This window comes from Onthophagus taurus, chromosome 11, assembly GCF_036711975.1.
Source record: "Onthophagus taurus isolate NC chromosome 11, IU_Otau_3.0, whole genome shotgun sequence".
NCBI classification, from domain to species: Eukaryota; Metazoa; Arthropoda; class Insecta; order Coleoptera; family Scarabaeidae; genus Onthophagus; species Onthophagus taurus.
The window spans coordinates 4,831,123-4,898,568 of NC_091976.1; the positions used below are offsets into that span (position 1 = coordinate 4,831,123).

General features: G+C 34.7%; 3 protein-coding genes and 1 long non-coding RNA gene across 4 annotated transcripts; 3 read left to right on the forward strand and 1 right to left on the reverse strand.

Moving 5' to 3' along the window:
• The first annotated feature begins 10,812 nt into the window (after nucleotides 1-10,812).
• Nucleotides 10,813-13,098, forward strand: LOC139431680 (uncharacterized). Its single transcript, XR_011641735.1, has 4 exons — nucleotides 10,813-10,880; nucleotides 10,998-11,321; nucleotides 11,382-12,644; nucleotides 12,987-13,098. It is a non-coding gene; the product is annotated as an uncharacterized lncRNA (long non-coding RNA).
• A 16,918-nt stretch (nucleotides 13,099-30,016) lies between these two features.
• On the forward strand, nucleotides 30,017-32,867 carry LOC139431679 (histone-lysine N-methyltransferase SETMAR-like). Its single transcript, XM_071199770.1, has 2 exons — nucleotides 30,017-30,102; nucleotides 30,159-32,867. The coding sequence occupies exon 2, from the start codon at nucleotides 31,650-31,652 to the stop codon at nucleotides 32,664-32,666; it is 1,017 nt and encodes a 338-aa protein (XP_071055871.1). The 5' UTR covers nucleotides 30,017-30,102; nucleotides 30,159-31,649; the 3' UTR covers nucleotides 32,667-32,867.
• A 2,090-nt stretch (nucleotides 32,868-34,957) lies between these two features.
• Nucleotides 34,958-36,025, reverse strand: LOC139432011 (uncharacterized). Its single transcript, XM_071200340.1, has one exon. The coding sequence runs from the start codon at nucleotides 36,023-36,025 to the stop codon at nucleotides 34,958-34,960; it is 1,068 nt and encodes a 355-aa protein (XP_071056441.1).
• A 5,565-nt stretch (nucleotides 36,026-41,590) lies between these two features.
• Nucleotides 41,591-42,271, forward strand: LOC139432012 (piggyBac transposable element-derived protein 4-like). The gene has a single exon (XM_071200341.1). It carries the CDS (start codon nucleotides 41,591-41,593, stop codon nucleotides 42,269-42,271), a length of 681 nt encoding a protein of 226 aa, XP_071056442.1.
• The last annotated feature ends 25,175 nt before the right edge of the window (nucleotides 42,272-67,446 follow it).

The following is a 67,446-nucleotide window of genomic DNA, read 5'->3' on the forward strand; positions in this document are numbered from 1 at the left end:
TGTAAATAAAACTTCTACGCTTTCAATCGATATTACATAATGGAAACCTGTTCACATAAACCGTATTCTATACATTATCATTAGGAAAACTTCTACGCTTCTTTTAACCCTTCCGCGTGGAAGTTAAAAAATTCAATTACTATGTGAGATGCGTGAGTGCGATCTACGTGAGATGTGTGAGTGTGATCTACTCTATGCTATCTACTCTAATGTGATCTTCCGCAGTAGAAATAATTTTATGCATGACGTACACGTGTACGACACTCCACGCGGAAGGGTTAACCTCTTTGCATAAACAGTATTCCATAGTATATAAAGAGGATAAATGCGCCTTTAAGCCGCATAGTTCAACTAGTTCTTCTTCTTCTTAACAAAATGCCTTTACCACAACTCGTTCAAGATATGTGCAATGCCGTATGGCAAAATGTAAGTATTAATTCCATACTCGTTTAATTTTAAATTTTATTTTTATATTATTTTCAGTGTATAATACATGAAGTGACAGACACTCAAATGACACTAATGCAAATATGGGGGTGGGAAATCATTTTTTGCGGCCCCTTTTATGAGGGGTCGCTGCGAATATCGAGAGACCCCCACTACGACGACAAGCTCTACGTCTGCTGTAAGTTATTGATTTTTTATTTACTTTGAAAAAGTGGATTTTACATTTTTACTTTTTCAGTGAAGCTGCCCCCAAATGCGTAATTGTTTTGAGAAGCGTCTGGGTAAGTTATTGATTTTTATATACTTTTATAATTTCACATTTTAATTTTTTCAGTCATCAAATTTTTTATTTATTAAGTTTAGTTTAATTTTATGATCTTATTTTAGTAAGTTTAATTTTATGATCTTATTTTAGTATTAAATATAGTTAGATAATTAATTTTATATTTTATTATTATTATTATTAAATATATATTTTATTGCTTAATATATATGTTTTTTTTTCTACGCTTAAACTTCTACGCTTCTTTCAATCGACATTAATTAAAAACCTATTTACATAAACGATGTCCCATAGTATATATAAAGAGGATATACGCGCTTTTAAGCTGCATAGCGGCGCTACATTGTTTTCTAAAATGCCGTCAATACAGCTATCGATGATACCGTATCATGTGATTGGGATAATTTTTACAATTTGTTCTTTCGTATGTGAAAATGTAAGTGATATTTTATTGATCATTATTCCTTCCGAATTGTAATAATAATAATAATACATAGTCCTTTCAATTTACAGCCCGCCGTATTCATAACGTCGGTGGAGGAATTAGAGGATATCATCCTCCGTGAGGAGGGTAATGTCCTTTATTGGGGACCAGTTCCCGGAGGATCGTTAAAAATTATCTGGGAGGTCGATAACGAAGGCAATAATTTTTCTGCTGCTTGTAAGTTATTTATTTATTTATAGCTTTGAATATTAATTATAATTAATTAAATTAATTTTTTAGTTATACCCCATTAAAAGACAATTTTTGTTACTTTAATAATAATAATTACACATTTTTATATTAAATATATAATAATAATTACATATTTTAATATTAAATATAATTAATTTTTTTATAATTTTTGTTAAATATATGTTTTATATTATTATTTTATTGTTTTAATGTACATGTTTTTCCTATAAGCTAATTTGAAATTAAAATTTCATGAACCTTTTCAGAACAATTTTCTATTAAAATAAATTTAAAATGTGAGCGGGTTAAACAGAACGCGCACCACATAACTTCAGTTTCAATTAAATTGATGAAATTATTTTTAGTAATACTTTTGTGTTGTAATCTTATAACCTTCTCTATGCCTTCAAATCCAGCTTTATTTTGGAAAAAGTGACTTTCCTGTGAAATAAGCGCCTGGTAATCTTCAAAACACTCTTCACATACACGTCCATGTTTAGTTTCAATGTATACAATCCATGCACACACTTCTCCACTCTCATCATTCCCATGTATTTGGAAGAATAAATCATCCCTAAAGTTTTATTAAAATTACAAATATTATAATTTTATACACTTTATTTAATTTCTAATTTACCTGTATAATTGTGGTTCCCTGAATAGGGCACATTGCATCTTGTGAGTCATTTTATATTTAAATATTTCAAACTCAAAACACGCTATACTCACATTTTCAAGGCAGTGTACATATGTGCCCAATTCATCCCAATTTGTCTCGAACCACCTATTCCATAAATCTAAAACTAAAGTCCATGGTAGTACTCGAAAGAGTCTTAACACATCTACACGAGTTTTTGTGTTCAAATTAATTTTATCAAGGGCTAAATCCGCTAATGAAGATGGATTGAATTGAGCCATTGTAACGCAACTAAACTTCGAAATACATATTTACTCAATTATAAATACTTATGTTAAAGCGTAAATAACGGTGGTATGTAGTTGATGAGATCACACTAACTTACGCAAGCAACTTAATCTTGCACTAAAAATGCATTTTAAATTTCTATTTGCATAGTGTACGTACATAAATCGAGGTGCGACGTAGATTCAAGAAAATAAAATACATAATATATTGGTAATTCTCTAAAGAGTCTTAACGCATCTAATACATATTTACTCAATTATAAATACTTATATTAAAACGCAAATAACGTTGGTATGCGGTTGATGAGATCACGCTAACTTACGTAAGTAACTTAATCTTACACTAAAAAATGCATTTTAACGTAATTAACTTTAAAATATGCGAATAACCTTGTACTAAAATGCGTTTTTATGGCTCAGTTTATTATTTAATTGTAAATTTAAGTCATATTTGTCTCAGTTGACTATTAAAAATTAAAGTGTTCACATCACCGTTATAATGTCTTGGACTGATTTCCGTCTCCATTTGAAGCAGTGCTTAAACACAGATTTCCCAGAAGAAATTACCCAGCTTGATTTGGTACTTCTAGAAATACAAGACCTCGATGGTGATAAAATGATCGATTCGCAATTTGTACAGTTTTGTGAATTTGACAATAATACATGGAGAGTTTATCGAAATTTATTCTGTATGTTGGTAGTGATGATGACTTTGAAATTCATCAAAAATTTAAAGATTTCCTAAAAGATAATGGATACTTTCTCGATAACGAATCAGCTAAATTAATTATTGATGGTGATATTAATTTGTCTGATTTTGAATATATTAACGATTGTTATTACAATTATAACTACTGGCATGTGTACCGTAATGTGAATACTATATTTGTTAATTTTACGGATTATTAAATTTTATATTTGTTTAATTGCGTATAAACGTTTAAGTTGTTGTCCTGCGCAACTCGCATTCTAAAATTTTTCAAGGTTTTTCTCGATGGTATATAAACGGTTAAAATTTTTATATGGAACTCAGTAACTGCTTTCTACTACTACTCTCATCGCTCACAAAAGCTATTAGTATGTCACAGTTAAGTCGGTTAGGACAGTGTCAATTTTCCCCGAAGAAGAACATATCTGAATTAGAGGTGAATAAATTATATGCGATTAAGTCTGCGAAGCGGATTACATCATGTACATGGCCATCAGTTGTTGTTGATTTGGAGGATGGTTTCTCCGTATTTTTACCAAAACGTATCGCGGAGGTGATTACAGATGATGAAATTACTGAGCTAGAAGGTATGAGCTTAATTTTCAAAGGAGTGAAAGATGTTGGAAAAGGGAATCCAGCGCATCTCATCGACTTTGTAAAAACGTTAGAAAGTAAATAAATAAATTAAAATGTTCTCATCGACTAAAAAACGTTAGCAAGTAAGCGCATTCTATCGACTTTGTAAAAACGTAGAAAGTAAATAAATAGAAATGTTAATAAATTTTGTTCTTATTTCTAATTTTCCAATCAGAATAATTTCTTCCAGGCAAAAAGAGGGTTCTTGGGACTTTAAAATGTGGTCGTGGTCAGAACCTCAAAAGGAGGTAGTGGTAGGGATAAAATGTGATTTTGATTTAGAACACCCACCGCTAGGTGGCGCCCCATGAAGTAGGCAACCAACATGGCGTTAGTTCCACCATCCACCGCTAGGTGGCGTCCCATGAAGTAGGCAACCAACATGGCGTTAGTTCCACCACCCACCGCTAGGTGGCGCCCCATGAAGTAGGCAACCAACATGGCGTTAGTTCCACCACCCACCGCTAGGGGGCGTCCCATGAAGTAGGCAACCAACATGGCGTTAGTTCCACCACCCACCTTAGTTCCACCACCCACCGCTAGGTGGCGTCCCATGAAGTAGGCAACCAACCAACATGGCGTTAGTTCCACCACCCACTGCTAGGTGGTTAGTTCCGCTATCTACCGCTAGGTGGCGCCCCACGAGGTAGGCAACCAACATTACATGCACGTACTGCGCATGCGCTGACGTCATATCCACTGCGTGGATATGACGTCATATGCGCGAGGGAGGATCAGGATCACTTCCTGTCCAGAATCGGCCTTTTTACACTACTGACGAGGAACAAAATTGGGAAGAAGAGAAATCTCTCAATTTTCAAAACTTTTTGAGTTACAAAATCATGATGTTGATTTGCTTGTTTATTATCACTTCAACAATAGATGTGTTGGACCCTTTTACATACAAATCAACTAGCTTCGAGTCCATGTTTATTCAGGAGCAACTTATCGAGCTAGGTACGAACGAAGAATTAAAACCAATGTTTGTTGACGGATATGACAAATTTTGGTTACAAAAACAAATACCAACTTTATATCCCGAAGTATGGAATACTACGGAAATGTTTTTAATAGCTTTTACGTCTTCATACTTAGGGTAGGCACACACGGTCGATTTTTAGTCGGCCGATAGTTTAGTCGATGAACATAAATGCATTAAGTTTAATGTAGGTACACACACAACACAACTGCAGATCAACTCGATTTTTAAATCAAAAGGAGTCGATGTGCACTTATGATTAAAAAGTTGTGCAACTATCGTACAACTGCGATAATGCCACAGCTTCGTATTGAAGCGCACACACAGTCGATAGTTTAGTTGAAGTCTTTAGGAATTTACGTTGCGCGCGCAACCTCAAGGTCAAGTTTACTGAGAGTTGAAGTGTCTTCTCTAGTATAACATAAATCAAGTTTCCCTCAATTATTTTATGATAAGTGAATTTATATCAAAAATTAAGTTAAATTATTTTCCGTTTTACTACCACAGTTAATTAATTATATATTACAATAAATATATTAAAGTAATTCAATTACATTATTTTAAAAATTTTAATTATTTCCCTTGAACTCTATCACATCATGTGATTCATGTGTTTCTGTTGGAAGTTGGAATAGGTAGTACATCAAACTTTTTCGAGTGTCATTAGCAGCTATGGAGCCACTAATAATTAATGATATGGAAAAGTTTATCGAAATGATAGAAGCGCGTCCGGCGTTATATATGAAAAATTTAAAAGAGTATGCCGATGTAAACGTGAAAAGAAAGTTATGGCAAGAAATTTGTATGGAAATAATTCCTAATTGGGGAGAACTGTCCTCCGAAAATAAAATAAAATCCGGTAAAAATTTTAATTTCTTAAAAATTTGTGAATCACTGGAGCTTCCATAAGCCCCAACGTCAATAAATATAAATTTGTAATCAGCGTCAGTCCAAGCCATGAGACCGCATGAGAAAAACTTTTTATAATTATAGAATGCAGATCCAGAAGAAGCTGGGCAAATCATTCGGACGTGTTTACCATCTACAGCACCGATTACGTTGGGAAATTGTGTACGGCGATAAAATTCGTCAGCAACACTTATCCAATCGTCAGTAGTTTTTTGAGGCATAAACAGTGATTGTAAATTGTTCCATATTTCTTCGCATGTCTTGCGTATAATGCCACTGATAGTAGAAGGGGCTATCATATATTGAAATGAAAGTGCTTTAAAACTGGATCCTGTTGCTAAGTACCTGAAAAAAAAATATTAATTAGACAAAATTCGTGAGGTTCCATTCTCACAACACTGTAAAATTCACAAATACATATACATAATTTTATTATAAGATTTCCTAAAGTAGTAATAAATTTTAATTATAAATTCATATGTTTAGGTCAAAATGTTCAACAAAAGTGGTTGAATCTGCGAACCTGCTTCTGCAGAGAGCTGAAGGCTCAAAAAGACGTTAAGTCCGGGCAATCGGCGTCTAAACGGAGAAAATATATATATTTCGAAAAATTAATGTTTCTGTTGCTCACTATTGAACAAAGGCCCACTGAAAGCAACATACCACAAGAGGAAACGGCTGAGGTGGAAGATCATAATTTAGATGAAATCCTTATTGATACTTCTATTAGGACGCCTACTAGCTCGACAAAGAAAAAACGACGAATCCAGGACGGAGACACCGGAAATTCGGCTGTTGAGCAAGAGATACTAAAGGCCGTCCAGCAGGAAACAGATGAAGACACCCATTTTGCTCTGTCGTTAGTTTCCCAATTACGGTCTCTGTCAGAGGACGAAAAATTTGAGGCAAAAATTGATATATTAAAAATTTTCCAGCAAATGAAACGAAGGCGATCACAAAGCTTTCGATCCACAATTGCACCACAACTGCCACATGCCTCCGCAATACATCAATATGGCGGTTCGAATCCAGAACCACAGCAATCTGGATTTTCAATAATTCCGTCGCCAGCACACACCGACGATACGATACAATCGTATGTATCTCTATTTACTACAGGCTCCTCTGCATCTGAAGAATTGTTGGAATTGTAAATCTGCTCTGAGTGATTGACATTGAACATACTATGTTTATGCTTTAAACTGTCGAAATACAAAATATATTAAAATAAATCATAACATAAAATCCATATATTTTTATAACTTACCTTAATGTAACACTCAATCTTTCTTCTGGGGATATGGCTAGACGTTTGTTAGTATTTTCCATAGAAATAGAAACAGCAATCAACTTCAATAACTCGTTGAAACTGGTCACACTCATTCTATAGTACATGAAAAACTTATCGGGATGTTGTAGAAGTTTTGTATGGAGCGTGTGGAAAATTCCCTTTCTAAGCCGATCACAATATATAGGATGAGTCCAATACCGCCGTCTAATAGCTTTTTTCAATTTCTTTTTTTTATGTATAATAACGCAATAATAATAATACTTTTCTATTTAACATTTCTATAATTTTATTAACTGCACCACTTACAAGAACATAAAATAATAATTTTGTCGCAGAAAGGAATTTAATATAAATACAAGTTGTTTCGAAATCGATATGTGTGTGCATACAACGCGATTTATGAACAACTAAACAGTTTAGTCGATTATAAATTGATAATGCATCGCGATTTCAAGCCAATCCAACTAAACTGTTTCGTCGATGAATAATCGACCGTGTGTGCCTACCCTTAGTGGAACGTGGATTTAGTGTGGCTATGAACCTGATTACGAAAAAAGAAACCGACTTGATGTTAGTGCTCGTGGTGACTTATAATAATATAACTCATCAGGCTTACCCATCACATTAAACAATATTTTCTTTAAAATAAAAACATGTCTTTTTTAATGTAGTTTTAAATATCAAAATTATAATTCAAAAAATTTTCATGCCAGCTCACCTTTAACGACCTATGCGCAAATGAAGGATTTCCACGCTGTATTAGACGCTCCTATAATAGCATATTCTTCCTTTCACAAAATAGAAGAGTTGATTGGGGACGACTGGAGAGATGAGGTACAGTATGGAAAAAAGAAGAAAGGAAGAACTAAGTATTGTTCTTCATCTAACCCGTTTTTCTGGGGCTCGTGTATCCACAACCGTAAAACATTTCAAAATGAATTACTGAAATAATAATAAAACTTTATCTGGCGGAGGCTAGCGATCAAATCAAGACATGGGTTATCTACAAACTGCAGTAGACTTTTCAGAGGTCGTAGATCCCAGGGGAGAAGAGTTTACTAAAATACTAGAGCTGATACATATAGATACAAACAGTTGTAACGAAGTTACATTATTTTTATTTTTCAAAAACCGAATATTCCGAAAAATTACCGAAAATTAAATATATCCGAGTATACTTCCCACACTACCTCGATACGTTACAGTTTCCACCCGATTTGTAGAAATTCCGAAAAAGATATCTTATCTCCTTATCACCGCCCGTTTATGCAACCCAATTCACATTTTATTAATTTTGATAATTTTTTTAATTAGACTTTGATTTTCTCCGTTTTCCATTTCGAAACCGTTATCTTAAATTCCAACAACGTTCCCTGACCGAATCATCAATAAATGAAAGTAATTAATAAAATTGCTGAATCACGAAAACATGTGCGTTCCGAAAAATTATTATCAAATAATTAAATAATGCCGAAATTAACAAATTTCCAAACAAGATACGACAAGCCACATGTTTCTATCAGTCCAGCCGATCGTCCCGAGGAAGTTTCAGCAGCCAGCGAGCTACCGTCGAGCTACCGTATAGCGACTATTTTTTTATGATGCGGAATTAGAAATCATAGACCGATCAAACCGATTTCAAACATTTAAATATATCATGAAATAACCGTTGAACGATTCTAAAGATGATCCGCTTATTATTAATACAATAATTCACCGAAAATCAGCCCGCATCGTAATTAATTAAATTACTCCATTCCTGATGGTCATCCGTTGAAAATATTGCCCATGTAGGATTGCCCCGAACATCGCCCAACTGCTGGAATTGTTTTGTGTTAAGGTGCGCGTAAATTAATACCGATTAATTGGTTTTAACGTGAATCACGTGGTCGGGAAAACGTTTGTGAATATAAGTGCCGTAAACAGGGGCCGATTTTGTTAAAAATATTTTTGTAATTTTCCGTATAAGTAAGGGTATCTTTTGATTTGTGTTATAATTTTTCCGTTAATTATTGTTGATTAATTGTTAATTACTCCGCCGTTCTTTAACCGATTTTACCCGTTCAAAAACTGTAATTATGTAATTTTATGTCCCGCATCCGATAGCGCCGTCAGAATTTTTCTATTTTTGTTAATTAGCGCCGCGCATTGTAAATTAGTCGTTGATAACTTGTACTGGTACGATCCCCCACGCGGAAAAATCCAGATTTCGCCCCAAAATGGTATAAATAGCCGGCCAAAATTCTGATTTACAACAGTTCTTCATCAGTACTACGACCGTCTTTAACAAGTACTACAACAGTCTTCGTCAACAGTTAATTTCCGAAATATCCGTATTTCAGTTTACCGTAAGTCCAATTTATTTTGATAGACTTTGATTTTATTTTGCTGTTAATTTTCATTATTTGTTGTACATTTTGTCCCAACCTTAATACTCTTGGAAGGTTCTTCGAGTATTCCGTTCCTTTGCACCTTAGGAAGGTTTCCAGGTGTATCCCATACCTCCGCCTCATTTTTTTTATTTGTTTAATTTAAATTCATTTATTATAAAGTCAAAGTCTTGTCAATTTATTCCCACCGTCCCCATTCTCCGACCGTGGTCACAAAGCAATAAACTGCCCTCCTATTTGTTTATTTTATTATTAATAAAGTTGATAGTTATTTGTTTTCCCAATTTTTCTTGTTTTCTTCTTTCCCATACCGAATCCCTGGATCTCCGACTGTAACCCCCAAAAGTTACCTGGAGGCGAAAGAGTTCCTTAACTCTTTAAACATAAGGTGGCGCCCGAGACCGTTAACATCCCGAACACATAACAGGGCACCAAGACCCCTTTTCCTAGGACCGAACCAGGATAGGTCGTCGCACAGTCAAAAATAGTTTAGAATGATCTATCTGAAGAATTGAAAAAGAAATTATTCCCAGGAGTTAGAAATTCTGAAAATGCAATGGAACGACTTGAATCGATGAATACACTTAAAGCTATTACATTAACAGTTACTAAGTATTGCAATTCACAAAGGGCACTTTAGTTCAGATGGAGTACCGTCGATAACCGTTCATTGTGATGGAGGAATGCTCTGTCTGGCACGGTGCGTATAATAGTATCTGAAAATAATCGATGATGGCGATTCCAGCATTTACAGTAAAATTAGATATAACGTGAATTATGGTATGGAGGTAGATAAAATAGAACGTGTAAATCACCTAATAACAAACTTTGAGAAAAGTTTATATAAAATAAAGACGTCAACAACAAATAACGGGGTATCATCTCTAGCTCGAAAATGTTAACGCATGATAAAATTAAACAATGCAACAATTTATTATGTATCGAGATAAAATTAATGAAAATCCTGAACATCTAAAAACTGACATTGCTAATTCGATAAATCATATTTATGGGAACCACAGTGATTGTGTTTCACATTACTATAACACCCCAGGATTTATAAATGCGACACTAGCAAATAAACTTATTGGTTCAGGATCAGTATATCATTTAAGAAGTAAGTATTTATATTTCTGCCACAGATTGATTTTATCTTTTATAAAATCGTTATAGGTGCTATGGAACCGGTGCTGGCAAAAGCGCATAAACTAGTAACTTATGAGAATAATAATAAGGTAGAAGTTTTTATATCTCTTGTAAGAAAATTAAATTGCGGAAAACGCTTAAATTTGATTCAAAGGCGATCTTTCGAAGTACGATCTTACCTCTCAACATTGAAATATAATTCGGGTAGTAATATGTTCATTATTATATTGTTTTTATTGTAAAATATGTTTCAGAGACTAGTTAGCAACCGGAGTCGTTACAAATGTTTGCTAGTTTAGAAATAAGCGAATATATTAGACATACGCGTTAACATGATCAAAAGAAAAAGGAAAGAATAACAAAAGGTAGAAATCGACGACAACAACTACAAAAAGGTACAGATTTAGATTATGGTGAAAAAACACACCAAGCATTACTGAACACAGCAGAATTTAATTCAGAGTATAATAGAACATTACAGTCTTTATAGGTATTTACCAATTTTGATCATCCTCATATAAAATAATAACATTAATTCTTAGAAATAAAATATTATAAATAATGATATGATCATTGAGCATTTTATATCGTCTCACTGTTTTTTTAGGTCACTGAAGAAGAACAATGGCAATTGGCGATTGCAACAATAGGGCCACCAATTCAGTAATGCAATTATACATACAGGAAAGACAGAAACGTTTAACATCGTCTAATTTTGGAACAATTACTAAACGAAAATTGCAGACTTCATATTTACCTCTCTTAAAGAACCTTCTATATAAAAGAAATATAATAACTCCAGCAATGGAATATGGAAAACGATGTGAAGAAGTCGCCAGAAGGAAATTTGAAGAAGTAATCGGTATGTTTATCCAGAATGCAGGCTTATTTGTACACACGGAATATGGTTTCCTAGCAGCGTCATCTGACGGTAAGGTTTTCATTTATTTTTATTGTGTTTTATTTCATGGCAAGCATTTAATATAACTAGGTTTGGTAGGAGAGGATGCAATTGTAGAAATTAAGTGTGCTTAGTCTTTGTATATAAAGAAGCAGTCACTTCATAGTGTTATACAAAGTAATAAGTAATTTTATTTGATGTATAAGGAGGACCAACCAACTCTAAAACATAATCACAACAATTATTTCTATCGGGTATTTTTAAAATATACAGTTTCTTAATGACGTGCTATAAAACAAGTATATAGCAGGCAAAAGTGTGAAGTTTCGACGCAGACTACTCCAAATAGTCCAGATTTAAAGTTGGTAATAGCCAGTAAATTAATCGCGGAACCAGCCGAATGGTACTCCCATTACTGTAACTTTTTTGTAAACGTAGTTCCCGAATCCCTGAGCATAGCCTTTGGTTGGATTGGACGGATTCTTTAATGCGAGTATGTATTTTTATAATGTTACCTATTGTGTCAAAGATGATGGGAGTAATCAAAAATCTGAAAAACACCTACAGTGTTGGTCCTGATGGCGTCCATGTCGGCTGTGTCAAGTTTCTACGAGATGTCTTAGCCCCACCTCTAGCAATGATTTTAAATCGACTTGCAACACGATTCCCGTATATAAAAGGGGAAGCCCGTCGGATATCTCAAACTACCGCCCTATTTCTTTAAATAGTGTTTTTTTCCAAAATCTCGACAAATTCAATATTTTGTCAGATGCTTAGCATGGATTTCGTGACAGGTCTTCCACCGAGACGGCCACGATCGATTATTTCAGATTATTTCACTACAGCTCAACAGACGACAATCCGCAGCACGAGAAATGCCCGTGCGGCGAAGACTCATGGTGTGAATGGCAGAAAGCTGTAGCTTCAAATGCCCTGCAGTCATTCAAACAAGCTACACTGCACTTCCCACTGATGTTTTAAATGCGATTCAACCGATTTATACGGATTTAAGCAAGGACGCACTTTTGCAGCCTCAACCAGCTTATTTGGAAAATTTCTCCAAAATCAGTAGGTGGTACTTCAACCATTGTTGAAATTGCAGCTCATGTAGCAGAATGTACTTTTAATGAAGGCTGTTTTGATTTGTTGACTTTTATGCGAGAAATGCAGATCGGTACAGGACCAAGTTCTCACGAATGGGCACGCACAGTGGACGATTTGCGAATTAGCAGAGCACAGGAACAAGCTGAGAAACATGATAGCAAAGAAAGAATTTTACGAAGACAAGAACAGAAAGATGCTTTAGACATTCTAGATGAAAGCTCTTTACTTTATGGACGACGACGACTCTGTGTGAGTATAAAAGAATTATCGAGTTTTATTTTGGATTTTTTAGTGTGCAAAACTTTAAAGCGTTCTTCTGAAACTCGTCATTTTTTAAGTCTAATGCACCGATTCTTTTAAAATTTTGTATACTATTTCTACACATGAACCACCAGGTAACGCTGTCGAATTTTTTTAATTTATAATAATTTTTTATTTTACAATAACAAATTTGCAGATTTTTTTAGCGACAATCGCGTCTTTCACTTCCAAGTGCTAACGAAAAGGAAAAAAGCGATTAAAAAAAAACTCAACAGCGTTACTTTGAGAAACATATCACCTAATAAACGCATTTTGATCTTTTTGTTTCAGATAATCCAGTGACGAGCTGTAGTGTACACCGCAAACTCACTTTTTTTTCGAGGCGCCTGTGAAAATTTACTGCCAACGGCTTGTTTATAAATATTTTGCATTAAAAATTTAGGAAAATATAGATCAAATGTTGTATTATTATATGAACATTAATACCCCATATAAATACCCCAGCATTACGTGTATCGTCTAAAAAAATTCTTGAGAATATGTTTCTTTTTCACCGAATTAACTATACCCTCTCCTTAAAACAGTCTGTAAAAAACTTACGATCTGAACATGTCAAGGTGAGAAGATTACTTATGTATGCAAGTACTACTAACAAAACATGCACTCTACAAGTTTTCGACAATTATTGTGATAGTTTTTTTCCCAACAATTTGACAAGTTTTATAAAAATACAGGCGAGGTTGTGCAACATAACATCATCAAAAAGAAGATACTACTACATACAAAGAGTTCAGTATGCAATTATATTTTTTGGGGCAGACTTTATTTTATTTGCCTTCAACAAGGACCTTAAGAAAGTTTACTGAAAATTAAATTTGTGCCTGGCCTCAACAACATAGAACTGTATAAGGCATTGGAAATTAAAGTTTCTTCTATGGGATATTTAGACAAGGATTGCATCCTCTGTATCGATGAAATGGCCCTAAAAGAGAATCTGTTTTATCACATTGGAAGAGACGAAGTTGTTGGTCTCGTAGATATAGGAGACAATAAAACAGAGTACATTTCAGCACGAAATGCAAATGTTTTTATGATTAGAGGGCTTACAAATAATTGGAAATTACCTCTTGGTTATTTTTTTATTAAAACATTTACAGCACCAACATTAAAAGAAGAGATTGAGCAATGTATTCAAAAATTAAAAAACATTGGGCTCCGAGTACGATGTGTGGTAACAGATATGGGAAGTAATTTTATTCAATTACATAATATTTTAAAAATAACACCAGAGACCCCATGAATTTGTTAAATGGAGACACAATTCCTTTAATTTTTGATACTCCTCACTTGTTAAAAGCTACCAGAAATAATATAATTAAACATAATTTTGTGTTTAATGATAAGAAAACATTTTGGGAGTTTATTTCAAGTTTTTATAACATGCATGTTCAACAAAGAAACAGATTGGCACCAAAATTGACTCCTGCACACATCAACCCAACCAACTTCTAAAAAATGAAGGTAAAATTAGTAGCCCAAGTAATTAGGCATACATATATTAGGAGTGGAGATATTTGGAAGTTTATTTTAAAGCGCTTCCATCAGAATGTATTGGAACAATAGAGTTTATTGAAAAATTCAATAAGCTATTTGATGATTAAATTCAAAAAAATATTCTGGCGAAGACGACTTCTTAAATGAAATGTTTGATATTACTAAAAATTTAAAGGTTATTAATGGAAAAGGACATGATGTAACAAAATCAATAAAATGTTTAAAGTTTAAAATTTTGATTTCTTCTTGCGTTACTGACCCCGCCGATATAATCGCTTGTCGACTTTTATTTATACCAAATTTTTCGACAAAATAAAATTTATCATTAATGTTCAATGTTTTATACAGGGTGCCCATTATGTATGGAATATAGTGTATATCTTGGTAGGTATCAACTTTATAAAAAAACATTTTATACAAAAGTTGTTTAATTTACCATAATAAGACAGCATTCAATTGTTTTTATTTCAGAAAACAAATGAGCAACGAATAACACTTGAAGTTTTTTAAATAGCAATGTACCCTGTCGTTAGGCTCATTTAATAGAGATTTTTTTTCTCTTTACGATGCCGTAAAATTTTAGTACCCTTACATCAGAAAATTTTTGAAAAAAATGTAAAAATTGTTTATTAAGAAAATTTAACTAATAACATTAATCTAGATATCCGAGATCGTCAAGTACCTCGCAGTACCTCGAATTATTGGAGATGTACACTAATTTTTCGTTTATTTGTTTTATTTTGTATGTAAATTTAATTTACAGTAATAATTCGAGGTACTTTACAAATGCTTATTTACGAAAGATAAATTTTTAAATAAAATAGATAACTGCGGTTATCGACTGAAATATCGATATTAGAGAAAACCCGTTTATTATTTGAGAGAGAGAGAGTAGGATAAAACTCGTTAGAACCGTTCTTTGAAAATAACAAATGGCTGACTTCTTAAGTTGTCATCAAACTCGTTGAAGAAAAATAGAATTAAATAAATGAACGTTATTCAAGAAAACTAATAAATCTTTACCCACAAGTAAGTATTCATCAAAATTATAGGAAACTCTTGTGAGTTGATCTTTGAGTTTGATTCTTTGATTTTTCTTTTTGTAGGTTATGTTAAATAATAAAATAAAATTATCATCCGACTCACTGTGTAAAAGAAAGGATTGGATTATGGATTGTCTCTTGTGTTCGGGGCACTAACTAATTTTCTGGATTGTCTACAGGATTCTTCTTACGGGAAATTGAACTGTTTGTTCTTCGGAAATAGGGTCTTGGATGATCTTGAAGAAGTATCAGTAGTTTTCGGAATAGGTTGTAGGATGATTCTCTTTTTATTTTAATATTGTAAGTTGGTTTGACTTTTTTAAAAAAAATTATCTTAAATTTTTGAGGTTATCTCTTCAAAAATTCTTCTATCTGACGACGCGGATTCGACGCTGGTCCGACGACGACTCTCTCACCATAGATTAAATAAATATATATACTTATATAGATGGCGTGTTCTCCACCTTTAGATTTAACGCTGTTTTTAGTTGTGACCCGCGATACCAATGGCGCTAGTGAACATGCGCGGGAATTTTTAAAAATCTTTCAAATTTGATTTCCTTGATTTTTGAAAACTGCATGATAAAATTAAACAGAAACAATTTTCGCTTATAGCGAATTTGTTTCTGCAAAATTTCAACATACACAGTTATCAAAAAACAATTATATAGTGTAACAGGTATTATATTGTTAATAATAAAACAAAATTTGATAAAATAAATTACATACAAGAAAAACAACAAAATAAAACAACATATAAAATGAAGTAAAAAAAGTATGTAATAAAAAACTATAATTAAATTACAAAATTATTTTATAAATAAGCACAATTCACTTGGTTGTTTGGAAAAAGACACATATCACCCCTGATTTTTTTAAATGTAAAGAAAAATACAAAGAATTATGAAGGCGAGTTTTGAATAAAAAAATGGGCATTAAATCGTAGATGTGCCCTTTTCTAAATAACCTATTCAATTCACAAAAAAACTAAAATTAAAATAGGAGAATTAAATTTGTAGCTGTTTTACTTCCGCGATTTTTCTTTTTTTCGTACGCATTTTCTGACATTTTCTTAAGGCAATAGATTTCAGGGTATCATTAATATTTCTTGTGTCATTACCTTTAAGAATAGCGTTTACATTTTTTATCCACATATTAACATAAAATTTTACAAATATATCACAAAATAATTCAAATAAATTATGTTCATCACAATTAAATGGTGGGATATCAACATTTTTTAAATAAGCTAGTAATCTTTTTTTTATCAAACATTTATTGGCAATTTTTGGCAACTTACTGTGCATAATTGCATTGGCCTTCGAAAAAAAACTTAAAAATTTTTCGTTTGGTTTCAATAACGCTTTAGGACAATATGCTCGTTCTTCAATTAGTGTGCCATGTACATTACTCGACGAAATTAGTTCACTTCGGCACGTTGCACACTTGAGCTTTTGCAATAGTTTTCGTGCCATATAACCAGCAATATACGCATGGGTGTTTGCTGCTATATCACTCGTGCTGCTGCTTTCACCTTCAACTTCTTCTGGGTCCTCTTCTTGCTCTTCATGCAATTGCTTGTTGTTTGTTTTTGTAATGATCGTAACAAATTTTTTTAATTTTTCAAAGGCTGGCCGGCTGTCGTCTTCTTCACAATTTGCCCCTGGTGAATGGGAGGAGGCGAAATTATTGACCAACAAGGTTTTATAGCTGTTCTTAAACGCTGTGCATGTCGGATTAATGTTACGTACACCGTGCATGCGAATACAGCCAAAAAAATTTTCCAAGGGATCCTGGTTCAAATTTCTTGGCAAGAGAAATTTAAAACCAAGACCTTGTAGTTTCTTCCATAACACATTTAATCCCTGAAGTGTTTTAATCCAATTTTGTATTGTCGGAGGCACAAATTGTTTTTGTTCAATGTTGTTCTTGCTTAGAAATTTAATAGTCCTTAAAACATCGATTGCCTCTTTCCAAAAAGTTAAGTGAGACGACGAGTTGGTGATAGCACACCGTAACATTTTACCACTTTGAGGATTGATGGTTGATCCGTTTACTGAGTCAAAAAGTTTGTCTGCAAATAACAAAAACTTTGCAGTACCCTCTGCCGTTGGTGGTAATTTTCCAGGTGCTAAAATTATAAAAACAAAAAAACGCAATTACTTAAAAGTTAAAAAAACAGTATTATTTAAAATATTTACCTAATCTGTTTATTGCTGTTAAAGTAGATGACACTCGTCTAGACAAAACTTGAGCGGCAATCTTCACTTTCATGCTTTTTATCTTTCCCGGTATGACGTGGGCCTCTGTTAAATGGTTTAACATTTTAGTGTCAAAATCGCCAACATCCAGTTCATATAGTGTAGTAATATCTTTCCATGAGCCTCTCATTGGTGAGTCTGTCTTCCATACAAAGGAAACGTCATGAGTTAATAAATTATTCCGCAAACCCTTCAGAAGGTGAGGAGCGTCGAAAAGGGAAATAATGTCCTTATTATCAATGGAAAAGCCTACACTTTTGTACTCATTTCCTCTGCGAAGAGCTTCCGATTGTGAATCTAAGCGCAGTTGATTAATCGCTTTAACGTTTGTGCTCATCTGATCACAGACAGTGGCTATTACATGGAGGCCAATTTTTTCGCATGCTCTTATTGCCTCTTTAATGTTGCGCATGACATCAGCAACTGACATACCATGTTCTGTGAAAAAGTTGGCAATTGGTTGCTTCCATTTTTTGTGTATTCCCCTTAGCATAAACACCATAGCATGGTCGGCAAATTTCAGACATTTTTCTTCGCCACAATCTACAAACCCTTCAATTGCATCTCTCTTCACATCATAATACAAACTAGGTTCTATCGCCATTTCATCAAAAAGAAGAATACAATATTTATCAAATTGTTTCATGGTGGGCACTAATTCTTCCAAAGTCTTCAGGACAGCCATATTTATACCGGTGTTGAAAGGAACTTTATTTAGCAGTGTCATCAAAGTTTTACGGCTGGGAAGAGCAAACATTTTCCTTAACAAAGTGTACGCTTTAGGACTTTGCTTAGCCAATGTCAAGGCAAGAATCTTGTCATCCAAGGTATATCGACGCCCAGTCTTCTTTCTCTTCTGATTTACCAACTGATTCATAAAAAATGTGTAAGAGGCGTCATTGACACTCGCCTTAACAAATTTTTCAGTAATAGATAATTTCATGGCCTTCGTTATTCTTGTCTTGTTGGATAACTTCTGGTAACGTCGCGCACTTCGCTTGTAACGCAAGGCTAGTTCATAAAGTTTCTGTGCATGCACACTTTTGAATTTCTTTTTCTGGGTAACGTTTACCCTTGCCAAAATGGAATCTAGAAGAAAAAAGAAAACAAAATTATATTAATTTATAAGTTCATTAAACACTTATTAAACACGGACAAATTACTAATAAAATTTAATAAAATACTTGATATTAAATCTTTCTACATTTACCTCTTTTTAGTTGAGGAACAAATTTGGTAATGGGATCTATTTGACTTTCACCAGCCTTGGGTGTACTGGCCCGGGCACTATCTTCTATCGGCGCTTTCCCAGAATTCGTAAATACATCTTGCTGTACATCATTACCATCATCATCTTGCTGTTTTGGATTTCTAACCACTAATAACTGAACCTCACTGTATTTGGAAAATCCTTTTGGTACTGAAAAATATTATTTTATAAATTAGTGCTCTTCAAAATCACCAACATATGTTACCTTTATTCTTGCAAACATAAAAATAAAATACAAACATCCAAAACGGACAACATAGTTGGAAAGAGTAAAACTTTAAATTTAGAAAATCCCCGAAAAATCCAAGAAAATATACAGTACAATATTAAATAAATCATAAATTCACAGTACTTACAGTTCAAGTGAAGATTTGGAACTGCTGTAGCCTTTAAACCAGTTGTACCACTCTTTTGATATCGCAGCTCCATGGAAAAATGCATGTCACATATTCTCCGATTCTTCCTAACTACTTCGAAAGGTTTTTTCAATAAGTCATTATTGTCAATTTTATCTAACCATTTCTTAAACAACTGAAATATATTATATTGTTAAGTTACACTGTTGATTTGAGATAATAATCTAATTCCTCTATCACATAGCTAATAAGAACCACTTTTTTTTAAAATTTCAAGTTGTAGTGATAAATGGTTCTAATAGCTCTGGTTTCTTGAGAAAGCATTTTACTCACCTCTTCATCACGTGGGAACACATGCATGGTAACACTTTTCCCATTGGAAGGACAATTTGGCACACAACAGTAATTAACCATTTTGCAAACTAAAACGAAATAAAAATTATACAAAATAAAACTATCACTAATATAAGCTAAAAAACATCAACCTTAATTGTTCTTTTAGTTACTCACTTCATTAATCAATCTTAACATTAACAATACTTTCCTTTTCAATCTTCTTGTCACTCACTTGTCACTATTCGTTATAAATAAACTACAAGCCTGCTATAAACAGTTTTTAGATTATTTCTTAGACAACTAAAAATCAAAAATGTGAACATTAATTCAATCGGTAAAGAAGCTGTTCTTGTGTTGTATGCTATCAGCGCCAAAGGTATCACGGGTCACAACTAAATTTATTATTGACGCATGCTTATACGGAATTAACACAGCATGTCTCTCACTCCCTGTTCGCGATCTCCTTATATACCCCGGCACTCCAACTGTTTTTTCCTTGTCTCTGATTGGCTCTTAGCTTCGCGCCCTTTTCAAAATTCAAAATTCTTGCTTTGAAACTAGAGTCATCTCTTGATTTTTCTCGGAATTAACCTTCAAAATTTAATTTTTTTTTCGTTGATTTCTCCCTTATTCCTTTATGAAACGTAATAAAACTTCGTATTCAACGTTGTCTTTTCTTGTTTTTGAGAACAATGAGTAAAGTTAGAAAAATTCAAATTTAAATCAAGGATTTCTTCCTCAAAATAACGTTAAAACCTCAAACGATGGATGAAAAATGTGCTTTAGGAGCTGAACTATAATAATTGATACATTTGGAAGTAAACAAAACGGTTTAAGATAAGATTTTCACCAACAAAAAATCTCTCTGTCACAAATTCTAGGTTATGTTCTCTCGGTGAACTAAGAGAATGTTAAAATTATCACAATACATAATACTTACTTGTTATAGGAATTGAACTGATAGCTGCAAGGAGAAATCTAGAAACTGTAAAGTCAATAAACCACCAAACCACCGAAACCTTTCCAGTTTAATGCTTAGCAGTTGAACAGAACAAATAAGAAATAAAAAACTTAAAAATTTTATTAATATTTGCTTCGCAGACTTAATTACTAAAAAAATTCATGTAACGTTATAGAATTCAGATACAATTAATATAAAAAATTTTTATTAGCAGTTGAACAGAACAAAAAAGAAATAAAAAAGAAAAAATTTTTCTTAATATTTGCTTCGCAGACTTAATCACTAGAAAAGAGAATCAAAAAACAATAGTATAGTTTTGAAATGTTTTTAAAAAATTTTGTTCACATTTTACTTTCAGAGTGATTAAACGCTGTGATAAAACAACCTTACACATTAAATGTTGATGATGTAACAATGCAATTTAATAATTTAATGCAATTTAATAATTTTAATTATTAATACTATGATGACCCCAAGCTAATGTATCAATCCCGTCATTACGAATACATCGCTTGGTATCATTTGGTGAAAGAACCAATTTATTTTGTAACATAGTAAAAATTATGTGATGAAAACTCCTAAAAGATAATTGCTTTCTAAACAAAACGGCTTTAGAATTTAAACATTCGATATAATTTTCAAAAGTAATTTTACGTTTCACGATAGCCTTTTTTACACCTTTGGATTTTTTAGTAACCCGTCCATCAGTGACTCTGTTAGCATACACCTTCGATCTTAAACCCACAAATTCTTTCATAATTTCACCACAATTCTCATCCTTCATGAGACCTAAAACTGCTTTATTTTGTAACGGGACGTCAAACTGATTATCAGGACTGTAGTTAGACGTGTCAAATTTATTTAAATTTAATTTTACATCTGTATAAACATCATTGAAATTAATTAGAACGGTGAAGCTATCCGTATTCATGTAACATAACCGAATACCTTCACCATACTTTGGTTTTAAAAAACATAAAAAAAAGTTGTACATTAATAATTTCGACAACTCTAAAACCGTAAAACCAACGTATAAAGGTTTATCGTAAACGATATGAAGACGTTCCATTTGAATAGCCGAAAATGTTTCCGTGAAAGTTTTAATATTCTTAAAATTTAATTTAGCGATTAAGCTACGCGCCCCTAATTTTGGTCTACCCGTTTTCATACATATATCTTCCCAACTGGTCACTAATCTTACATCGACTCTCTTATCAACATTTTCCATAGTTTTACCGAAAACCGCGTTATTCAATTTAAAAAAGTCTTTTTCAAACGCATTTCTAGCTGATTGACGTAGTTCAGTATTTTTATCGATGTAAGACTTCAACCACGCAGACTGTTTAAACGATAAAACTATTAATTTTGCAACCTTTAAGACCGTGAGCAACGGCTTGTTTTAAATTTCTATAGTGTACGACATAATTTTTCTTATTAAATAAATTTGGAATTAATCTTTTATCACTTTCACATTTACCGTTAGGTGGTAATAGGTTTTCAGCTAGGAACGGGAAATCATTATGTAGATCGTGCATAATTTCGGGGTATTCAATATCAACGTCTAAAATATACCCAAAATCGGCAATATCAGGTATATTATTAAAATCTAAATTTTCTATTTCGTGTTCAGACATCCATTTAAAATCGGAAACGGGCATAAATTGAGACATCGCCCACCCATACAAATTATTAGCGTCCCAATACATTAAAAATTTTGAGCGTGAATTAGCATCATAAGTTTCCATATACTTATTGTTTGCTTTAGCATGTCGTAGGGAGCATTGTGAAATACCCCCTCGGATACCTTTTTTAACGAAATGAACTTGATCTATATCCGTTAACAATTCCAATTTAATTTTCGTAAATTTTAACATGGCATCCCAAGAAAGTCCCGGTGCCGTATAATAATGAGCCGGATCCAAACCGTACGTTTTAAAACATACACGTCTAAATTTCTCGAAAACATCGGCTAATAAAAGAACATCAGTCTTTAAGTACAAGTCGGAATATTCTTTTAAGTTTTGACAATTAAATTCTTTCCATACATGGTGAGCGTGTAAATATTGCTCATCACTTATGTGGCGTTACCGTCACAGAACCCACCTGATGTTAAATTAAAATATTTGTAAAATCACTATACCATGACGTCATGAAAATTTATTATTGTTTACATTTTAATAAAACTTGAGTTCATTTCCATCACTTTCATAACGAAACACGTTTTGTATATTTATCCTTAAAAAGAGGTTATAAGGATATATTTTATTTAATTCACAACCAAACAACCTCAATTGGTGACCCCGACGTGATGTCTTTTAACTTTTCAACATAAACAATTATTATACAAATACAAATTAAATTAATTTTGAAAAGTATTTTTGACAACGGAATATTACATTAAAGATTTTATAATTTTGGAATAATTTTGGAAATTTTCGATTAACCACCTATTAAATTTAATTTTTGGATGGACCGAATTTTACCCTTTGATCTTACAAGTATGTAGAAGATTTTTATTTTGGTCTTCTTGGATATTGAAATTTTGGCCCTTTTGAAGATTTCCCGCTTTCGTCGTTGTAACAGGTGGAGTATCTACGTCAGGTACGTTATAGATGTATCCCTGTGTAAGGTATTTTGCCGTGAGAAGGAATAAATAAATAATTGTCATTAATTGTCAATTGTCTTTTTGACGGACATTTAAATTTCAAAATTAAAATTTTTTTCAAAATTATAATTATCCACAAACTTTATTAAGGACTTTATTAAAATGAATGATCACAGTGGTGATGCTAACAATTTAATTGAAGAAAATGTGTCTTCTATTAAATTACCACCTTTCTGGGTAAGTAAACCAGAACTGTGGTTCATTCAAATTGAGGCGCAATTTATTATTTCGAGAATACATGCTGACAAGACAAAATATAACCTTGTTATAACAAATTTGCCTACTGAAGTTATCTCAACCATTTATGATGTTATTTCTAACCCACCTTAACGCGATGTGTATAATTTCCTCAAAAACACTTTAATAACTAGGCTTTCACAAAGTGAGGAAAAAAGGTTGGACGAATTATTGTCTGGAACAGAAATGGGTGACCAGAAACCATCCGATTTCTATAGAGGAATGTTAAGCACTGTAGGCGGATCTCAAATGGTTAGCCAAGATCTTTTATTAAAACTTTGGAAACGTAGGTTACCTCAAACCATTTCTGTTGCATTATTAGCGTCCGGTAAAGACAATATTGTTGAACTTCTTTCTATTGCCGATAAAATTTGGGAATCATTTAATTCTTCTCTTTCTAAACCTTATAAAATTTCGGAAGTTTCTTTTTCAAACTCTAAAAATGATTCCGTTCAAAATAATTTTGATTTAATAAAAGCTTTTTCTGAATTTAGTTTGTCGTGTCAATCGATGTTACAATACTTAACGCAAAAACAAGTATCAATGGAAACACAAATTAACGCGTTACAACAACAGATAAATTCAGAAAATTCCTCAACAAAAACGGAATTTTGTTCAAATTGTAAAGGCCAATTCAGAAACAGATCAAAATCTAACTCACGTAATCGTTCACGTTCACCTGCACGTTCTTCAAAAATTTGCTTTTATCATAGCAACTTCGGCGATAAAGCGTTGAAATGTCCGGACTGGTGTATTTTTCACAATTCATTTAAAAAAGAACATTCAAATGTACCAATTCACAAAAAGAGTTCTCGACTTTTTATCCTCGATCATCAAAACAAACTTCATTTTTTGATAGATACAGGTGCAGACGTATCTGTTATTCCTCGTAATACGTTTTTGCATTACAAAAAAAATAGACTCTTTTCTTACAGCAGCCAATGGTTCAATTATTGCTACTTATGGTAAAAAATGTTAACAATAAATTTGAATCTTCGAAGAAATTTCCCTTTTATTTTTACTGTTGCTGATATTTCAAGACCTATTATTGGTGCAGATTTTCTTAACAAATTCGGTATTTTGGTAGATATTAGAAATCAATGTTTAGTTGATTCAACTAAATTGACATCATCAGGTCCACTTATTAACTCAAATTGTTCCAACTCCAAAATTATTCATTGTCGAAACAAAATATACTCAATTTTTTAAAAAATAACCCAATTTAATTTCAACTCCAGATTTTTCCAAACCTGTGAAACATTCTGTTGAACATAAAATTGTTACGAATTCACATCTCTTTTTTTGCCGTCCAAGACGTTTGGATTCCACTAAATATACAATAGCAAAAACAGAATTCGAACAAATGGTTGCCCTTAGCATTTGTAGGCCATCTTCGTCTTCTGTAGCCTCTGCGCTTCACATGGTTCCCAAAAAAGATTGTGATGATTGGAGACCATGTGGAGACTACCGTCAATTGAACTTAGTTACGGTGCCGGACAGATATCCGTTACCGCATATACAAGATTTTAATTTACATTTGCACAACTGTAAAATCTTTTCTAAAATAGATCTTGTACGGGCGTACCACCAAATACCAATTGCCGAGGAAGACGTTTATAAAACTGCGATAACTACCCCTTTTGGTTTATTTGAGTTTACAAGAATGCCTTTCGGTTTGAGAAATGCTGCTCAAACGTTCCAACGTTTTATCAACGAAGTTACTTCTGGCTTAAACTTTATCTTTGTTTACTTATATGATATTCTAATTGCAAGCAAAAATGACGAAGAACATAGCTCTCATTTAGATATACTTTTTAATAGGTTAAATGATTTTGGAATTTCAATTAAACCTTCTAAATGCATTTTTGGTGTGCAATCCATAAATTTTTTGAGCCATCACATTTCTCCTCAAGGCATTCGTCCTTCAGATGATAGAATTAAAATTATTAAAGAATTTCCAATACCAAAAACCCTTAAACAACTACAAAGATTTTTGGGTATGATAAACTTTTATCATAGATTTGTTCCAAATTTTTCAAATATACACCTCAAATCAAAAAGTTATAATTTTATAATTTCAATGCAAAATAAAGAGAAATCCATTGGCGAATTAAAATTTTATATTTAAATTACAATATAATTACACTAAAAACCCCTGTCCTCGTCTTCTCCGGGATGGCCCTCACAGGTTGGGTTGGGTTGGCCGTTTTTGTCTGTGGTTTTCAATTGATAAAGTACATATAACAAAAAAGCATTATAACAAATAAATGTTGGTTATCAAACACCAACTGCTTCTTACCCTAAGTGACACGGTGTTATCAAAAATTTGAATACTATTGAAATTAAAAATTAATATAATTAAAATACTAACCTGTCCTTATTCTTGGGAAAACAAAATAATTTTCCAACTTCATCTTCGCTACATCCACACACAATGCAAAACATTTTTACAATAATTATTCTCGAAAATTATTCGTAAAAAATACAACGCAAAAATAGATAATAAGCACAAATAAGACAATAAACGCAAAAGGACTGTGTGACATGTGACATACATAAAATGTCAAAACCGCTTAAACAAAGTCAACAGCTTTCTGTAATATTACTAACGACATGTACAACGCCATCTACTAAGGATTTCTATCAAGATGCCAAAGAGAAAATATCGGTATTATGATGTGATAATAAGAGATAGAGAATGGCCTATCATTTTCCCGGTCAGCTAACTCTCTGCCTTACTCTGTGCCAATTTCATTAATACGAGTGACTGTTGCATGATTTCCATCACTTTCATAACGAAACACGTTTTGTATATTTATCCTTAAAAAGAGGTTATAAGGATATATTTTATTTAATTCACAACCAAACAACCTCAACTTATATCTTCTAAAGTTAATTTGTTGTAATACTTTTAGATGGTAGTGAGGTATCATTAATTCTTTAATAAATAAACGGCAATCGTAGCCGCTAAAATTGTGTAAAAATATTGGAATAATGTTTCGAAGTTTGAAATTTAGATTACAATTGAAATGGGCGGGGCCGCGGTATTTACCGCTTATGTGACAATGATCGCGAACCTTAACCTGATCGGATGTGAAAGGATTTTGACAAATAAAACAATTTTTAGCCGAATCGAAATTGCGTTGCTCATCGATCGTTAGAGGTAGCATTGGTTTTACGGTTTTGAAGTATTTGTCGTAAATAAATTTGACATCATCGAGTAATTTTGAAATAAAAACTTTAGACGCATCGAGTCCCGTATACGTTTCGAATTTATTGAAACTGCTATCAACGGTGGAAACGATGTAATAAGCGAAACTGTAGGGCTGATGCATCTCAACTTTTTCGGTAAAAGATTTGGATGAGTTGGGCTCGCAAAAGTTGATGGGTTGTAGAATCGATTCAAAGTCAGCATAAATCACGAACGGAGCCATCTGTGTGAATTTATAATTATTAAATTCTAAAATATTTTCGGGGGTATATAAACCGAAATAATTAGGATTTGATTTTAAATTTTTTGTGGGAATAATTGTTTTGATATGATTGCAATCATGATTTTAATGTGCAATCAATTTTTCGTTTGATGAAAATCGCGTTAAACATCCATCGCAAAGGTGTATAGAGCCGTTACGGTTCGTGCACTGACTTGATATAAGCCTGGATAGGTTCTTAATTAATACAAAATGACCCTTACCGTTTTCGTATAGATGAAGCAAATTTATATGAATCTCGCGTCTTTGTTTCGTAAAATAAATTGGTCCTTCCACCGCATACTTATCTAAATTCTGAACTAATTCATACACATTAATACTTAAATTATTTAATTTTTCTATTTTAATAATATCCTTTAAAATAATGGGAAATGTAATCCCTTGCAAATGAAGTGCTTGACTATAATGAGGGTAGCTCGAAGTCCGGTCTTGATGAAGGTTCGCGGGATGAAGAGCCGCCGTCAAACACCACGCAAGACATGCATCGTCTTCATAGTTTTTAATATTGATGCATGCCTTTTTATTAGCGATTTCTTGAGGTAAACGGATATATGATGACCCTGGTATAGGTTGAAATTTGTTAATGTTAAGGAGTAGGTGAGATATTGAGTAGAAAGCCCACCCCGACCCACGCTCCTGAAACTCCTCGCTTTGGGTTAAAATATTATGAGTCATCTCATCATATACCTCATTCAACGGGAGTAATTATTTTAAATTTGGTGTTAAAATTTTTTTCTGACGCAATAATTTCTTCATTACCATCTTCATCAAACCCGGACTTAATAAAAATAGCTAATAACTCAATCTAAGCTTTAATCGAACCATATTTACCGAGATGCTGTTCAATCAGTCTGTTGACTGTTTCACAACATTTCAATAAAAATGATGGTATATCATCATCATCAGATTGAGCTCCACTAATTTTATAACAAACTACCCTATTTTTATAGCAAGACATCATTTTTTCAATATTCTTGTCAATTAATTCAACATATTTCGCTCAAAGATGGGTTTCAAGCGAGGTGAGTGATGGTAAAAATTCATCACAAACCTCACATATCGCACCTTTGTTATTCTTCTTGTTAACTGAAAGTGGCGGTGATGTTGAATCTCGACAGCGTTTAGTAGTAGTAGTAGATGATGATGATGATGTTGTAGGAACTTGCATCTTTGTAGTTGATGATGGTGGTACTTGACGTTTAGACACAATTGACAATCCATGAAACGATCGTTGATGTGCGTTCAATTTATCACTCCTTGACAAATATTTCCCGCATATCGAACAATCGAATTTGGGTTGATTATGTATTGTTCGTATATGTCGGTCAAGATTATGTTTAAACGAAAAATGACTGGCAGCGTTCGCAGATAAACATTTTTGTGTCTTAACACGCTGGAGAACTATTGTAAACTACAAGATAACGATGATAATTCATCGCTCTTAAGAGGTGGGGATTTGCGTTACGTAAATTACGTGAATTTAAAGTCATGAATTTACGTTTAAATATTCATTATCAAAGCAAGGTCAATACTCAAAGTCACCACAAAGTTGCTTACGTAAGTTAGCGTTATTTTTGTTAAAAAAAATATAAAGTATTTGAAATTAAAATAAATTTATTTAAATGAGATTTTTAACATAATATTTATTTAATATACTTAATCTATATGAAATTAAACAATCTAAATATAAAATATAATGAACTTCCGACATAACAATTACAATAGGTATCAAAGAGGTTCTCAAATTTCCATCAACATCGAAGTCTTCACATCTAATGCATAGTACGTTCTCACTCACGCGGGTAATATTTAAAATTCCTTCTGCTAAAGGTATTGTGTAACTTGAAATCACCTCCTTGCCGAAGTAAAATTGTTTGAATATATAAATTAAATGTTCCCAATCTTCATGGTGAAGACAAATTTTGTTTAACTCGTCATTACACGATTTAAAAATTAACTCTACACATGGTATAAAACCTCTAACAACACTAATACCAACTTTAATGTTAAATTCACCTACAGAAAATACACTTTCATCAATAAGTTTAATTTCTTTCTTTAGATCCTCTTTGAATTTTATCCACAGTTTGTCAATTAATCACCAAAAATCTAAACTTACACCGTCGACGCTCATGTTTCAGAGGATGTTATATACTAATTAAAATGAAATTTACACATAAACATGTACCCAATATCTAATATTAAATAAGAATGGGGGATTTTACAACTTTACCAAGGTACAGATATTTTAGATGATGAACTTATTTTTGATAATAGAAATTTTAGTTGATCTATTATAGATGTATAGGGACAAGATATACCTAATATTGATAAACTTTTATCTACGGTATCCACAGTCTCTCTTAAATACCGTATTTTCTCGAATCTAATCCGCACCCTTTTTACAAATTTTGTATGCTCTAAAATCAAATGCGGATTACAATCGGATGTGGATTACATTGGAAAACCAACTTTTTTTACCATCATTGCATTTTTAAAATCGAGGTGCGGATTAGATTCGAGTGCGGATAAGATTCGAGAAAATACGGTATTCATTATATCGAACTATTTTATTACCAACAAAAATATTCAATAAACCATCTGAAGATTTATAAACACCATCAAAATGACTCGGTATCCCTGGAAACTCATCAGCAACTGACGTTATAAGTTGTCGTGTTTTAACATGTTGATATTCCACTTGAACAGCATAGACACCATCGAAGAATATAAAAGGTGATCCGTAATTACTTGTCACAACTCCTGTAATATTAGTATGATTGTTAAATCCCAAACCAGTTGCTTCAAAATCCCATTTGTGGCGTATCGACATACTCCTAAGTTCAATTGAATCGGGGCATACAGAAAGGGCACATGTCAATATTTGGATGAATTGACATTTAACGTAAAATGTGTTTTCTAATGACAGCCGCATCGGATTATGCATAAACGGCTCATGACCGCATCCTCTATGAGTTAGAATTATCGGGTATTGCTACTAAACGTTATGCATAAACGGCACATGTCAGTGACATGTTCCCTTTATGCATAACCTCTACATCTATTTCTTAGTTTGTTGTTGATGCCATCGCAACTAACACGTGTAGACCCAAAATGGTGGGCAATAGTGAAATGCGCGGCAAAAAATGTAAAAGTGATCCTACTAAATACGACCGTCATATTAGAAAAAAAGCAAGGGTAGAAGCGACGTGTTATACAAGTTCCAAAGGTAAAAATATTCCTGCAAAGCAAGTAGAAGGCCCCCCTTGCAGGTAAGTTGTATAAAGGATTCTTTTATAACAGAAAATCTAACCTTATATTATTTTAGTTGTAGGCTAAAATGCTATGAGAAGTTTAGTGAAGATGATAAGTTGCAAATTTTCCAACGATTCTATTCTCTTCACACCAAAGGCGAACAAGACATCTTTCTCCAGGGTCTTATTCAGGTATTAAATATAAAGCAGAGACGGCCTCGGCAAGGTGAGAAACACAAACCGAAATCAGTTAGTTTCAAGTTTTATGTATTTAAAGGATCTGCTAAAACTGAAGTTTGTCTTAAAGCTTTCATGTCTTTACATGCAGTTACTCATAAACGTGTTAGAAGAATCGAAAGTCTAGCTCAACAGGGCAAGTCACCTAGAGATTTACGCGGAAAACAACCAAGCGCAAATGCCTTTTCTGAAGAAGTCAGAGAATTAGTGCGAGACCACATTCATTCCCTGTAAAACTAAGCCACTACTCTGGAACAGACAGGAAATATTTGGATAGGAATTTAACCATTTCTACTATGCATAAGCTTTTTCAACAAAAACACCCAAATGTCGTGTTGAGTTTCTCTTTTTATAGAAGTTATTTTCGTGAAAATTTCAACTTTTCCTTCGGTAGACCCCAGGTTGATGTGTGTTCGACTTGCGAACTGCTAAACAATAAAATAAAAAACAAGAACCTAAATGATACTGCTAAACGGACAGCAGTAGCTGAATTGATGGTCCACAAGTGACGAAGTAAGAAATTTTACTCAAAAGTAAAAAGTGAAACCGAGAATCATGCAGATTCAGAAAATGTCTTGGCTTTGGCATTTGATTATATGCAAAATATCCAGTTGCCAAAGTCACCAGAGTAGATAATAAATAATAAATAATAAGTTCTGGACCGGAAATGAAAGAGAAAATTACAAAAAATTAAAGTTAATACATATTTATATTAAAAATTTAAATTAAACATACTCAAAAAAAGGATACTATTTTCTACTTAAACTACTTAAATATATTTAAACGTTATTCGAAATAGTGGTAAAATGACACCAAGCCAATGTTTTAATACCATCGGCATCGATACATCGCTTGAAATCATGTGGGGAAAGGGCCAATTTGTTTTGTAAAACGGTAAAAACCGTGTGGTTAAAACTTCTAAATAATAACTGTTTTCTACACAAGACGGAATTTGAATGTAAACGGTCGAAATAATTTTGAAATGAAAGCTTTTGTTTAACCACAGCTTTCTTAATACCTTTAGATTTTTTAGTAACTCGCCCATCAGCGATCCGATTTGCGTACACCTTCGATCTAAGCCAATAAATTCGACCATTACGTTTCCACAATTTCTTATACAACTTCTTATACCGATTGGTAACTTTAATTTTAGGAGGTACACCCAACACGGACGTACGTATAAGTATACGTGTGTGTGTATATTCGGTGTCGTTAAGTGGGGGATAAACAAGCGTAGGGGTAATGCACAAATTGAATCGTTCATAGATTGTTGAGAGGCGAAGTTGGTCGCATCGCTTTGCAGTTAACCCTAGCAAAAAAAAACTAAGATGTTGTTTACTGTAGCGGAAAAGGTACAGATTATAAAATGGTTTTATGGTGGCAATTCTGTAGCCCAAATAATTAATTTGTTTCCTGTGGCCTATGAAAACAGATCAATTCCTAGTCGCGGAACAATTTCAAATATTATTAAAAACTTTGAGCGACATGGATGTGTGTCTCCACAGAAACACAAATTACGAAGGGGTAAAAGAGATGAGTTACGTGATACGATGATATGTGCTGATGTTGAACGTAATAAAAATCAGTCAAGCAGACAAGTTGCGGAGACGTTTGCTATCAGCCATGTTGCCGTCCTAAAAACATTAAAGAAACACGGGTACGGGTCGTACAAGGTACAAAAAAGTCAGAAACTCTGCGAGAACGATAATATTACAAGGGCGGAATTTTGCTTTACTATGATGGAAATGGCCAACGGAAATGTTGATTTTATAAAAAACATTTTATTTACCGATGAATCTACATTTCCTTTGCATGGTCGGCATAATCCCAGCGTTGCTCGATATTGGAGTCGTGGCAATGAACACAAAGTTTATGCGGCTCGTACACAATATCCCCAAAAATTAAATGTTTGGGCTGGCTTAGTAGGTGACCATATTATCGGTCCTTTTTTCATAGAAGGAAATTTAAATGGTCATAAGTATTTAAACATTTTGCAAAATGACGTAATCCCATCGCTTCAACAATTAGACAATGTTCAATTTGGAAGTATCTGGTTCCAACAAGATGGTTGCCCGGCTCTCAACAGCCGGCAAGTTAAAGAGTATCTTAACGCACAATTTCCAAATCGTGTAATATCTATTTACGGAACGTTAACTTGGCCGCCTAGATCACCAGATTTAGCCCCCAATGATTTTTTTCTATGGGGATATTTAAAATCGAAAATTTATGGTTTTGATGAAGAAAGGACAACCAATCTGGATGACACGATGGAACAATGTTTACATCTAGCGTCTCTCACGCGAGTCCTCGACCGGCCCAGGGTAGAAGGGAGGGTTATTTATTAGGCGCCACACAGTTGCTCTCGCGTGGTTCACGAACTGTGACGTGTGATGTTAAGAAGGGATGCAAACATAACACAACACAACAGAAAGGTGAAATAGAATTTTTGAGTTACAATAACTTAAAAAAAAAATAATCAAAAAGAAAACAATGACAATAAAGGTAAGACAAAATGAATATATTATGAAATAATAAAAAAAAATATAATATAATAAAGTAAACAAAACCTAGTATTTATCTTCTTTTTTTTTTTTAGGTTAACTCGATGTATTCAATATATAAAAAAAAACAAAAAAAAATTATCAATGTTAGCGAGTAAATAAATTGAAAGAAAACTTTACCGGAAGCAAATCAAATAAAAAAAAATAAAACTGACCATATGAAAAGAAATTAAATCACGCCTCGACCCCGTAGAACAGCTTTTTTTTTTTTTTTTTTTTTAAACTTTAATTGAACTGAACCAAAAAAAAAATTGAATAATCTTCTCAGTGAGAACCCAAAAGTGGTATTATGGTTCTCCAACAAACTAAAGTGTTGAAGTTATCTGACCTTTAAGTTCGTAGAATCTTCTGAACTGGCTTGGAGGCAAATTTTTCTACAGCAGCTCCTCTGGTATAGGTCAGGAAGGTAAGGTACTTTGTTTGATTCCTCCTGATGAGGTTGATGTTATAATTGTTGTTAGTTCCAGTGAGTATCGGAGAAGAAAGTCCTCTCGGAACAGGTAATACCACCAGGTTTATGGGTCTCCGAAGAGAAGTCAGAATGGAATTGTTTTCCTCCACAACAAATCGTTCACGAAATTTGCTCCCCACAATAAAACCTGGATAAATTACAGTAGAATAAGAAAATAAGAAGATTAGATTTTAGGATAGATTAGGATTTTTGTTTTTTTTTTTTTTTGTTTTAACTTTAGGATGATTGGGATGAATGAATTGATGAACGGTGGTTGAATGGTTAAAAAAGAATGAAAGGGTGCATGAATGAAAAGAAACTTAGAAAACTTACCTCAGGTGTTCGAGGTTTTAAACCAGATGAAAATGTGTTAAATGGAAAATACTTAGAAATCCGGATATACCGAAATATATGAGAAATAATAATCACTTTTCTCACAATCAAATCACGGGTGATTAATCCCAAACATATGGATTTAGAAAAATCACTAAATACTCCAAAAATGGCGACCACACCAAAAATTTCTTAACTCACTCGTGATTAAGTCTTCCAAATCTGGTTTTGAAAAGAGGTCGAGGAGACCTTTGAACACAGTTTTATAAGAATTGGGTTCAAAAAAAATACACCTGCGCAAAATGAAGTCAACACACTCTCAACATGAAAGAAATAAATTCGAACAATTCGGTAACTGCCAAAAGGACAAGAAAGGAAAATTTAGGGATGCCAGAGGGATACTGCTGTAAAAAAAATTAATATTAAAAATAAACAAATGTAAAAATTAATGAACCTTTATTAATCCTAATCAAAATCCCGAAGTTATGCAACTCAAAACTCTTATAGACAACACATAAAAGGACAAATTAAAATTTTGAACTGTAACACACGTCTATGCAAATTACATAAAAAATTCTTTAAAATTATGGCGTTATTTTGCGAGCAAACTGCGGGAGCATCGTTGTGGAACCAGCATGGATTGGAAGTTGCCGTCAATTTAGTATCTTCTTCAACCTCCTTCTCAGAAAACTCCGAGGCAATATCCCTAACCGTTAAATTCCGATGCCGGTACCGATGCCGGCACCGGTACCGATAATAGGGTCTACTTTCCAAAAACTCCCTCTTCTGGCTACCCTTCACATACACCTCATCATAGAACGACAGTATATCATCCAGTAAATTTAACCCCATCGACAGATCCATCCATCCTCCAACATACAATAGTTTATGGTGATTTCGCTCTAAATACTTGGCGGAACGTTGATCTTGAACCGATAAGCATCGAAAGGGTCTGTCAGCCTTGAAGTGGAGATGTACGGCATAGTCGGTGATAAGGTCCAGAAGTGTGAATTCTTTAACTATGAATTCAGAGTCTATATAGAACCCCTGTATATCAACTACCGCTCTACGTAGCTCCATAACTCAGACTATGATGCGCAATCGAAATTGATTCAATTAATAACGATTGAGACCTCCCCACTCAGCGGCTTATAGGTATACATAGATTCATGTATTAGGATACAGTATGCCTTCGTGTTGGCGGGAAAATCTTTATCACTCTGAATTTCAAGCCGTACTTCACATGATGCAGATGGCGTCGCTTCCTCATCATTATTCTTTGTGGTATCAATTACGAATAGAGGTCTTTTCTTGAATCTGTTTCTTTTCTGAAATCCATTATCGGTTGTTTTCGATTAGATTCCCAAATGTATGGTTGAAATTCCGTATACATTTTATATAGTTCAACGTAGTTTTCCTTCGTAAAATCCAAATTCATAGACTCGAATGGGTAGGAATATGAATTTAAATAGACTTTAAGATCTATAATGTTCAAGTGGTCAAACAGCGTACAATCAGAATTCGGCTGATCCTTTCGATTGGTTTGGAATGCCACTATAACATATTGCGGTCTACCCCTGTTTGTGGTTGAGGTGACAGGCCAAATCTCTTTATTCCCCCGTCTCATAGATGGCAATTCATAAAACGTCCATTTACGGAATGGTACAGCTATATTCGAATTTTTATTTAACCCATCCAAAAGCCTAATCTTTATCGATGGGCTGGGATAAACATGCTTCGCCAGCAATGACACTGTCTTTAGGGTAAACTCTCCAGTGCTGGGGTCGGCTTTCGTCGATATAGATTTAGAACAGTTTGAATCTGTACGGCTTCTAACAAACCTAAACTTGAAACGACCTCTCATAACCTGATTGTAGTCTCTAAATAGTCCAAAGATGTGCACAAGTGGGATTTGAAATACAAAGTTATCGTTTACGCCGTCCACTGTGGGTAAGGCTCCTTCTGGAGGCCATTTTAACCCGGCAATCTCCAATGATTTACATTCCACATCGTTATGATGTAGAAGGGTTCTAATTAGCGATGTGAGTCCTGGTTCGCGAACCCGCTCTATTTCAACACCATTATGTTCGAACGCGATGTACTCAAATAGAAATGCCGGTAAATTGTGCGTTAAACTTACGCTATCTGCAACATCCTTTAAATTTTTAACATAGTTACCCTCAATTCGTATATAGCTCTCGAAAAAGTAGAATAAAACATCTTCTTGGTTCAGTTCGATGGTGAACATATCGTTGTTTTGAAACGAATTTGTTGAAGGATGGTAACTATGAACCTCTTCCCTAGCGATGGAATTATCCACGATAGGATCTCTATATATGTTTAATTTTTTTGTTGACATGGTACCCCAAATCTTGAAGGAAACGAACGTTGTCAGGTCGCAACGAAGTCTTTCTGCAGACTGATCTAGACGTTCTCTTACGTTTGCATTTATATCCTTTACCCTTTTCCAAGGTAAGTTGTGGTGGTGGTGGTGGTGTGCGATACGTTCCACCAACAGGTGTTTCAAACATAAAACCCATTATAATGCCACACGTTTCAGCTCTAACCTAATTACAATTTCCTCTCCTCGAAAGTTTACCAATCTACCGCGCTGATCGAGAAGTCTAAGCGTAATGTTCGTTATCGGTCGATCGGTGTCGACTGAAAAATAAATTGGGTTCCTAGGCTCTATATTTATACTGAAGCCAGGATCGACCGCCGGTGTAAATTCAAATAGCGTATGTGACAGCTTATTGTTGTAATATGATCCCGAAATTATATTGCACTCCACACGAACGGACGTCACGCGCATTATATTTACTGGGAGATCGGATCTGTGTAATTGTCCGGGTTTCAGTGTACGTTGAGAGAATCCTAAAATCGAAGCAATCGAATCGGATCCTGTGAAATCAATCTCCAAGTAGTCACTGCTAATCTCGCACTGTAAGGTATTGTTATTGGCCTTGAGCGACAATAGACCGTCAGGTCTATCTATCTTATCCAATCCGGTCAGCCGTCAAATCTCCTTTTGCAAATATTTTTCAATGTCTGAAATTTCGTATGCGCCCGTAGGAATCCCGATTACCTCTTTTGAAGTCTTCTTAGACCCCTGCTGCTGCTGCTGTTTATTGATGGGATTTATTATGGTAAAGTGGAATTTATCGTTAATCCCCTCTTCAATGTTGGGTATGCTGTTGTATGTATACAGACCAATCAACCCCAATGAATAGTTAAAGTTAGGATCCAATTGTATAGGTGGAAAGTATTCTTCAGAAATTTCGCTCTTTGTACTAACCAGTGTGAACGTCTGCGACATCGTTATACATATGACCCGTTTCCTGTTTGAAGTAGGAACTTTATACATAAATGCCGGCAATTGTACTGATTGTCCTTCTGATAATTATCGTGATTGTATATAATTTGAGTGTCTTTAAAGTACTTTAAAAGTTCCTTAGGGGGTTTAAGATCCCCATAACTATCAAAATATAGCACTCTATTGTCAGATTTTCTATAGGCTACCCAATGCGTTCCATCTCCACTTTGTTGATCTAAATTCACCACCGCCGCTTTATCCCTTTTTGGTCCCCCTTTAGGCAATGCGATTCGCATATATACACCGCGGAATTTTGGGATATTTAGAGATTTAGCGTAACGTACTATATCGAAATTGGTTAGAGGTCTCTTGGGTAGCCGCCTTAAAAGTTTTTTTTGAGTCTCCTTCTTTTTTTTTGTTAAATATATACCCAATCCCTTTTTATACCTTTTAATGTAAATACCACTCCCTGTCTTTCCGATTGCAATGTCCTCCATTGCTTTATTGTGACGTTCAGCTTCTTTCATTTTATCCTTCGACTCTTGGGTTTTCTTTACTGCTCTATAGACTCCAGCCGCGCCTCCGGATAGTGCGCTGAGGGCTGACAGTCCGGCAAATATCGCAGGTAAAAGTGGTAATATTCCCCCCCCGTTTAATTGGAATTGGGATTGTGCGCGGAATTTTAACTTTTCTCTTTCCGCCTACGGACTTTACGGCTATGCGAGCGCCTTTCAACGCCAATCGAGCCGCTTCTCGTAAACTATCGGTGTTTTTCGGTAAATCATTTCCTATACGCTTAACTATCCCCTTTTGAAAGGTCACCTGTTTACCGCCACTTTTCGATTTCAATGATCCACCTCGACGTTTTCGGCGGCTTTTACCACCTTTACGCTTATGCCCCATACCTAATTTACGTTTCGCGTTTCGCTTTCGCGTTTGTACCTAACCACGCCGCAGTCTTTTCACCAAGCGATGAGTCTTTCCCCTTCACCCTTCCCCAAGCGGTATCCTCTAAACGTCTATCGGCCTCGTGACGCTGATCTAATGTTTTATTATCTCTATAGGCTAAATCGTGCTCTCTACAGGCTTGATCTAACGGATTTATACCTTTGTCACCTTGTGCCAAGCGTTTATTCAACTTTGTTCCGGGCCCGCAGAATTGATATCCGGGAATGTGTAACTCTACGGGGAGTTTGTTGATAATTGAATTTAAAATTCCTCCACCTCGAATTGAAGCTACTGTTGATGTATTACCTTGAGTGAGCATTACTCTCAAGTGATACAATTTCAAACACAACCGGGACCTTTATATATGCGTGCAGGTACGTTAAAGTCTCAGTCAATTTTTGACAACATGCGTGTAGTGAAGCACCCTTCTCTAACTATGCCATTGACTGATCTCGATCGACTGGTATCAGCAACGGAGACGAAGAGTAGACATAGTGATTTAATACCCAACAGTTTACGCGCAATTGTCTGCGGACCTTCTGGCTGTGGGAAGACCAATTTAATTTTGAATCTAATATTTGATGAAAATGGCTTGACATTCGACAGTATCTACATTTACTCAAAGTCACTGGAGCAACCAAAATATGAACTTTTAAGTTTAGTTTTGAATCGACTTCCGGAAATTGGATTCTATCGATTCAGCGATAATGACGCCGTACTGGACCCAAATGAAGCTAAGGAGAATTCAATTTTTATATTCGATGATGTGGCGTGCGATAAGCAGGATAAAATTCGAACGTACTTTTCTATGGGTAGACATAGAAACGTAGACTCTTTCTACCTGACGCAGACCTATACCCGCATACCTAAACATCTAATTCGGGATAACGCTAACGTGTTAGTCCTTTTCAAACAGGATGAGGTGAATTTGAAACATGTATACGATGAACATGTAAATACCGATATGAGGTTTGAAGAATTTAAAGATATGTGTAGACATCGTCAGCGTCGTAACAGCGACGCCATCATCGTTTCAACGAAGGTTATTTTATTGGAGGCGTTCACGGTAGTTTTGGTCCTCCGTGGAATGTCTTAATAGTGTTGAACGATTATCAACCCACCAATCGACGAGATCATCTTCCCCTTGGTAAAGAATTTTAGTGGAAGAATTTTTAGAACGTCATCTTGAAACTGCGCCATCGAAAGTCGTTTGAAAGTCATTTGAAATCTGTTGATGACAGATTTGGGTCATCCATAACCTCAATATTTTGGTACCTTTGTTATCTGTTTGGAGAAGATTATTCTGAATTGGATTGGAATTGGAACCGTGGGATGCTGTTTGGGCCCGTAGAAGATTAAGGCTAAGTTGTATTTTTTTTGTTTTATGTGAACATCAACTTTATTATTTTTTTTGTATAAAATCTGAATTTTGATCAGAGAAGTTAGAGTTACTCAACTTCTAAAATCTGATATATTAATTGTTAATTTTTTTGTTGTCTTGACAATTCAAAGTATTTTTTTTATTATTTACATTTTTGTAAGGGTAATTGCATTTGGGGTTATAATTCTTTTTTTATCGTTTATTTTTGATATCCCCTTACTGTTCAAATTGGCCAATCTGAAAAGTTTTCGCGATAATGTTTTTTTGTTCATTTATTCTAAATAAAGTTAGGATCGTAATTGTGTAACTTACGATACAGGGGGGTGCTATATTTTCTTTTTTTGTATGCGATTACAGCAACATTTTGGTTAAGTTGTATAAACTTTATTCTTATAATTTGAGAACTTTGTTCCAATTGTCATTACATATTTTTTTATATACCCACGTATATTTACATGTGTATACATGAATGTTTTTCTACGATTACATATAATATAGATACTCTTTCTTCAGTTCCAAATGTGGTTGTTGGTTATTTGTTCTCATTCCTTTCTGTAACTCTAAGTTCGGACTTGATTAGGGTGTGGTCAAGTACGTTCGTAAAGGTTTTATATAAGTCCATGGCGCCCATTAACATCTTTGAATATTACTTTAACCTTTAACTGGTGACGTATGGGTCTCTGGGACCCGTGCCTGTTAATTTTGGTTGCTGAACAACATATACAAACACTTTCAGACCTAACTCTTCAATACCTTCCTAAAACATAGCAACTTACTCAGTCGGTAATGTTTTAATTGTTTACGGCGTGTATTGAGCCCACGACAGCGACTCTTGGGTCCCAGGGACCCGACGTCGTCGTAAACGTTATATTTAAGGTAGATGTTGACAAAAAATCCAAATAGGCTTCGTTTCAAAATTATCCAAGTAGGCTTAGAAAAAAAACGATTTACTGTGCATACAAACAAATTTATAACAGTTGATTTTAAGCGTCCTTACTGTAAGCATCATCTTTGTCTAAACTATTCAATTTCTGAATATAATCTGAAGATACTTTATGAAAAGTCATTGTTGTGGTATCCGGGTGCATTTAACTAATTGTAAATAGAAAATATTATCAAAGAACATAAATTAAAAAACAATGGCCTCAAAATGTTATCTCGAATCTACGAGACCGGATGATCCAAGATTTCCTGATTTTGAACGTCCTGAAGTGGATGAAAATGCAAGTGATATAGACGATTGTCCTAGTGATCACTACTCTAAAAGTTGCCATAACTCTGACTCTGAACAAGGTGACAGTGATATAGATGATACCTGCGCAGTACCTGTACGAAACGTACAATTACTAAACGATGAAAGTGAGAAAAGTAACCGAAAGGAGAGCCGCGTCAAATATTTTTATGGGAAAAATAGATTGAAGTGGGCCACACAAGAGAAAAAAAGAACAACAAGAGTGTCCGCCTCTAATAAAGTAACCATAAAACTACCACGCGTCAGAGGACCTGTAAAAAATGTTCAGGATTCTTCACGTATCTCCGATATTTGGAATTGTCTATTCTCACAAGAACTCTCCCAAGAAATAATTTCCAAAACAAACCAAAAGTTAGAAGCCCATCGCGAAACATTTCAAGGTACAACTCACATAGAAATCCGAAATGTGGATGAGATCGAATTTCAAGCGCTATTAGGGTTGCTCTTGTATAGTGGGGTCTTCAAGTCAGGACATGAAGATTTGAGTTCACTGTTTGCGACAGATGGTACTGGCCGTGATTTATTTCGCTGTACGATGTCACTGAAGCGGATATTGACGTTATTAGCATGTCTTCGATTCGATGATTCAAACACAAGACAGCAAAGAAGAAAAGATAATGCTGCAGCACCTATATTTTGGTGTTTCGAAAAACTAGTGTCAAACTTTCAAGATAACTATATATAGAATATAGAATATGTCTGTGTAGACGAAATGCTAGTAGGATTTAGGGGTCGCTGCAGTTTCAAAATGTACATCCCAAACAAACCGAATAAATATGGGATAAAAGTGATGATACTTACCGACGCCAGAAATAATTACTGCTATAATGCATACATATACAGTGGGAGAAATTCAGATGGTAGGGGATTGGATACAAACTTATTGACTCTAAATAAACCGACCCAAGCTGTTCTTCGACTTGCACATCCAATTTATGGCTCCAATAGAAATGTTACAGCCGACAATTGGTTTACATCGGTTGAACTTGTAAATGAACTTACAAAGAGAAAATTAACGTATGTGGGCACAATGCGAAAGAATAAAAGGGATATACCGATTGCATTTTTATCAAATAGAAGACGCACCGTGGGCTCAACGTTGTACGGGTTTCACGGAAATATGACTTTGGTTTCTCATGTACCTAAAAAATCCAAGGTTGTTATTGCACTTTCTTCTATGCATCAAACATCTGGCATTGATCAAGAAACAAGGAAGCCCGAAATAATAGCGTTATATAACATGACTAAAGGCGGAGTGGATAGTTTAGATAAAAAATGTGCGAATTATTCCGTCAATCGCAGAACTCGTAGATGGCCTATGGCAGTTTTTTACGCAATGATTAACATGTCTTCCGTTAACTCATATATTTTATACAACTGTTTACCAAATAGAAAACAAATCAGTCGGTTAGATTTTATCAAGCAATTGGCAAGAGAGCTGATACTACCCGAACTGAAACGTCGTACATATAATGATAGGTTACCATCCCAACTTCGGATAACGATCAATCGGATTTTAGGACCTGATGCTCCTGAAACACTACCTCTAGCAGCTGTAGAAAATACTGTAGAGCGTTCCAAACGCAAACGGTGCTACATGTGCCCAAAAAATATGGATAGAAAGACATCATATTACTGCAAGGACTGTAAACATCCCATTTGTCTACAATGTTCGGACATGCTCTGCAGAAATTGTGAAAATAGAACCTAGAGTGCCATTTTTAATTTTATTTTGTTATCATATATATGTTAAACAATATAGACATCATAGATGTGATCCTTATTTAGTTTATTTGTATTTCTTTCTCTAAGAATAAAATAATACCTTCTTTTGTAGGCTATTGCTGTTTATTTAATACCGCCCTTGTTAATAGTAATAAAATGAGCAGAATCCACTTTTCTAATTAAGTAAGGTATGAAGTGAAGCATAAAACGGCAAACTAAAAGAAAAATATACCAAAGGCTCTTAAAAAGACATGGGTCCCTAGGACCCAACGTCACCACGCACGTCCCTCCACATGCACGTCACCAGTTAAAGGTTAAATCCACGCCGTCTCCACTGTCTAAAGGCTGGCTGAGGTAAGTAAACCTTTACGTAACCTTGACATCGTCTGGTGTTTTGTTTGCCCTTTTGCTTGTTTAAAAAGAAGTGCCACACATTTTTGGCGCCCAACGTGGGGCCAGATTTCTTTGGAGGCCAGATCATTTTGGAGGCCCATATCGTTTTGGAGCCCTCGTCGTATTGTCTTGGAAGCCCTTAATTTTATCGGAGCCCTTATTTGTATCGAAGACACAAAGTGACTTCGATTTGTGTCTTAACTCCATTCCAATTACTTCGACTCTTCGGTTCCCTGTTTTCGATTTGACCAATCTCTTCTCTGGTTCAAGGAGAGATCAACTCATTTAGGATGGCTCTTAAGGTCACGGTTAATTACCTTTCTAAGGAAGAATTGAGTTACGAATTTGCTGTCCGAGGTTTGGATCCCTCTAGTGTTGATGAGATGCGTAGGTTGTTTGCTTCTTTACTACAGAAAGAGAAACTTAACCCTGATTTAGTCAACGATTACCCGGATAACCCTTACACAGAGGAGGAAGATTTGTTAGCGGTTGGGGACAAACTGGCCGAAATTACCACATTGTTAGATGATTTTCGATGTAAGAATGCTAAGAAGGTTGAAACTAAGATTTGGCATATTTTGGGGCGAATAAGGCGTATGAGTGAATTATGTGAGGATAAGTTTTTGAAGGATAAGTTAATGAAGGCCATTGCTTCCGTTTCTAGGCCAATTGAGTTGGAAGCCCTTGAAAGATCCCTGAACGTATCTTTGGGCGGGGGCGCTGCTTCATCTACCCCTGTGACAACTAGTCCTCCACCTTTGATGTCTTCTAAGGCTATTCCTGTACATAAATGGGACCTTAAATTTTCTGGAAGGACGGGTATATCGGTGGGAGCGTTTTTAGAACGAGTACATGAATTGTCCGCAGCTCGAGGTGTTTCTCTTCGAGAAGTTTTTGTGTCGGCTCTTGATTTATTTGAGGGTCCCGCCCTACTTTGGTTCCGTTCCGTCAGGGATGAGGTTAGTTCGTGGGGAGAATTAGAGGTGTTATTGAGGGGGGAATTTTTACCTTCCGACTACAACGAACAATTGTTGGATGAGATACGTCATAGAACCCAGGGTGAGCGAGAGCCTATTACAATCTACGTCGCCAATATGTTAGGTTTATTCGGTAGACTCACTTGTCCACTTTCCGAGGAGGCGAAGGTTAAACTTATCCGTAAGAACCTCTTACCTTATTTTCAAACCCAACTAGCTCTTCACACTATTGATACGGTTTCTGATTTGAAGGTCAAGTGTAAGCAGTTGGAGGAGTCTAGGCGCGCGGTAAAGGAATTTCAGCCACCTAAAATTCGTAATAAGACTTTGGAACCCGAATTAGCTTATTTAGGTTGCGTGAGCTACCCCCAAAGTTCAGATTTTTCTGCGGTTGAGTCAAGTCCTGTTAAGTGCTTCAATTGTGGAATTTTGGGTCAGATGGCTCGTGGTTGTCCTAGTCCCAAGAGACTGCATTGTTTTAAGTGTGGAAATGAGGGTTTTACTACAAAAAATTGTCCTAAATGTTCCCATGGTAATAGGAAGTCTTCGGGGAAATGCCAATCGTCGTCACTAGGTCGCCGGCTAATTGACATTGAAGACGAAAAACCGGCTGATAGGATTTCTTCTGTGTTGGAGTTCGTTTTGGATGGTTGTAAGAAGGATGAAAGAGCTTATCTGAAAATATCGATATTAGGTAGAGAGTTACTAGGTTTGTTAGACACTGGTGCCTCTAGAACTATATTAGGAGGTGTGGGATGGAAAGTCGTGTCCGATTTAGGATTTCATTGTCGTCGCGTTAGTTCTTCGGTCAGAATAGCTAATGGACAATTGGTTGAGAGTTTGGGTGTGGTTACGGTTCCGGTTACTTTGAGGGACAAAATTACCCTTATTGACATGTTGGTGATACCTACACTTCCCCAAACCCTTATTTTGGGTGTTGATTTTTTCAAGTCCGTTCGAGTAGTGCCTGACCTTAGAAATGACTCTTGGAATTTCGCGCGCGAGACTGTTTTCGAGATAGATTCTCTTGATGATGATTTGTCCCCTTCTAATAAGCAACTTTTAGAAACCATGGTTAACTCTTTTAAAGCTAAAATGGGTGACGGTTTAGGGTGTACTCACTTGGTGAGTCACGTAATTAGAACTTCTGCTGATCCCATTAAACAACGCTATTATCCCGTTTCTCCGGTTATGCAGCAGCACATTAATAAGGAACTTGATAACATGTTAGAGCAGGGTGTTGTCGAGCCCTCAATGAGTGCCTGGTCTTCCCCAATCCTGTTAGTGAAAAAGAAAGATAACACATATCTATTCTGTGTTGACTATCGTCGTCTGAATGCGGTGTCGGAACGTGATAGTTATCCGCTCCCGTATATTTCCGCAACTCTTGATAAACTCAGGAACGCAAAGTTTTTGTCTTCCCTGGACATTAAGTCTGCTTTTTGGCAACTCCCCATGGAGGATGCTTCTAAGGCTTTTACTGCTTTTACGGTGCCCGGTAGAGGGCTATATCAATTTACACGCATGCCTTTTGGCTTGCACAATTCTCCTGCCACTTGGCAAAGGCTTGTTGATAGGGTCTTGGGTCCTGAGTTGGAACCTAATGTGTTCGTTTATTTGGACGACGTTGTTATTGTTACCGATACCTTTGAAAAACATCTTGAGATTCTGTCGAGTGTGTTTGAGAGATTGCTCGCTGCTGGATTGAGGGTCAGTTGGGATAAATGTAGGTTGTGCAGATCTGAATTGCGTTACCTTGGCTACGTCGTTGATAAATACGGACTTCACGTAGACCCTGAAAAGGTTAACGCCATGCTTAAGATTCCTGTTCCTAGGTGTCAGAAAGATGTTAGACGTATGCTCGGTACCTTTTCATGGTACAGACGGTTTATTCCCGAATTCTCGACTTTGATTTCTCCGATTACGAACCTACTGAAAAAGAATAAGCCAGTTGAATGGACGGATGAATGTGAAAGATCTTTTAGAATCATTAAGGAAAAGCTTGTATCTGCTCCAATCTTGCGATGTCCTGATTATTCGCTGCCTTTTGAGTTGCACACGGATGCCTCTGGTGTTGGTTTGGGTGCCGTGTTGTTGCAACCTGGTGAGGATGGTGAACAAGTGGTGGTATACTTGAGTAGGTCATTAAGTCCGGCCGAACGTAACTACTCGGCCACAGAACGCGAGTGTTTGGCAGTGATTTGGGCTGCGGAAAAGCTGAAACCTTATCTTGAGGGAGTCCCGTTCACGGTGGTTACTGATCATTATTCTCTCCTTTGGCTTTTAAAGTTGAAAGTTCCTACTGGGCGTATCGCGAGATGGGCAATTAGATTGCAACAATTCGACTCTGTCGTTAAACATCGTAAAGGCTGTGAGAACGTTGTGCCTGACTTACTTTCGAGAAATTCTCTGATACTTCTGACGTGTGGTATAGAAGGCTGAAAGAAAGAGTTCTGAATTTTCCCGCTAAACACCCCTTATTTAGAGTAGAGAATGGCTGAGGTAAGTAAACCTTTACGTAACCTTGACATCGTCTGGTGTTTTGTTTGCCCTTTTGCTTGTTTAAAAAGAAGTGCCACAATATGTACGGCAAACGGGATTCAATTGATCTTAGAATGGGTATAAGGTATGATTCTAAATCCGATGGATGGAAGATCGGTTCAAAACCTGTTGAATTTACCGACACACACATATCACTTGACGGCGGTAAATTAAATATTTCAACCAGTCCGGGTTTATATGAGCTCATACAATTAAAGGGACCTAAAAATTTTACGGAGGAGGATCTTCGGAGGTATAAAGAAATCCTAACGTTTACGGGAGCCCATAAACAGAACTATACCGGACCTATAGCGAGTAATCGTTCTGAAAAATATATTAGAATGATTAAACCGCTATATAATAGCGCGGGTGAAACCGCGGGGTCAGTTCTAGAGGTCAATTCCAATCGGATTCAGTATAAATACTGGGATGATGTTAACGAATTAGTAGATCGATTGAGATTGTTGCGCGCATCGTATGCGAGTAGTATAAAAATTAGAGTTCTGGAGCGGAAGTTAATCCCCCAATCCCCCTGTGACGTCTACGCAAGCGCGCGCAGGAAGTGACGTCACAGCGCGGAAATTCAAAATTTAAAATGCACGTGGCGCCATCTGGTGGTGTGTAGTGAAACTAAAAGCATGTCATGTTGGTTGCCTGGCTCGTGGGGCACCACCTAGCGGTGGAACTCGCATGGTGAATAGACGACGCGCGCCCACCTAGCGGTGGCCTGATGGGCGATAGATGGCGCGCGTAAATTTAAAAAAATGCATGTGACGTTAAAGAATTAAGATACAATTATTTTGGTAGTATTAAAATACATGTAGCTTTAAAATTTATGGGCGTTCTAAATCAAAATCCCATAAGGTTTAACATCCAAAAGTACTTTTTATCCCCACCACTACCTCCTTCTGACCACGCACACTTTTTAAATTCATCTGATGAGCGATAGATGGCGCGCGTATAGCTATAGGCGTTCTGGACCAAAATCCCATAAGATTTAACATAGGGAGGTCCGAAATCACATTTTATTCCCACCACTCCTTCTGGCCACGCCCACATTTTAAATTCAACCAATCAGCGCAGCATTCTCCCGTCGATACATGTGAACGCAAAGCGTTAATTACATACAATTTAGACACCTCTAATTCAGATATGTTTTTCTTAAAAAAATTAATTTAGATATGTTCTTCAATAAATTTTATTAAGGTTTTTTTTACAAAATCGATAAAAAAATTTTATTAACATTTTTACTTTATAAGGTTTTTTTTACATTTATTTACTTTAGTAGTGTAGAAAGGCCGATTCTGGACAGGAAGTGATCCTGATCCTCCCTCGCGCATGCGCAGTGAAGCGGATATGACGTCAGCGCATGCGCAGTACGTGCATGTAATGTTGGTTGCCTACCTCGTGGGGCGCCACCTAGCGGTAGATAGCGGAACTAACCACCTAGCGATGGGTGGTGGAACTAACGCCATGTTAGTTGCCTACTTCATGGGACGCCACCTAGCGGTGGGTGGTGAAGCTAACGCCATGTTGGTTGCCTACTTCATGGGACGCCACCTAGCGGTGGATGGTGGAAGTAGCGTCATGAGCGGTGGATGGTGGAACTTAGCGGTTTAGAGTTCTGTAGGGCGCGGTAAGGGGGTTGGGTGATAGATGGCGCGCGTAAATTTAAAATCGTTATCGAACAACGTGGTGTCACCTAGCGGTGGAACGTAGATATGTTGAGTGATAAATGGCGCGAGTCTGGGCGTTCTAAATCAAAATCCCATAAGATTTAACATAGGGGAGTCCGAAATCACATTTTATCCCTACCACTACCTCCTTTTGAGGTTCTGACCACGCCCACATTTTAAAGTCGCAAGAACCCTCTTTTTGCCTGGAAGAAATGATTCTGATTGGAAAATTAGAAATAAGAACAAAATTTATTAACATTTCTATTTATTTACTTTCTACGTTTTTACAAAGTCGATAGAATGCGCTTACTTGCTAACGTTTTTTAGTCGATGAGAACATTTTAATTTATTTACTTTCTAACGTTTTTACAAAGTCGATGAGATGCGCTGGATTCCCTTTTCCAACATCTTTCACTCCTTTGAAAATTAAGCTCATACCTCCTAGCTCAGTAATTTCATCATCTGTAATCACCTCCGCGATACGTTTTGGTAAAAATACGGAGAAACCATCCTCCAAATCAACAACAACTGATGGCCATGTACATGATGTAATCCGCTTCGCAGACTTAATCGCATATAATTTATTCACCTCTAATTCAGATATGTTCTTCTTCGGGGAAAATTGACACTGTCCTAACCGACTTAACTGTGACATACTAATAGCTTTTGTGAGCGATGAGAGTAGTAGTAGAAAGCAGTTACTGAGTTCCATATACAAATTTTAACCGTTTATATACCATCGAGAAAAACCTTGAAAAATTTTAGAATGCGAGTTGCGCAGGACAACAACTTAAACGTTTATACGCAATTAAACAAATATAAAATTTAATAATAAGGTAAAATTAACAAATATAGTATTCACATTACGGTACACATGCCAGTAGTTATAATTGTAATAACAATCGTTAATATATTCAAAATCAGACAAATTAATATCACCATCAATAATTAATTTAGCTGATTCGTTATCGAGAAAGTATCCATTATCTTTTAGGAAATCTTTAAATTTTTGATGAATTTCAAAGTCATCATCACTACCAACATACAGAATATCACCCTTTCGATAAAATCTCCATGTATTATTGTCAAATTCACAAAACTGTACAAATTGCGAATCGATCATTTTATCACCATCGAGGTCTTGTATTTCTAGAAGTACCAAATCAAGCTGGGTAATTTCTTCTGGGAAATCTGTGTTTAAGCACTGCTTCAAATGGAGACGGAAGTCAGTCCAAGACATTATAACGGTGATGTGAACACTTTAATTTTTAATAGTCAACTGAGACAAATATGATTTAAATTTACAATTAAATAATAAACTGAGCCATAAAAACGCATTTTAGTACAAGGTTATTTGCATATTTTAAAGTTAATTACGTTAAAATGCATTTTTTAGTGTAAGATTAAGTTGCTTACGTAAGTTAGCGTGATCTCATCAACCGCATACCAACGTTATTTGCGTTTTAATATAAGTATTTATAATTGAGTAAATATGTATTAGATGCGTTAAGACTCTTTAGAGAATTACCAATATATTATGTATTTTATTTTCTTGAATCTACGTCGCACCTCGATTTATGTACGTACACTATGCAAATAGAAATTTAAAATGCATTTTTAGTGCAAGATTAAGTTGCTTGCGTAAGTTAGTGTGATCTCATCAACCATTACCAATATATTATGTATTTTATTTTCTCGAATTTACGGACAATATGCAAATAGAAATGCAAATGAAAATATAAAGTTTCAATGCATTTTTTAGTACAAGATTATGTGTACATCTTAAAGTTGCTTACGTAAATTAGCGTGATCTCATCAACCACATACCAACGTTATTTGCGTTTTAATATAAGTATTTATAATTGAGTAAATATGTATTAGATGCGTTAAGACTCTTTAGAGAATTACCAATATATTATGTATTTTATTTTCTTGAATCTACGTCGCACCTCGATTTATGTACTATCGGCCAAACCTTATTTACTACATGGCGTAAGGGACAGAAAACAAATCCCCCGCACGGTCGCTTTGCCGAGTACGGCCGAAGAATCGAAGACTGGAGGGGCGTACTCATTTTCTCTCGAACCTTTGCTCTAGCCTTGTCGTCTCTTCAACCCTGAAGTGCCGGGCGCCCGATGCCAGCTTAAAGTCGAGCGCGCCTTGGATTCGAACAAAAATACACAATTTCGTTTTTACAATTCAAATAACTGTACCAATGTTATGACGTAGTCGATTTTAAAAATTCATAAAATAGTCAAATATATTCATTAAAATAAAATAATTGAACTTTAATAAGTGAAAAAAATTGTTTCTTAATTTTAAATACGTTTCTGTACTGTATATCTTCGTAAAGTTAAAGAATTTAGTTAAAATTCGATGTAAAAATCGTCTCTTAATTTCCATTAGTAATATTTTTTTTCTAATCTCATTTAAAATGGCATTTTAACCGTTTAATATTATAGAAAGTCTCAATAATTTCAAGCCATTTACGACCATTAATGCGTTTACGCACCGTTTCTTCACATTTTTTTGCGTATTTTTGACATAAGGCTTTTGCGAATTTTTTTTTCTTGAGTTGATATATTTTTTTTGTATTAAGTCTTAAAATTTTACAATAATTTCTCACCGTCATCGTAAATGGGTAAACAATAAACTTTTTATTTTTTGTACACTTTAGTAATGTTAAAAAATTTATTACCTTATTCACATAAGGTAATATAAAATTTCTGTTGAAACTACCTGTAAACTGAATTTTATAGATTGTTATTTATGAGCATGATAATATTCCATATTATAATGAAAAACCATTTGATTTTGAGTATATAATTCATTTATTTACAAAGAAAATTTTATTAATAATAAAACATTTTATTATATATATATTTATTATTATTTATGTTATTTATTATTATAATAAATATTTAAAAAAAAAGTATTAAAAATAGTTTATTGTAATTATTATTGTAACGTTTCCTTTTGATTGAAAATTATTATCTGTCAAAATTTTACGGAATTCCTTAATTAAATCATTCATAATAAAATACAACAAAATATTTATTTTCATTTTCGTTTAGAGTTTGTCAGCTGTTACCATCCAATTCTGGGAAACATCCCCGTCTCTTTAAATGTCGCGCGGTAAGATTTTACAAAGGGTTTGCGATGGTCATAAAAAAATGAGATAACGCAATTACCTAGAATTTTAATTTTTTGATGGTATTTATTCTTTTAAGTTTCGTTTGGACATCACTTTGCTTTTGGCGATCGTGAGCGGTTGTTGATAGTGTTTTGCTATTTTTTGCTGAGCGTTTTCTTCTTTATATTTGATTTTGATAGTCTTACGACTGCGTTATTTTTATATTAAGATAGTATTAATTTATTGTTATTTTTCGTAGCGGTTTCTTGTTTTTTTTGCTTTTGATAGTGTTAAATTAGAGTATTAAGGTAGTGATAATTTAGCGTTAAGTATTCACGATGAAGGTGTTAGGTCAACCGGAAAGTAGTTTTGCGCAAAGACTGCGAATATGTGCTCTGGCCGAGTGGCCAGTGGTAAGTGAATTTGTCGGTAAGATTGAATAATTTTGAATATTATGATTATATAGTAAGCTTAATTCCGATTTTATCATCTACCAATTACAATTATTTTGACAATGTAAATACACAATAGTTTAACTTTTAATAAAATAATTTTGTGCTTTTGATCTGCCCATCAATTTTGTTTTTAGAAGGCAATAAAATCTGTGTGAATTTGCAGTAAAATTTGCCCGATTTTAAATGAAACTTGGGTGTATTTTAAGGAGCTCTATAATAATCATTTTGATTTGCCAAGAATAATGGAATACATTAATCAAAAGGGTTACTTGAATTATTTTTGAAAACATGAAATTCTTTGTGGTTCTATTTTTCGCTTTGTTGGTAGAGATGGACAGTAAACAAATGGATAAGGCGAGGCGCTTTGAATGGCGAGAGGGGTTTAAAGAGCACACGAGTAGTGCCAAGAAAAACAACTGCCGATGAAGATGAGCGAATTGTCAATTATGCTCGTATGCACCCAACTTGCCCATCAAGAGCTATCCGGCAGGAATTAATAGTCGACTGCTCCCTTCAAACCATTCGAAACCGTTTAAACGAGAATGGTATTTTAAAGTAATACATAGAAAATAGCAGAAAGACTAAACAATTTTAATAATTTTAAAGGTTTGCGGGCTAGAATACCGGCAGAAAAAATTCAGCTGTCACCCCAGAATGCCCAGCACAGATTGAGATTTTGTGAAGAAAATATAAACCGGGATTGGCGAGGTGTCATATTTTCGGATGAAAAGACGTTTTTGTCATCCCAAAATTCGAAACAGCGAGTTTGGCGTCGTAGTGGGACGAGATATGACGCCGAAAATGTCGTTACGATGGCAACCAGTGGACGAGTCTCACTTGGTAAGCTCTAGAACCTTGTAACTACTCTATGATGATGTTATCTGACGAATTACTACAATTACCACAATAACTGTTTATCAGGTGTATGGGGTTGGATCAGAGATGCCGGGCCTGGAGCGTTGTTTAAAGTTTCGCCCCCAACATTTACTGCTCGGCATTATGTTGGGGTTTTGGAAGAAATTTTTATTCCAAGTGTGAGGGCAGTATATCCTGAGGATGAGGTGGAGGTTCTAACATTTGTACAAGACAACAGCCCCATCCATACCGCTCGGTTAGTCGAGGAGTGGTTTCAAGACAATAATAACGTAGAACGATTAAAATGGCCTCCACGCTCGCCCGATTTAAATCCCATTGAAGAGGTGTGGGGTTATATGGTACGCGGGTGGGAATTTGACGAACGATTTCGGGACCGAGCTATTTTAGAAGAATACGTTATGCGGAAATGGGATAGTCTTCGTGGCGGGGATTTATGTCAGCGATTGGTCGGCTCAATGACATCCCGATTAGAAGAATGTCAAAATAATAACGGGTTATACACCCATTATTAAATTTTGACATAACAAATTTTATTCATTATTAAGTAGGTATAATTTTTATTATTAAAGTGTTCTTAATATTTGATGAAATCTTTTTAATTTTTTCAATGCTGACCGACAAAACCAAGTGAGAAGAAACAATAAGCGCATACCTGGCTGTGGTCCTCAAGACGAAAAAGATAAAACTCTTCATCCCGCGGGATGAAGAGTCCCTTCCAAAGCCGGTAAGTTGAGACAACCTTAATAAAATTAATATTAACCATCAATATTTTTTTTCTTGCAATTGAATCCTGGATATAACGACTTCCGCAGAAATCCGGGTGGTCCGGGAGAAGAGAGGGGGGGTTTTTAGTGGATAGCAGGTGCTAATTAATTGTAGTCCCACACTCCCGGCCGAAATACGATTTTTCCGACCCACGAACTATAGGCGCCATCAGTAGGCCGGGGTGCGTAAGGCATTTTCCCCTCCTCTGCGCAAAAAAAAAAAAAAAAAAATATATATATATATAATAAAATGTTTTATTATTAATAAAATTTTCTTTGTAAATAAATGAATTATATACTCAAAATCAAATGGTTTTTCATTATAATATGGAATATTATCATGCTCATAAATAACAATCTATAAAATTCAGTTTACAGGTAGTTTCAACAGAAATTTTATATTACCTTATGTGAATAAGGTAATAAATTTTTTAACATTACTAAAGTGTACAAAAAATAAAAAGTTTATTGTTTACCCATTTACGATGAAGGTGAGAAATTATTGTAAAATTTTAAGACTTATTACAAAAAAAATATATCAACTCAAGAAAAAAAAATTCGCAAAAGCCTTATGTCAAAAATACGCAAAAAAATGTGAAGAAACGGTGCGTAAACGCATTAATGGTCGTAAATGGCTTGAAATTATTGAGACTTTCTATAATATTAAACGGTTAAAATGCCATTTTAAATGAGATTAGAAAAAAAATATTACTAATGGAAATTAAGAGACGATTTTTACATCGAATTTTAACTAAATTCTTTAACTTTACGAAGATATACAGTACAGAAACGTATTTAAAATTAAGAAACAATTTTTTTCACTTATTAAAGTTCAATTATTTTATTTTAATGAATATATTTGACTATTTTATGAATTTTTAAAATCGACTACGTCATAACATTGGTACAGTTATTTGAATTGTAAAAACGAAATTGTGTATTTTTGTTCGAATCCAAGGCGCGCTCGACTTTAAGCTGGCATAGGGCGCCCGGCACTTCAGGGTTGAAGAGACGACAAGGCTAGAGCAAAGGTTCGAGAGAAAATGAGTACGCTGATCCTCCGGGAACTGGCCCCCAATAAAGGACATTACCCCCCTCACGGAGGATGATATCCTCTAATTCCTCCACCGACGTTATGAATACGGAGGGCTGTAAATTGAAAGGACTATGTATTATTATTACAATTCGGAAGGAATAATGATCAATAAAATATCACTTACATTTTCACATACGAAAGAACAAATTGTAAAAATTATCCCAATCACATGATACGGTATCATCGATAGCTGTATTGACGGCATTTTAGAAAACAATGTAGCGCCGCTATGCAGCTTAAAAGCGCGTATATCCTCTTTATATATACTATGGGACATCGTTTATGTAAATAGGTTTTTAATTAATGTCGATTGAAAGAAGCGTAGAAGTTTAAGCGTAGAAAAAAAAAACATATATATTAAGCAATAAAATATATATTTAATAATAATAATAATAAAATATAAAATTAATTATCTAACTATATTTAATACTAAAATAAGATCATAAAATTAAACTTACTAAAATAAGATCATAAAATTAAACTAAACTTAATAAATAAAAAATTTGATGACTGAAAAAATTAAAATGTGAAATTATAAAAGTATATAAAAATCAATAACTTACCCAGACGCTTCTCAAAACAATTACGCATTTGGGGGCAGCTTCACTGAAAAAGTAAAAATGTAAAATCCACTTTTTCAAAGTAAATAAAAAATCAATAACTTACAGCAGACGTAGAGCTTGTCGTCGTAGTGGGGGTCTCTCGATATTCGCAGCGACCCCTCATAAAAGGGGCCGCAAAAAATGATTTCCCACCCCCATATTTGCATTAGTGTCATTTGAGTGTCTGTCACTTCATGTATTATACACTGAAAATAATATAAAAATAAAATTTAAAATTAAACGAGTATGGAATTAATACTTACATTTTGCCATACGGCATTGCACATATCTTGAACGAGTTGTGGTAAAGGCATTTTGTTAAGAAGAAGAAGAACTAGTTGAACTATGCGGCTTAAAGGCGCATTTATCCTCTTTATATACTATGGAATACTGTTTATGCAAAGAGGTTAACCCTTCCGCGTGGAGTGTCGTACACGTGTACGTCATGCATAAAATTATTTCTACTGCGGAAGATCACATTAGAGTAGATAGCATAGAGTAGATCACACTCACACATCTCACGTAGATCGCACTCACGCATCTCACATAGTAATTGAATTTTTTAACTTCCACGCGGAAGGGTTAAAAGAAGCGTAGAAGTTTTCCTAATGATAATGTATAGAATACGGTTTATGTGAACAGGTTTCCATTATGTAATATCGATTGAAAGCGTAGAAGTTTTATTTACAAAATAACATAAAAATTAAACAATATTATCTTTAGAAATCCAACTGTTATGTGATGAATCGAATCCTAACCACTTAACGTACACTTTATTCTTTTTCCTTTTCAACACTTTTTCAACAAGATATACATCAGGTTGTTTTGATTTTTGAAGTTCAAATTCATAAAAAGCTCCTTTAATAGGCTGACCATCCATATCCTCTAATAAATAAGAAATTGGATTCGTAATTTGTCTTTTAACTATTTTAAATAATTCGGTGGTCCAGTTGGGTAAATATCCTTTATCGAAAACGTGTTTATGCTTGCTAATGCGAACTACATCTCCAATTTTAAAGTTTCCCTTACCAGCAATTTTAATATGATTGTACACCGTATTGAGAAGTTTATTTTCTATAGATTTCGAATTTATTTGAAATGGCTTCATTTTCGTTGTTGAATGCTTTGAATTGTTATATTGAGTTGTAATAGTATCCAATAAATGTAGCCATTTATGATTTCCGTAAAGACTAAACATTTTATATAACTTTTGTTTTATGGTTCTAATTACACGTTCAGCTATTGAAGCCTTCATTACACTATAGGTTGAATAATGATTAATTTTAAATTCCATCATCAACTTTTTAAAGTGAGTATTGTAAAATTCTTTTCCTTGATCTGTTTGTAGATTTTTAGGTAGACGACCTTCAGAGAGAATTGAACGTAACGCGTGTGTTACATCCGTTGAAGATTTATTTTTTAACGGTCGCATCCAGAGATACTTCGAAAAACAATCGATAACCACTAATATGTACTTATGTCCGGCATTGAATTTACCAAATTCAATCATTTCAATAAGATCAGCTTGCCATAAATCATCAATCCCCTTCAATATAGTTCTTCGTCTGGAAAATAAACGTCTAGCAGGCCGATGAAGTTCTTCAACTATAGTTTGTTTTGCTTTCGATACCTGCATTCTTACGCTTATGGATTAGGTACAACTTTTTTCTCTAATGCGTCTAGTCGGGAATTTATACTGTTTTCTGTATCAAGCATACGATTTGCAACATCCTGTATTCCATTCTGTAGATTGGTTGTGAGTATATCAATTGTATTTAAATTAGAAATGAATGAACTTTTTAGAGCTGAAGTTTGCTGTTCGTTTAATAGGATTCCCGCGTTAATTTTTGTAATGTCTTCTTTTAAGTTTTTGCTCGATTCTATTGTAAGATCCTTGTAGAGACGATATATCCGATTGATTTAATTTAACTTTCGCTATTATGACGGCAATTTCGTTTAAGATTGTAGCTTTCAATTTTTCACAAATTTCATCTACGTAAATTTTTATCGCACAATCGTTTTCATCCGTCGGTTGTTGAACGTTAGTTAGTTTACGTCCCTGGATATCATAATCACCATCTATGGTTAAAGGTAAACCAATACTGCGTTGAAATGTAGTTATATTCTCATCACTCAAGAATCTATTCCGTGAAGAACGAAATGTACGACCAAACTTATCAATGCTCACACTACTCACGCTTGACCCACTGTTCATTGGTATACATAAATTATTATTTTTTTATTATGATATAACACCGCTCTCTTTCAGTTCTTCTATAATAGATGTAATTTCATTGATATGGGAATTGTTTCCTGCCGCATGTGGCGCGTACAATAATCTTAATCGATCTACCAACTCATTAACATCATCCCAGTATTTATACTCAACGATTTTCGAGTTCACTTCAAGATGTCTTCCGGATATTAATCTACCTCCTGATTTATTAGATGTAAATAAAGGTTTAATAATTTTAGTATACTTGTACGATTTATTTCCAACAATTTGACCCGTAAAATTTCGCTTATGCGCACCCGTATACTCTAGAATCGATTTGTAACGTTGTAGATCTTCTTCAGTATAATTTGTAGGTCGTTTTAACTGTATAAGTTCATATAACCCCGGAGTGTTTTGAATACGTTTTTCACCTCCAAGGATAATATGGGAAGGTTTAAATTGAACAGTCTTCGATCCAATCATCCAATTGTTTTCATCAGCATCATAACGTATACCCATTCTCTCATCAATTTCTTCTCTTTTACCAAACGTATAATATAAATCCCGAATTTGTAACGGTAGATTTTCTATAGGTAAATCCTCCACTTTCAATTTTTGTTTTACATCCGGCGTTTTATATTCATCATCGCTTTCAGGAAATGTTAATTTTTTCCTAAATCCTGGAGTTTTAAAATCAGTTTCATCAAATTTTTTTTTACGTCTACAGCAGTATCATCAGAATGTGGATAGTGGTGATGATAATGTACAGAAGAAGATTTCGCGTCACTTAATTTATTAGTTATATCTTTCAATGAGTCGCTTAAAGGCTGATGGAGTTTAGCGATAAGACGATCATCGCTTTCTCGACCGAGTTTAAGCGCTAAATATTTTTTCTTAATAGTATTTGTTATGTTAATTATAGCTTTATCTCTTTCACGAATGGAACGCTTAGTCATTTCATCACCATGTGACATGCTTACTTTCGTAAATACTAGATAACAATGTAATAATTTAGTCTGGGTAAATATATTTATCCATTCCTATACGATACCTTCCATCTTTTAATTCAAAATCTTTCATAATAATCATAGGGTTATATTTATCATCATTCCAACACCGTTTACAAGCTTCCTTCAAAACATTAAACTTCATATCGGTGTTAACGTGTTCATCATACACATGTTTTAAATTAATCTCATCCTGTTTGAATAGAATTAGGACGTTTGCGTTGTCTCGAATTAGGTGTTTAGGTATTCGTGTATAGGTTTGCGTAAGATAGAACGAATCAATATTTTTATGTCGCCCCATACAGAAAAATGATCGAATCTTATCCTGCTTATCACATGCTACATCATCAAATATGAAAATTGAGTTTTGTTTAGCTTCAGATGGATCTATAACTGTATCATTATCCGTAAATCGATAAAATCCTATTTCCGGTAATTGTTTCATAATCATCTCTAAAAATTTATATTTCGGTTGATGTAAGGATTTTGAGTATAGATAAATATTTTCAAAAGTTAAACCGTTTTTATCGAAAATGAGATTTAACATCAAATTGGTTTTCCCACATCCGCTCGGACCGCACACTATTGCTCGTATACTGTTCGGTATGAGGTCACCATGTCTACGTGTTGTTATCATCTTCGTCATTATCAGCCGATCGAGATCGGTTAATGACATTGTGACAGATGGATGCTGCACTACACGCATTGTGGTATTAAAATGAGTTTTAATCTTCATGTACAGATACTATATAATAGATGTGAAAACATAAATTATACTTAGTTGAGTATGTTGTTCATTCGAGATAGTACATCTACGACAGTGGAAGGAAACGGAATACTTAATACACTTATCAATAAACTACCCGTTGAGTTACACGTTCCAGGTTATCAATTTTCTTAAAACACCAGATAACTTAGTTAAAAATATTAAGAGGCTATATGAAAAACACTCCGTTATGATAGACGGGAATATAGCGAATCGCAAGCCACTCTACTGGTGGAATGAGAACATAGCCAGGAAAAGAAAATAATGTAATAAAATAAGAAGAAAACTAACACGGTGCAGGGGCGACAACCGTGGAAACTTGGAAGAGATCGAAAATCTGAAATCAAAACATAAAATAGCTAGAAAGGAACTAAGAAAGCTAATAGGGAAAAGCAAAAAAGATAAATGGATAGAGTTATGTGCGGAGCTGGAAAGCGACATTTGGGGAAAAGCTTACCAAATAATAACCAAGAAGCTAAAGCTGAAACCTAGAACTAATATAGACCCGGAAAAAGTGGAAGAACAAATTAAAAAATTGTTTCCGGAACATGAAAGATTCGAATGGGAGACCAATGATAGATCTATAGAAATACAGCCTTTTACGGAAGAGGAGTTGTTAGCCGTTGTGTCAAAAATAAAGAAAAAGAAAGCCCCGGGACCGGATGGTATACCGGCCGAACTATTAAAAGTGCTAATACCTAAATATACAAAAGAAGTCCTAGAAACCTACAACGGTTGCATATCCACAGGAATCTTTCCAAAAATATGGAAAAAAGCAAAACTGGTTTTAATAGAAAAGCCAAAAAAATCGGGGTTGACCGCTACATACAGACCAATCTGTCTTATAGACACAACAGGGAAGATACTGGAAGGCTTATTGAGGGAAAGGTTGCAGGCGGAAGCCGATAATAAAGGACTATTGCACGAAAATCAATATGGTTATAGGAAAGGGAGGTCAACAGTACAAGCCATCGCAAGAGTGCAGAAAATAGTTGATGACATAAAACAAAAAGCGTTGAATAACAGAGAAGTCTGTGCGTTGGTCCTCCTAGATATAAAGAACGCTTTTAACTCCGTACCATGGAGGGAAATAATAACTGCGATGGAGATAGGAAATGTCAGTCCATACTTGATCGAAATGGTGAAAGCGTATCTCTCTGATAGAAACATAATTTCCTCTGATGGAAAGATCTACAGAGTTTCTTGCGGTGTACCACAGGGATCTTTATTGGGTCCACTGCTGTGGAATTTGTACTACGACCGGATTTTAAGAATGGAACTAGAATCTGGAGTGAATCTCATAGCGTACGCGGACGACCTCGCTCTTGTTGTAAAGGGTGCAGATGCGAGACAGCTGGAAGATAAGGCTACTTACGCTGTTCAACGAGTGGTTACAAAATTGAAGGCGATGGGATTGAACATCGCTTCCCAAAAAACGGAATTAGTGCTACTGCAGGGGCGACGAAAGCTAACAACTCTTAACCTGTTAGTTGACGGAACTGAGATTCACAGTTTAGATAAAGTTAAATATTTGGGAGTATATCTTAATAAGGATATGACTATGACAAAACATGTAATCCAGATAACAACCAAGGCAATCTACATGTGCAACCTTATACTAAGGCTGATGCCGAGAATGGGGGGTCCGAGGTCGAGAAAAAGAAAGTTACTTTCTACAGCAGTGACCTCGGCAATTTTGTACGCTGCACCAACGTGGCAAAGATGCCTGAAATACAAGCGTTTCCAGAACATGCTAACCATGGTAAACAGAAGACTAGCGATAGGCATTACGGCGGCATATCGTAGGGTTCGAGCAGAAAGTATTGAGGTCATAGCGGGTCTACCTCCCATAGACCTTGTGGTACAAGAAAGGTCAGAACTATATAAAGGGGGAAAGGAATTAAAGACGCAATGTAAAGAAAGGACTATGCCTGCTTGGCAGTTAAGATGGACAAACCAGGACAGCTGGACAAGGACATTAATACCGAAAATAGAACCATGGACCACGAGAAGCTGGGGCGAGGTGGATTACTATCTCACTCAAGCGCTCACAGGACATGGGGTGTTTAAAAAATACCTATGTAAAATCAAGAAGTCGGAGTCCGAAGATTGTTGGTTCTGCGAAAATGTCGACACAGCTGAGCACACTGTTTTTGTGCGATGAATTCAATAGACAAAGATTTGAATGTGAAAGAAAATGTAGAGTGAAATTGAATAGAAACAACATGGTCACAATAATGCTAGAGAGCGAAGAAAATTGGAACGTAGTTAATGAAATGGTAACCAAAATAATGAAGATAAAAGAAACACACGAAAGGGAACTTGAAAAGAGAAGACAGGAAGAGGAGAGGGTGCGTTAGGCAGAAGGAGTTAGTAACGAAATAGATCCTAACTCAAGTTACTCACTTGGTCTTATTGGATTCTATACGTATAACAGTATACCAAACATTGAACGAGGAGTTATTGACAAATTCTATTTTACCGAAAAATTTCCAATAAACAAAAGTCGACAAGCGGTTATAACTTCGGCGGGACCATTAACAGAAGATGAAATCAAAATTCCTACTGGTGCATATGAAATAACGGACATTGAACTTTATTTGCAAAAAGAGATTTTACATCGTATCGGATTAAATACAGTTGATGACCCTGAAACATTTTTTTCACTTAAGGCTAACAATAATACCTTACAATGTGAAATAAAAAGCGATTATTTTGAGATAGATTTCTCTACACCGAACACAATAGCTTCGATATTGGGGTTTTCCAATCGCAAACTAGATGTATCGATAAAGCATAAATCAGATCTTCCGGTAAATATAATACGTGTAACATCCGTTCGAGTGGAATGTAATATAATTTCTGGTTCGTATTACAATAATAAATTATCACACACCTTATATGAATTCGCTCCAACCGTAGATCCAGGTTTCAGTATAAATATAGAGCCAAGGAACCCCATTTATTTACCAGTCGACACCGATCGTCCGATATCGAACATTACACTAAAATTACTTGATCAGCGTGGTAAATTGGTTAACTTTCGCAGAGAAGAAATAGTTATTAGATTAGAGCTGAAACGAACTTCATAATGGGGCTGTTGTTCCAATTAAAAACTGACCCTCAAACGCAATCATCATCTATCAAAAGAAAACATTATAACTCAGCTGGAAAGAAAACGTTTAGAACAGTTAACAGAAAGACTTCATTGCGAGCGGACAACAGACGTTTCCTCAAGCATTCAGGTTATCATGTCCACACAAAAGTTAAATATATACCGCGAACCCATCGTAGATAATTCGATTGCCAGAGAAGAAGTGCATAGTTATCATCCATCTACAAATTCTTTTCAAAACAACGATATATTCACCATTGAGCTGAACCAAGAAGATGTTCTATTTTCATTCTTCGAAAGTTATATACGTATTGAGGGGGATTATAAAGAAAAATTAAACGATCCAACTGATACCATCCAATTGACACACAACTTACCAACATTTCTATTTGAGTATATCGCATTTGAGCATAATGGTACTGAAATCGAACGGGTACGTGAACCGGGTTTAACATCCCTCATTCGAACCCTACTTCAGCAAAACGAAGTGGAATGTAAATCTTTAGAAATAGCTGGTTTAAAATGGCCACCCGAAGGAAATTTACCCACAGTGAGTGCGAACAAGGATTTTATGTTTCAAATTCCTTTAAGTCATATTTTCCGATTATTTAGAGACTATAATCACGTTATGAGAGGTCGCTTTAAATTTAGATTTGTTAGAAGTCGTACTGACTCCAATTGTTATAAATCCACATCAAAAGCTGATCCTAGCACCGCAGAGTTTACCGTAAAAACGGTTACATTGTTAGCGAAACATGTGTACCCCAGCCCATCGATAAAGATGAAGCTATTGGATGGTTTAAATAAAAATTCAAACATTCCTGTACCGTTTCGGAAATGGTCTTTTTATGAGCTACCTTCTATGAGAAAGGGAAATAAGGAGATTTGGCCGGTCACGTCAACAACTAACAGAGGTAGACCTCAATATGTTATAGTCGCATTCCAAACCAATCGAAAGGATCAGCCGACTTCTGATTGTACACTTTTCGATCACTTGAACATTATAGATCTTAAAGTATATCTAAACTCATACTGCTATCCGTTCGAGTCGATGAATTTGGAGTTTGCAAAAAAAAATTATGTTGAACTATATAAAATGTTTACTGAATTTCAACCGTATATTTGGGAAACATCTCGAAAACAACCGATTATGGATTTCACAAGCTTTAAAAAGAGACCTTTATTCGTGGTGGATACCACTAATAATAACGATGAAGAAGCCGCTCCGTCCGCATCATGTGAGGTGCGTATCGAAATTCAAAGCAGTAAAGATTTTCCACCTGATACAAAAGCATACTGTATACTACATCAAGAATCCATGTACACATACAAACCTTTGAGTGGTGAGGTATCTATAATTATAAATTAAATTCCAACATGAGTTTGGGTGGGGAGGTATCTATAAATGAATAAATTCCAACATGAGTTCATATTCATATTAGATTTCAATATGACGTTCAGAAGTGCGGTTGTAGACGTTCAAGGGTTTGACGTCAACTCTAAATTCGAAGTTAAGGAATTTACTCTTCTGGATATCACCAACACCGACTACACTATACATTTACACCTTAAGCCTAGTATACCATTTCAACGATTAAATGTTCAAGATCGGAAGACAGTAAGATATTTGGAACGCAACCATCACAGGTTGTTATATAACGATGGGTGGATAAATCAATCTGATGGTCTAAATGTAATTGATCACTTAATTTCCTCCTACGATCAAATTTTTGTTAAGGGGAATCAAAAGAAGCAGTTTTTGGAAACACATAACCATAATAAATCAATAATAACGGATATCGCATTAGAATTTGCGGAAGAGGATGAGACTAAATTAAATTCAACCTCCAATCATTGTTGGTTTCATATTGGCTCTCCAGCAGTATGTTCACAGAACAATGTTTTAATTTTAAAAAAAATTTTATGTAAACAAAATAAAGTTACTTGAATTGTAAATAAATTTTTAGAAAGTTGGTTGTAGTTTTATAATAATAATCAACACCCAATTCACATTTAATCATTTAGTTGTAAACTATCATACAGTGTGGACGTAAAGTCACGAATCATGAAAGCAATAACTATTTTTCTTTGGACTTGTATGTTGACACATACATTGGGAACGATAAGTGAACGTGATGAAGAAATTTATATGCTTCTCGATAAATATGGGTATATCGAACGAGAAACTAATGTGAGTCAAAGTGATTTAAATGCGGACCAACTAAGCTTATTGAAGAAAGGTATATCTCGCTTTCAAAAATCATTTAATCTTCCAGTGACCGGTAAAATAGACTTTAGAACCGTAGATTTACTTGGTAAGCCTAGATGTGGTAATGAAGATTCTTTCGACTTTCTGAAATCAAGCGATCAAAACCGAAAATGGAGTTCATTAAATATTAAATGGGGTATATACGGTGATTATCATCCAAACGGTTTTACCGCGATTGTGCAAAAAGCGTTTAACATTTGGTCTAACCACGTCAGTTTACATTTTAGGAGAGTAATATCAGACGCTAACATTTTGATCGCTTTTAAATCGGGTAAACATGGAATTATTAGAAATGATAAAGCATCATGTTTAGGTCGCTTCGATGGTATGGGAGGAATCCTTGCGCACGCCGACTACCCTGACATTTACAAAAACGCAATTGAAATTCATTTAGACAAAGACGAGGATTGGGATTTAACTAATACTGCATTGGCAGGCAAAACTAATCTATTCCTAGTTCTGGTACATGAAATACAGCACGCATTAGGATTAGATCATAGTAATGAGTTTGATTCTATCATGTTTCCCAGTTATGGATTCGTTCATATTGAAAATTTCACATTAAGTCAGAATGATATTCATGCGATACAGAAAATTTATGGGAATTCAACTTCAGCACATAAAGTATCTACTACTACTACTACGTTAAAACCTACACCCAAAATTGAAACTACATCCCATGAAACTATAGCTCCCTTCACCTTATCTCACATCTGCGATATTGATGATAAGTTTTCAGGATTTTTAATATATAAAAAAGTAATTTATATACTTTATAAACAATGGGTTTGACCAATTGATTTAAAATCTAAAATGCCAACTCGTTCCACACCTATAAACATTGTTGATTGGTAAAAGCCTTTGAGAGGTGTTTTAGAAGCTACGAATTATAATTATAAGGTTTCCTTTGGTTCTAATGGTAACCTTATAGTTATTATAAATCATTCAATTTATATAATTGAAATTAGGAGTATGTCGATACGTCACAAATGGGATTTTGAAGCAACTGGTTTGGGATTTAACAATCAATTTAACAAATACTAATATTACAGGAGTTGTGATAAGTAATTATGGTTCACCTTTTATATTCTTCGATGAGATCTATGCTGTTCAAGTGGATTATCAATATTTTAAAACACGGCAACTTATGACGTCAGTTGCTGCTGAGTTTCCAGGGATACCGGGTTACTTTGATGGTGTTTATAAATCTTCAGATGGTTTATTGAATTTTTTTGTTGGTAATAAAATAATTCGATACAATGATTATTTAAAAGAGACTGTGGATACCGTAGATAAAAGCCTATCAATATTAGGTATATCTTGTCCCTATACATCTATATTAGATCAACTAAAATTTCTATTATCAAAAATAAGTTCAACATCTAAAATATCTGCACCTTGGTAAAGTTGTAAAATTTGTATAATTTTAAAATCTAAATCCCCCACTCCTATTTAATATTAGATATAGGGTACATGTTTATGTGTAAATTTCATTTTAATTAGTATATAACATGCTCTGAAACATGAGTGTCAACGGTGTAAGTTTAGATTTTTGGGGATTAATTGACAAACTGTGGGTAAAATTCAAAGAGGATCTAAAGAAAGAAATTAAACTTATTGATGAAAGTGTATTTTCTGCAGGTGAATTTAACATTAAAGTTGGTATTAGTGTTGTTAGAGGCTCTATACCTTGCGTAGAGTTAATTTTTAAATCGTGTAATGATGAGTTAAACAAAATTTGTCTCCAGCATGAAGATTGGGATCATTTAATTTATATATTCAAGCAATTTTACTTCAACAAGGAGGTGATTTTAAGTTACACAATACCTTTAGCAGAAGGAATTTTAAATATTACCCGCGTGAGTGAGGACGTACTATGTATTAGATGTGAAGACTTCGATGTTGATGGAAATTTGAGAACCTCTTTGTTACCTATTGTAATTACCATGTCAGAAGTTCATTATATTTTATATTTAGATTGTTTAATTTCATATAGATTAAGTATATTAAATAAATATCATGTTAAAAATCTCATTTAAATAAATTTATTTTAATTTAAAATATTTTATTTTTTTTTTTTATATTTCACAAATAACGCTAACTTACGTAAACAACTTTGGAATTTATGTGACGACTTTAAATATTACCTTTGCTTTGATAAATGAATATTTAAAACGCAAATAACCTCGGTAAATTCCCTCACCCTATTGACTTTCAATTCAATTTAGTAATTACTTTAAGCAATCACAGTGCTCGTTTGCGAGTTGTGTAACGCAAATAACCTCAGTAAATCCCCACCCAGGAACAACAACAGCTTTCACTTTGAGTATTGATAATAACACGTAGATTCGCGACATTCAATTCACTTTAGTAATAACTTCAAACGAATTCACAATGTTCGTTTGCGAGTTATGTCAAAAATCTTATACGTTAAAAAATAATCTCAATCGTCACGTACGGAATGTACATAAGATCGTACTCAACAAAGTCAAAACATTTTTACGAAACGATAATCTAATTAAACATAAACGAAAAGTACATAAGATTATTGTAGAATCTCGTCAATCGTCATCTCCACCTCTTACGATGGAACAATTATCATCGTTATCGCTACCATCAACTTCTTCTTCAACACCAGCTCAACGTTTATCAACATCTTTATCGAGAGCGTGTAAGATTTGTGGTGAGTCCTTTACATCATTTTTCACTTTACAAACACATCTTCGCACAAATTATACAACAACTATTGAGAATGGCGTGGAAAAGATTGCATCATGTTTTAAGAATCGGGTTGTCAGCTATAAAATTAGTAAAGTTCAACCAGATGATGATATATCTTCCTATCTCACACGATTGCGAGAAACGGTCATTACACTTATTAACAACCAAATTACATTAAGTGGATCAGTTAAAATACAAATTGAACTACTATCTAATTTTATAAAATTTGATAATGATGAAGCAGATATGAAAGATGAAGAAGAAGATAAGGTAGTGTCTGAAAAAAATTTTAATACGAAATTTAAAATCATAACAACAGCTACAATTTTGGAAGAGATTTACGATGAGATGATGGGGGATATTATAACTCAAGCGGAAGAGTTCCAGGAACGTGGTTCCGGTTGGGCATTTCACTCAATTTCTCATCTTTTACTAAACATAAATAAATTCCAACCGATACCTAGTTCATCGTACATACGTCTACCGGAAGAGATTGCAAATAAACATGCGTGTGTCAACATAAAAAATTATGAAGATGATGCGTGTTTGGCATGG

Bases quoted from the DNA above. Each gene is read 5' to 3' on its own strand.
- LOC139431679 (XM_071199770.1), top strand. From the start codon at position 31,650: ATGTTGTTTACTGTAGCGGAAAAGGTACAGATTATAAAATGGTTTTAT.
- LOC139432012 (XM_071200341.1), top strand. From the start codon at position 41,591: ATGCGAAAGAATAAAAGGGATATACCGATTGCATTTTTATCAAATAGA.
- LOC139432011 (XM_071200340.1), bottom strand. From the start codon at position 36,025: ATGTCAACAAAAAAATTAAACATATATAGAGATCCTATCGTGGATAAT.